The 67,832-nt window shown below is 37.5% G+C and overlaps 1 protein-coding gene and 5 non-coding genes across 7 annotated transcripts; 5 read left to right on the plus strand and 1 right to left on the minus strand.

Annotated features, from left to right (window-relative positions):
* The first annotated feature begins 15,752 nt into the window (after positions 1–15,752).
* Positions 15,753–15,825, plus strand: TRNAR-UCG (transfer RNA arginine (anticodon UCG)). Its single transcript has one exon. It is a non-coding gene; the product is annotated as a tRNA-Arg (tRNA).
* Positions 15,826–16,279: 454 nt separating this feature from the next.
* On the plus strand, positions 16,280–16,352 carry TRNAR-UCG (transfer RNA arginine (anticodon UCG)). The gene has a single exon. It is a non-coding gene; the product is annotated as a tRNA-Arg (tRNA).
* Positions 16,353–20,010: 3,658 nt separating this feature from the next.
* Positions 20,011–20,083, plus strand: TRNAR-UCG (transfer RNA arginine (anticodon UCG)). The gene has a single exon. It is a non-coding gene; the product is annotated as a tRNA-Arg (tRNA).
* A 249-nt stretch (positions 20,084–20,332) lies between these two features.
* On the plus strand, positions 20,333–20,405 carry TRNAR-UCG (transfer RNA arginine (anticodon UCG)). The gene has a single exon. It is a non-coding gene; the product is annotated as a tRNA-Arg (tRNA).
* A 246-nt stretch (positions 20,406–20,651) lies between these two features.
* TRNAR-UCG (transfer RNA arginine (anticodon UCG)) lies at positions 20,652–20,724 on the plus strand. Its single transcript has one exon. It is a non-coding gene; the product is annotated as a tRNA-Arg (tRNA).
* A 14,657-nt stretch (positions 20,725–35,381) lies between these two features.
* Positions 35,382–39,685, minus strand: LOC129268068 (uncharacterized). 2 transcript variants are annotated; one of them, XR_010295536.1, is made up of 3 exons: positions 39,148–39,685; positions 35,872–38,832; positions 35,382–35,556 (listed from the first exon to the last, which is right to left on the minus strand). XR_010295536.1 is itself a non-coding variant. In XM_064108814.1 (2 exons), exon 2 carries the CDS (start codon positions 38,606–38,608, stop codon positions 36,998–37,000), a length of 1,611 nt encoding a protein of 536 aa, XP_063964884.1. In that variant the 5' UTR covers positions 38,609–38,832; positions 39,148–39,685; the 3' UTR covers positions 35,571–36,997. The 2 variants fall into 2 exon arrangements, 1 of the variants encoding a protein (XP_063964884.1); XM_064108814.1 differs by lacking the exon at positions 35,382–35,556 and having other exon boundaries at positions 35,571–38,832.
* Between the last annotated feature and the right edge of the window lie 28,147 nt (positions 39,686–67,832).

The raw sequence follows: 67,832 nt of genomic DNA on the forward strand, positions 1-67,832 counted from the left end.
CATTAATATTTCAATCTACACACGATGGTAGATCAGTATTTTACTATTACCTTTATAAACATTTCTGAGAATTTATTTATATTATTTAGTTCAAGCACCTGAAACGCCACCCTTGACATCTCTCTCCCTCTCTCTCCCTCAATGTTTCTTCTGTCCTCTGTATATTTCACCAACCCCCTCTCTTGTCTGAACTATGTATGCCCCTACTTTCTCTCTCATAAGTATTAAAAACGCGTACACAAACAAAGACACACTCACAAACAAACCTGTTTAAAATTCAAATCACACAACTGAAGTTAGCTGCGTTAAATTGTTCACAGTCACGTCCTACGGTGTCCCTCAAAGCACGGACGCATGAAAACAAAAGTAATTTATCCGGCCACAGAAAGCAAGTCTCAATTCTTGCTATAGAAGCAGGAGAACAGATCATGGGGAAAACGGCGAAATTGTAACCCCCCCCCCCCCAAAAAAAAAAAAAAAAAAAAAAAAAAAAACGAACAAAGCTTCTTTATTTATTTTGAAGGTTAATAATATAGCACTTTCGTTCGGCGAAATTATTCAACCATGTATCATGCAGTCCGACAAAATTTGGTTTTCGCTGGCATTCTTTCAAATTTGCGAATCTAGATTGTTCAAGGTTTCTTCCCTCTTCTCTCATCGCGCACTGATATTTTTTTTTCTTTTTTGCATAATTTGATTAGAAACGTGGCAAAAATTACCGCAATTACATACCGTAGTAAATTAAATATTGACAACAACCAATTAAGTATGGGGCGTGTCTATTTTTATTTCCTCTTATAAATCTGGCCCAATTGCGATCCACCATAATCAAATTTAGAACAAAATTGACAAGCACGACATTTCTCGCCTACAAGCCAAGGGATTCAGTTTCATACATCCACCCCTCCCCATTCTCTCCCCCTCTCTCTCACACACACATACACACACACACACACACACACACACACACCCTCTCTCTATCTCTCAATCTCTCTCTTCAATTTAATATAAAGATGGTAGGAAGGCAAATGGGAAATAAGCTTCTTTCTGCAACTGCGACTTGTCAACATTGTCTTTTCTCCTACTAACCAATCACCCCTCTCTCTCTCCACCTCCCCTCCAGATGCCCCGTGCGTTCACGCCTACGTCATACATTTAAAAAAGGAGTACCATTCTACCGTATAGTCTTCATTTATTTATGAAACCAGTGTGAATCACACCTGAACGCATCAATATTTCCACTAGTTCGTCATCTACCTTAGATCAGTTAATGGATCTATGTGGTCAGGTGTACATTGGTGCTCAAATGGCCAACGTAAATTAGAGAAAATACTCTTTGTATGGGGGCTACTGGAAAAAAATATGGTTTTCACTCCAACTGGCAGGGATTTGAAATAAATCTGGATTTAGTTTCAATCTTAAAAACTAATTAAAAATCTCGAGGGATTCGCATTTAAATACTTTGAGATTTGAACATGAACTTTCAGGATTCAAACTAACTCCAGAATTCGATTAGGGTTTATTTTAAATCCCTGCAATTTAGACATGTTAGAGTGTTTATCTTTATGCATTTTCTTCCAAACGTACATAGAATCTTCAAGAATGCAATGAATTATTGAATTTAGTTGCATACCAGGGTGTAAAGCTCAATGTATCATTACTTATCAACATACATACCATGCCTATCCCACCTTTCTTTCTTACGAAAGGTCCCTTTATCTATCTTCTCGTCTCTCTATCATACATTTGACACGTAGAACTGGTGCTACATACCTCCTTCTGTAATGTGAATTAGATGAACTAAATTGTTATTATATACTAAGCATATACTAATTTTTGTCTATACATTATTATTACCGTGGAAGGAACTGCATACAATGATTTCCCATTGTTGGAAGATGAATTTCAAATTTCAAATTGTTGTATTTCATAAGATGAATATAGGCATTCAAGAAATGGGGTTTATAGACAAATTTCGGTTGAATGGGTTTATATCTATTCCAATAGATTTATTCCTAGTTTACCCCATAACCTTTCTCCTCTTCCTGTTCTCGGGTCAGGGAAAGAAATGCGGCATACAATATGCGCAGGTGTAAAAAAAGGGGATACAATAGAAAAGATGGCAAACTTGACTACGCATTCATGTCGAGTGTTCAATCTCTTAGGTACGATCGAGGACCATCTTGAATACGTCTCAAGGGTAAAGGTATGTCCCCCTCCGAGTCACAGGTGTGTTACTTGCTTTAATACCCCAGTCTCCCTGATTCCTCCCTGATATCAACGTGGGGACACTTGACCTAGAAACCAATTAAGCCGGTTCTTCCACCCTATCAGTTCTGTATCCCCAGCTGAAGTGCCCATAAATTAAAAGAGCACACGTGAAAATAAAGACTCTTATCTAAATCCACTTTGCTACATCATGGCAGAAAAAGCCAGAGGCAATGTTATAAATATTTAACAGTCGATCTGATAAAGAACAAGCTTGAAAATTGTTAACATAGCAAGGAAAAAATAAGAAGAAAAAATAAATGGGGTTCGTAGGGTAACCACCACAGACCAACAATACCCCAAAAAATATTGAATTGAATTATAATTTAATTTCATTAATACTTCATAATATGCAAAGCAGAATATACAATAAACTATGATGGATGGGAATCACAATAAAAGCCTATAGCTTGGAAAAACAGTGATCCCCTTTAAAAAATACATGTATACAAAATGGTAAATTAAGAAGTTTCGTCTCCCGTATACTGGTATATACGATACACATGGAAACAGAGAAAACATTAGGTTTCGCCCAAGTTTATGTAACACCTTGAAATCACCCGTTAGAATGCATTGCGAAAGATAACAGAGGCGCCAAATAAATGCACGGCACGTACCTTTAGGCTCACCGGAAAAGGCTATGACCCATTTCACAGGAACCATTACAACAAGCAAACGATTCATACTGAACGAGGTCAAAGAATAAATTGCAAAGCTCTTCACGGGGGCAGTGCGTATATATGTAAGGCAGTAAGTTAGGGGAGAGTAAAAACTGAAAATAAGCGTGTTCTATACTTTCGTTATAGTGCTGAGGTCATGGAGGTGGTTTATTTTAATTACGTAGGTCAATAATGAAAAAATGATATTGGATTTTATCTTATCACACTAAGAACGGCTATATGAGTAACAATGTAAGCATGCCATCCTGATAATTCAGCCGTGACAACTGCACTATCTAGTACAATCATTTTAAGACGTCATCAAAACTTGTACGAATTCACTAATAACAGCACCGGCCATTGGCACATTAAAAAGAGTAAGAAACAGTGATATAATGACATATTACAATTATGCAATGTCTTATTGGCAATGTCATAATATTTTTAATGAGGTAATTGAATGAGTGTCTCTGTAACATGTACATAGAATAGATGAACAGTAAGAAGCTATACATCTGGGGTAATAATATCCAAGTCCTTTGGAAGCGCATAGAGACATTATTCATAATTGTGATATGCGCTATAATAACTTTGTATTATTATCATTATTATTATCAAGAAGATGAAGATGCCTCGATGCTGTTATTATGCATGAAACTATGGATAAATCAAATTTGGTTACGACTTCAGTTGCTTCCTTTTGAAACAACGTAAAACCGGACGTTGGGAGCAAGATAATTCGCCATTATTTAGAATGTAACATCGGCCCTCTTGCTTGGGAGAGAGCGCGCGTCGAAGGTGGAGAGAGCCAGATGGGATTCGCTATTTCTCTATCTGTGACGTCACGTATTGAATGTATATTCTACGATCTATGGTCATCAGTCTAAATTAGATGGGGAATTTATTAGCCTATGATTTTTCTTCTTCTCCGTGATTAAGAACAAAAATATTTAACAAAGTGTAGGTAGCATCCGAGTGTATCCACCATGATTTAATATGTTATCACATTTCTTTGCCATGTCAATTCATTTAGCTGTTAAGTTCTTTTCGTATAACCTCCTCCCCACAAACACACACACACACACCATACACTAAATTTCGTAAACACCATAGAAGGCTATGAGTGGTGTGCAATTGGCACAAGTCACCTATCTACATCTGATGTTAACACATTAAGAAAAGACAACCACCCCCCTCTGTCTGTCTTTCTCTCTCTCTTTCTCTCTCTGCACACACACACATACACACACCCTCACCCCCATACACACACTCCCCCTCTTTCCGATCACAGCCTTGCTTCCCCTTTCGTCTATCCCTCCCATTTCCCATACCCCGTCTTCCTCCCCCAAGTTCTATCTCCCCTTCCCTCATCCTCTCTCCCCTCCCTCCCTTTCTACCTCTCTCCCTTTCTTTCTCTGTCTCGAGCTTCCACATGATTTTCCGAATGTGCGCTCTCTCCATCATCTGCAATGCATCTGTAATCTCGATAATGGGAATCGCAGGGGCCATCTCTTCCCGAGGAATAGAATAACCCGAGACAATTTCAAATCGATAATTCACGCAAGGATTCCCCCTGAATTCGTCAAAAGTGACAAGAGCGATGGAAGAAGTGGAAATAATATTCCCGCTCCACCTCCTACAGTATTCTCCCATGACGTTCTCGAGAGGGCGAGCGTATATGGCTGAGCGGAGGAGAAACTAGAATTTCATGAAAATGCTTTGGTTAAAAGCTGGTGGGGAAAGAGTGGCCTGGAGGGGCTAGTTAAAACATTTTGAGAAGATGGAGAAACTCTTCTTGACATCCCGATCTAACCCTAGAAATAAAGTCCCAAGTGGTTGTTATCGATACCAGCATCAATCAACCCTTTTCCCTACATTACTGTATCAATCACTCAACATAGGCTTTCAAGTGGACTTTCTCTCACTCCAAGTGCTGATATGTCGGGTAACATTACGCAATGATGCTAGTATCCCCTTTATTCTCAGCCGAAAGATTGGCATATACTTAGACTTGCAATATATTGAAATTGTTCGTCAAATACCCCCCCCCAAGATGCAGCACAAAAAACGCGTAATATCAAGGAATCCCTTTATGAGCATGATGAATAAACAAATCAATTCAAAATGAATACATTCAAACAATAATAGTGTACAATTTTGAAAAAATATTAAACATTCTGCATTTTGTACGAGTATTTTCAAACATTATTATTTCTTCCGACAATGCCCGACATAGTTATGTTTATTACTCAACACATTTATAATACTGAATGATGTATGTAGTTCTCTCTCCAAACAACATAAAATTGAAATGTCAACTTCTACTGTTGAATATCGCCCATGACAACCAGAAAGATGTAGCATTTAACCGTCTCCAATTTAATGTTGGCCGAGATCTTAATGACATAACAGGAAATTGAACATCCATATTAGTAGAAACGGATACAATTACATGCTGTCAGTAATGTCACATGATCACATCAGTTGACATTTCATGGATTTAACCGTTTTCGTTGCCATGGCAAAGCGAGCGAAAATGTAGTCAGTGAATGGCTTTGAATAAATGTTCAGCTTTTACATGTCTTTCCGTTTGTTTATCATGCTGACTGACTTACAAATCTATCTAAGTGACGGCCAACTACTGACTGAATGAATGCATAAATGAATAAATGACTCGGCAATTCTAGATTCAATAGTTAATATCATTTGATCTGAATTTATCATGTAACTAATTTCTACAGCTTCGAACACCATGTTCACATTTTTGTTTTCTTTTATAGACACCTCCTCTCTCTCTCTCCTAAAAATACTCCACCTCCGCTAAAACCCACACACAAGTTACCCATCCCCCACAAACACACACACACATCCATACCAATTCTATCAGATTTCATAATAATAATACGGAACAAAAATCTATCAAACTACTGATAATTATATCACCATATTACATTCTAATAAGATGAATCACAAATTTAATCATAAGCTATATTTTTCACAGGTGGTATATTTACATACTACCATGATTACATGGATAAGAATCGGCCGCTATTGAAATCGATTCCCACCGTGAATTGAACGCTAGGACGCTTGGTAATCATTTCATCATTAGTGACGTAATGAACGCCGACAATCAATAAAGAAATCTTAAATCCAATGCATGCAATGCTGTCTTAAATACTGCTGATGCTGCTATATGAGAAATATGGATTTAGAATCATGGACAAGTCTGTTAGAAAAAGGCGGTAATGAAAACTAAGATGCGGCGAGAAAGGGAGATAGGGAGGGACATGAGAAGATGAGAGTCATGATAGTGTTCTTCCCATCAAAGATCACCAAAACAGTGAAGAAAATGTAACATACGTCTATTCTGTTATGAAATCCATGCTGATGCAGATGCATCCATTATGATGACAGGGGGGATCTTATACACATATTAAAAGACATTCCTGAGAACATGGAGAAGGTATGGACAATCCAATGGAAATACAGGCAATAGCAAAGTGAGAACCACATGTTGTATACATGGATGGCCGAAGTAACAATGCCATGTTGTAACCATAGCAACCATGCCACAAACCATTACCCCCCTCCTCTCCTTCTATTCCCGCTCCCATTCACCCCCCCCCCCCTCACACACTCTCTCTCTCCCCCCCCCCCCCTTCTCTTGGCGTCGTCATGTTTAGAACACATAAACGCTTATCTTTCACGTTGTCACTTTTCCCATCTTGTACCTCTTGAACCAGACATGTTAATGTTGACGACTCGGCACACGAAAGAATATTTAAACAACGGCTTATATTAGAGTCGACGGTATATACATTCTACCTCTGCCCCCGCGTATGCCTACATGACGTAGGTCTGAATGTATAACTACCACTTTGCAGTCAAACAATAGCATACATGTATGACCAATTATCAGAATGAGCAATTAGCAGATTAAACCTTTGGCGTACAATTCTTGTATGTCGAAACGTATTCTGGTAATTTCTCATTTTTTAAGTCACCACTAGAAATCGATTAAAAGGGGATTGGTATGCGTGTTTTATTGTGAAGGCAAACACGGTAACGGCTGTCAAATGTCGCTGGTTGATACCATAACCTATTTGAGCTCGTGATATTCTAATCGGTTTAATGGACCGTTGTACTATATGCAAACCCTCAGACAAGCATAACCGCGCTCCACAAAGTCATCGCACTATCTATACTGGATAGTATAGCGGTAGTGAAAGTTACACCCGCTGTCCCCTTTTGTGTTATATCCTGCATATTATCATAATCATCAGTGAAAAATTTGCCGCAGTCAGCCACGGGTGCTGCTAGAGTCATTACGATCTCGGCTCCAAGGACAGACACTCGCAATAAATCACTTTCAATTTTCGTAAAATATTCATATTTTCCTCGTAAATAATGCATTTCAAAGTCTGCCGATGTGAAATACAAGAAACCCCAATGGCGTCTTAAGTCCCAGTTTCTGATAACTCTGTAAATGGTAAGTGTAAGACATGAAGAATATTTCCATATTAAATGTATTTCTGAAGTAGGCAAAGAACTTACCACTACGACCTGAATATGGTGAGATTTTATATATTTTTAATGGTTTGATGATTTTGATAAAAACACGATGAAGACTTATTTGGATAGAGGTAAGGGTTGATTAAGCACCGAAACGTCGCTTGGAATCAACCGGAAGTATGCATCCATTTTTCAATTTCAATAATCAAAATGCTTACATTTTGTGAAAGCTTTTGATGACCAAAAAGGCCTACGTGATAGCATAACAAGGTATTTTTTTAAATTTGTACCACTATCTATCTACGGTAGACGGGAAAGGGAGGGGTAGAAATAGAGAGAGAGAGAGAGAGGGGGGGGGCGGGAGAGAAAGAGGGGAGGTATATTGATGGAGGAAGAGACAAAATGTGAAAGATAGGATGGGAGTGAAGGGGGGGGGGGGGAGACGATAAGTTTGTTCTTCAATACTAACTCAACATCACAGGTAGATAGCAATACCAGTGCTCCAGCCCCAAGGACCATCACCACGAAAGTATGGTTCAGAGATGAATATTAATATTTAGGAATTTTCTATATCTTTTCAATTTCAATATGAGACGGGGTTTCGTCATTTTTTGTGCAAACTAGGGGGAAAATATTAATCTTTTTTTTAATTTCATACTGGTTTAACATTTTTGTTTCTGTTATGACACATATAATATGACTATCCCCCCCTTCTTCTGCCTTTATGTATGTCTTGTTTGGATGGCTTCCTAAAATGAGGCGGTAAAAATTTCCTGGCGATATTGATACTCGACCACAAAAGCGCCTCTTGGGGAACGAGGAGAAAAAAACTAAATCTCGGCAATAAGTGGGTCGTCTCTAAAATCTCGACTAAAATTCGTCACCAATTGGCCCCCGTGGTATCATTATAAAGTAACATTGTCTGATAAAAAAGTTCCCCTTCTCTATATGTCTCTGTCAGCCTTTCCACATCCTTCAACCCCCCTGTCTCTGTCTCTCTCTCTCTCTCTCTCTTTCCCTCTCCATGAGTCACTTTGATCTAGCTAGCTTAGTCTCCATTCAGCAAGGTTAATACTAGAAAAGTCACAAGTCTCTTGCTGTGATTAGTAGGATTCTGACTTCACGAATCAGGCTTTATAATCACTGGTTTATGCAGAGGAAAATGCGCGGTCAAGGTGTTTCCATGCAATATTGAATACAGAATAGCAAAACACTGTCTATTGAATACGAAGTATGAACTATAAGCTCAAGAAAATAAAAAAATACACCTAATTGAAAGGTAGTAGTGACTTGAATATTCATGATAGTGCTCTTTTTAAAAATATAGTACACTTAAATATTAATAACGTTGATTTCAAATTGTTAATGATTGTGTCATTCATTTCGCCCATTTCACATGTTAGATATAGAATATAAAAGTAGAAGTTATCATCAAAATCAGTTTTTAAGTCTGTCTGCTTTTGGCTGTCGTAATTTAGTAGGTAAATCAAATATTCTTCGAATGGATTTCACATATCATGTATATCCTGATCTTCATTCTTTATGGGTTTTCTCGTACCCTCATTGTCTTCAATATCATAAACAAAGCTGTATGATTCATCGAAAATGCTTTTTCCTAGGTTTCTTTTGACAAACCTTAACTTTCAGTGAACATGTCAACTCATTCTGAATAAAGCAGTTTATTCGCAGACTGTACTTAATAACGGATTCCAAATAAATCTCGACTTGTGTGTCATCGAGCGCCGAAATGACACAGTAAATCGTGAAATTAATCACAACACATACGTAACAGACGACGACATTTAGCGATACCCAGAAATTAAATTTAATCATTTTTACCGTGTTGCTCTTTTTATTTTTATTGTTCAAGATTTACTGCCAAAGGACAAGAGAGATGGAGTAAGACAAGGACCAATAAACAGAGCTATAGAATAGGTGAGTTACGAGGACAGTCAAAAGGTGAAGTGTCAGTCGCACCAACCATGGACTTACGAAGCGAATCAAGACCAATCCAAACTATTACGTTATTTTCGAAGGCAGACCATCGGTCAGGGGTGGGAGATATGAGGAGAGGGGGGAGGGGGTTAAACGGGGCGGAAAAAATATTCAATGTGAAACGAGAAGAAAGGGTAAATACATGGGGGAAGGGATCACGTAGATCTACAAATCTAATGGAAAGGGTGGCAATAAAGCCGAGCAGCAGAACAGTACGTGGACTAATAGTCCGAATGCCAATCTTAATCCAAGGCTAGATTACTTTTCAATCATTTGGGATAGATAACGAATTCATCAGCGCGTTTCTCACAGATCATTATACGGCCATGACATCGAATGAATGAATTAAGCCCTCTGAATCATCACTATATTTCTCTCTGAATAAATTGACAGTCACTGCATTCACTGTTTTCTCCTCAATGGATGTTTCATTGAAACGTGAGGGTATCACAATCAAGGCAATATCAGTGGATACAGGGACAGAATCAGACCACCACAGCCCCCCCCCCCCCCCCTTATCCGTCCTCTCAAAACTCACATTTGTCTTTCTTTCTATTAGTTTGATTAAAAAAAAACACGAGATTGATTAATTCATTAATTATTTATTCAATTAATCAAACAAATGCACAAATATTGAAATATTTGAAATTAAATAATAATAGACCCACAATCCAACAGTTCTAAATTTGTGAAATGTTTTGGTTAGAACACAGTGGTCAACATTGAATATTGATCGTTTTGCCCACAAACTAGCTTGCAGAAAATGGGAGCAAGGTTCAATGTACATACATATTTATAATTCATTGTTTTTATTTTCGTTGACCATCGTCGAACTAACCAAAATTTCTCTAACACTGGCTAACAAACGCGATTTGAAGACCTAGATACATCAAAAACAGTTCTGTAGGGTCATTCAGTCAAAAAAATATCAAACGTTACACTGGCCCCAGGTATTCATTTATAAAATGAAGTATCTTGATGAATAGAAATTGCAATAAATTTAACAAAGGCGCTGAAAAAAAGAGTATTAATATCAAAACTGAAATGACGGTCTCCGTCTATTGCCAATATTGCTCAATATTGGCTTACGCAAAAGAGTAAGAACTTTCGTAACCACGTTACCATGTTTCCGCATAACGCAATTCTCTCGGAATAATATTCAGCGCTTCTAATATCGATTTTTTTTCATTACTGAAAGCTGTGATATTAAACACATATACACTTCCTCCCTCCCCCTCCTCTCTCCCCCTCTCTCTCTCCCTCCCTCTCATTCTTTCTCTGTTTTCACTCCGATATCTTCCACTCAGCTCTTATTTTCTCGTTCAATTATCTCTTTCTATCCTCTTTAGATATTTGTCTCCGTACTTCATAATCTCCATATTATTTCTTTCATACTCAGGTATAACCATAAGCTTTTTCCACTGACGATTCCTTACCGAAATAAATCTTCTGAGGATAAAGTGGTCTTCGAAAGTATCAGGCGGAACGAAAGTACTGAATTTGTTGCCATATCATATACTGTTTTGTTGAAGAAGCCCCTAACTTTGGTACAGGTGGTGGCGCTGTTGCCACTAAAACTTTCCTGTAACGATATTATGGTCATGTATTTATGTTTTAAAGGACCCCATGGAAGAACAGTGGTATTTTATTAATACCGCTGAAATGGGCCATCCTCCATATGATCTGTACGTTATATTAAATTGAACATGTATATATTTTATTTTTATATGGAAATAAATACAAACAATACAAACAATGGTTATGCGTTTGGTTTCTTCTGATTATAGATGTGCAAATAATCAATAGTCCTTCTTAATAACTCTGGTTGTCCCAAACGAGCCCATACACAATAGTGTCAGTTCAACTTAATTTCAAATATTGGAAAACATGTGTTCCATAATTACTGAAATGAGATGAACATTATTTTATACACGAGGAAAATGATCAGGAAATCACCAAACAAAAAGAGAGAAGTTTGTACAACATTATCCATATCAAAAGTAATAAATAATATTGTAATAACATATGCCAACCCAGTGTGAAGTGCATATTATGTGGGGCCTACTTTTGCTTGATGGTAATGTGATGATAATGATCATAATAATGACGCCAAAAAATAATAAGAATAATAATTACGCAGTACAGCGCTCATATCCATCAATCCATCTCATATTGCTTTAGCAGTGCTTTTCATGAGATATAAATGTAAGAAATGGCGGGAAGGGAAGAGCTAGATATTTTCATAATCCTTATTATGATCATCATGATCACCATTCTTCGTTGCAACAGCTTTAAAGTTCATGCGTGCGCGAGCGAAGGCCGACGTCATCACACTCTAAACACACATGGCACACGCTACCCGAAAACAGTACCTAATGAGATTTAATTGCATTCCTAGAGCACAGGCCTTCAGTAGTGGTTCTGATTAAAGTTGATGTTTTATTAAGATCCAGAAGGTAGGCACATTACCTTGTGGCGTCCTGTAATTATCAGCTCGGGTGTAAAACGAAATTCCGTCCTCGAGCTACTGCTTGGGGCCGCGCGCTGTTGATTATACGCCTTATGTCTTCCTGCAAAACCTAAAGGCCATTTCATATTTATATGCAAGATTGAGAGTGTTGCTGTTATTGAGGCAGACGATGTGCTCCTAGCATTATGATATACAACATGTTAAAGGTGATATATATTTCTATTGATTCGTTTAGTGACGTTAGTGTTACTGGATGATATTATATTATAAATTTGGTTTTAAAAAACGTCTTTCAGGCCTGTCGAAAGCTTAAGTTATCAACATATCTTTTGTAATAAAGTCGCAAAATTCGTTCAGTAGACCACGCGAGTTTAATGTCAACCACATCATAACATTTATTTAACATGGGGATTCGTATTCCCCTGCTTTAAGGACATACATATTCACATTATGTAGTAATAAACTGAAAAAGTAATCAACACTTTATTGGGGGGAGGGCGGCATTTACTAAAACCTTAACAGAGGCTCAAATCAGAATGTCCGATAACACAGTCGGATATATTTCACATAAAATCTGAAAAATGATACAAAACAACTACCCAGAAGGGCAAGTTGCCGCTGCAGTCTAACATGCATATCATATTAGAGATCCTAAAGGAAAGGGCTTAAAGGAGAATTTTCTTTTAAATAATTAGATATCGAGCTCAAATTAAATGTAACGTCCTTTGTAAAGCTCGTTGCTGGAGTTGCTTCTAACAAGTATTGCAGTCTCGACATCCATCTCATTGTCGGGTCACAATCACTGTTGCTATGACTACCTTGGTGTCCTCTGCAACATTTTCATCTTGTCTTCTCCTTCCCTACCACCCCCCCCCCCTCTCTCTCCCCCTCTCTCTCTCTCCCTCTCTCTCTCTCCCTCCCTCTCTCTTACTTTCCTTGTCTATTTTCATACGTCATCGATGCACCACTAATACAATTGCATTCGCTGAAAGGCGATACTATGTTATTGCAATCCCTAATTGTGTTATATCCCTATGGCGGATATAACACGTTCATAATACATATTGGGATTCGGGGAAGATATTGTTGTGAGAAAAACGCTGCGTGTAATATCGAGGAGCTAGACATATTTATCATGTTTATGGTAGCTTGTATGTTAGGTCATATTGAAATATTGCTCCTGACTTGGAATAAAGGAATAGCCATGGAACCAATGCCACCCAACCCCGTTAATTTTAAAGTTAGTAATAAAAAAAACGCGGCAAAAAGTGGACACGAGAACACCGTACAACATTATAAAGATCATGATATAAAAAAAACGCTCGATAATCTATAATTTTGGGAGAAAACGCGAGTAGGGAAAAAAAGGAAGATGGAACAAAATAAGGAAATGTTAAAGAAGATTTCCGGGGCGGGCGAAGAATGATAAAAAGGGTAAAGGTAACACCTTAAATCCAGGCTGGGAAACCTGATTAAGACAAAGTCATGTGATCGAACAAGAACAAGGCATTTACATGATGCTTTTTCATCAACTCCCCCCCCCCCCAAAAAAAAACACGTATTGCCACCATTTACAAATCTTTTTATTCAAACCACTTCAAAATAATACTACACAAAGTCTATCTTTTTATCTCATTCTTTAGCAAACAAAAATACGGAAGAAGCCAGTTGCACTATCATACATGTAGAAGTAATTCTTTATTGTGTTATCAATTTTTACCCTTGATGATTCCGTAGCAAGATATAATCCTGAAATATATGTATCTAATGGAATTCAGTCATATGACACGCTATAAACACTCTCAACCTAGTACTTAAGAGCACTAGGCGCAAAAAGCATTTTCAAGGACAAGAGATGCGAGCCGAACACCAAGATGTGTCCTCCGACATGAAAGATTGCGAAGATTGAGATGAACAAGGTAGGGAATAAATTATTTCAGATCGACAAAACTAGTTTAATGTCATGTAATGTTAGTACTTTTCCTCAAATAAAAAAGGGAAAATAAACAATAAATGATATCCTGTAATTATACTAATCATTCCAGGAACTTTGAAGGGCAAATTTATAATTTCAAAGTCCATGACTTTACTGCCAATTGATGAATATTGCATCAGTGACAAATGAAAACACCAATAACCATTAAATGGAAAATGACAAAGGATTATTACAAGGCCAGAAGTATACGTTATGGTTCCGAACATTAAAGTATATTATGAACTTACAGGTATAACACTACTGACTTACATAATAAGTTCACAACTGAAATCTTATAATAATAATATTTAATGCTGTCAATGACCGTCACTAGCGTACCTACGGGGGGCAGAGGGGGCAGACTGCCCCCCTGACGAGTCACAACCCATGAAAGGGACATATCCCTGCCCCCTGACGAGTCTTGAAGACCTTTTTTTTCTTTATTTGGCTTGTCAATTCTTTTTCTGGTACGAAATCCTTTATTTGTGGTTGAAGACCTTTTTTTTTTTTTTTTTTGCTTGTCAATTTTTTTGGCGGACAAATTTGCCCCCCCCCCTGTGGAAAATCCTAGGTACGCCACTGATGACCGTATACTACCAGGGTCAACCTTGCCTCGGTGACCAACATAGGTCTTGAAGAATTTGACAAGATTCTACTCCTATGATATGATAAACAACGGGGATTAACTCATAGTAGGAAAGTCTGATGGTTACATCTACGTTTGATGTGAACACATCGCACCATACAGAAGAAAATCAGTGTAACCTTGTAAATACTACTTAAGACTTGAGAAATGTCTAGACTCTTAAAAGCTTTGACATTTTCCTCCCATCTTTTATTTCACCGCTGATGTAAATACGAATAAGGAGCTTTGACTAGATGCTTTCTTGCACAAAATGTAGGATTTGGAGATGTTCGCGAACACTTGTTTTAAACTATAAAAGTGATAAAAAGATAATGTTTTCTTTCTTTCAGAACATAAGCAGTATGAAAAAAACAGAAAGCGAATAGGAGCAAAAATGCATCTATAAAGTGTATTACAAAATAAGGTAATACACTCGTTATTTACAACTGATTATAACTTGACGGTCATAAAGTCACATCCGTTCAACTGGCTGGCCCACAACTAAATTTCATCATGATAGACAACTAAAGCTGTCAAATCGTCATTACCTTAGTTTGTTAAATTCATATACTGTGCATTACAAATTCATAAATTCATTGCATTTCAGAATGCATTATTCAGCGATGATTCATCAAGCGGTTTAATCCGTCATCTTTGAATATAATTATCAATAAATATCGTATCATCATGATTATCGTTCAGTTACATACCCAATTATTCCCCAATGCACTCTATTTCCTGTAATCGTGGTAATAGCTATTTGTCTATTCACCGCAAAGGGACATTTCCAAAAATAAATAGAGGAAATACATGACGTTGTATGTTGATATTCATTATGTAGAGTCTACAAACTTTGAAAACCCGGTGGGTTAGTTATGACATAAACGACCCGAAAATTGGTTTAAAAACTGGAAAATATATAAATCTATTTTTTTTTATGAACCTGATATTTACATATATTTCAATTTTCAGAAGACAATACATTGGAAGATATTACAGCAAAAGAATCTCCCAGGTACGAGTCCTTACATTTTAAAGTATTTGAGGCTTGATTTGTGAATTGATACTCGTCTTTTTCTTGCGTAATTTATAGTGTTTGTGTTACGTTTCATTGGTTGTTATGTCATATTTCGTTCGTTATCAATATAAGAAAAAAAATCAACGCAATCAAGACAGCAATGTGGATTCTTATGGAAATGTGTTTCCCATTCAAAATATCTTTGCATGATATATTTGTCATGAAGTGGCCGCGTGGCCTAATGGATAAGGCGTCAGACCTCGAATCGGAAGATTGAGGGTTCGAGTCCCTTCGTGGTCGTGATATTTTATTTACATATTTTTTCCTTCTTTATGCGTTTAATTTGCACTTTGTATGCATTTTCTTTAAAAAATATAATCAATTAATATTCATTTCAATCTGGTTGCTTGTTTCTTCGGTTGGATTTTTGTGTATGCGTATTAAAAAAATGTTACTCGCCACATGACCAGCATGGTCAATATGTTCAAAGCATGATCCGTTCATTTCTTGTTTCTTTTCATTTATAATATTACTGCAACAAATTGTAGTTCAGTTTAATTTATATTCAACATTTGTTACGAAATTTCATTGATTTGTCTGTATTATCGATTATATTGAATATGTATTGTTACTTTGACTATATTTTGAAAAAAATTGTTGAACGGAAATAAAAAAATAAAAAAAATCTAAATCATATATACAATGACTTTATGTATACATGAACAAAAACCAATACAGCATTCGAACAGGAAGTGGCCGCGTGGCCTAATGGAGAAGGCGTCCGACTTCGAATCGGAAGATTGAGGGTTCGAGTCCCTTCGTGGTCGCATTTTTTACACTTTCGCTCTTTTTGCATGAAATTCAAATTTACTCGGTGCAAAAGAGAGAAAATCAGAAGACCATCACAAAAATAATATAAAGCACAATTAATACCACACTTATAGACTACTGCCTCGTATAACATGAACAGGAGTACGCTGCCTGCGTGCGTATGCTCCAAGTGTGTATCTCTCGGTGTGTTTTTAAATGTTCAAAATAATAATGAATAGAGTAAGATAATCATAATGATGGCTTGATCGAGCGTGATTATACCATGATCATAAATATTTTAATTACACAAAGATCATCTGAGTCATCGGCTATAAACCAGTCAGACTGTGGAGAAAAGGTAATCAATGTGTTCCATACTAATTTGTAAAGGAGAAAAGCAAAAACAAAACAAAAAATTGTTGAAAATGTTAGTCATTTCAGTACTGACATTGAATTGAATTCACTTCATGACTTTATCCAAATTTGTCTAATGGTTTAATTTTTGGCGAATGGTTATCAACGTGTTCACAATACTTTTGAAGTTGAATATATTACTATTCCATTAATTTCATTCGAATCCCCTGTCTTTTCTCTATATTCATATTTTGTTTTTCTATTATTTACCCATCGGTGATAATACATACATTTTTTTTATTTTAATAATTTTCTTTAATTAGCTTTCTACATTTCTTTCTTTCTCTTTTTGTTCTTTCTTTCACTCTCCCTCCTTTCAGAGACTTCGTGCTCTCCCTCTGTCTCTCCAATCTCTGATGAAACTAGAGATCCATGTTCCACTCTTTCTTCTGTCCATTTCTGAAATGACTCGGGAGCAGGCAGAGACCTTTCTCCGCCCACTTTCAAATTATTCCTCCCCGTATCACTTTCAGCAGTGCTCTTCGCCTGGAGATGCTTTTCAAGAACACTCTACCCCGTCTCTTCTATTTCTTTTTTACGTATCCTTCCGTTTGTCCTCTTGTATTTCAGTGATTGCGGTCAGCTAGATTAAAGCCCCGGGTATAGAATAACCCCTATGCAGTGGCGTAACTACGGGGGGGGGGGGGCATGGGGGGGCACGTGCCCCCCCAATCGGCTGGCAAAAAAAAAAAAAAACGGGAGAAAAGGGAAAAAAAGAGGGAGAAGAAAGAAACGTAGTGGGAAAGAAGAATTTATTGTACATTATAATGTTATATTATATTATATGTTGTGTTATATTACATAAGAATTATTTTTTTTTCATAACTTTATGAAACATAATGTGCTCAGGGCCTATTTGTTCATTATTCATGGTACTAGCATTGTCTGTTTAACGAGATATACATGTACAATCATGTTGTACCAAAACGTCCTGTTTTCAAGTCAATATGCACCAAATATATATCATCGCACTTCGAGTTATTATTGTTTTATGTAGTGACATATGCTTCTTTTCATGACTACTTAAAGTGATAGCCCCATTTTACGGTCTGTATATAAAAAAAATCCTTGTTCGTGTTCGCGCTTACGTTCGAATTAGTGGATTGATGAGATTTGTCTGCTCTTCATGAATTCCTGAAATCGGTCCTTAAAATGTCTCTTTTTCTAATGTAAATATCAAAAATTTTCAGCTCGCGCTTCGCGCTCGCATCATTTGTTTAGTGAAATACGTATGGTCATAGTAGATTCCTACAAACAAGCCTTAGAATGCCCCTCTTCAGATCTGAATTTCCTATATTTTCAGCTCGCACTTTGCGCTACTGAGATGCGTATGATAATCATGATTACTATGACTACAAAAAGCTCTTCATGTGTTTGAATGTGACTCGCATTGGATGACTATGGTGAGATATGTATACTCTTAATGGATTAAAAAAAAGAAATAGTCCTTAAAATATCCCTGTTTGGGGTCAATATATACAAAATTTTCAGCTCGCGCTTCGCGCTCGCATCATTTTGTACGTGAAGTACGTATGGTCTTCGTAAATTCCTACAAACAAGCCTTAGAATGCTTCTCTTCAGCTCTGAATTTCCTAAATTTTTAGCTCGCGCTTCGCGCTCGCAATATTTGATTAGTGAGATACGTATTTTAATCATGATTACAATGACTACAAAAGGTGTTTCATGTTTTCTAACAAAATCAGCAAGCGCTTGGCACTCAAATTAGATGAGTATGGTGAGATATGTATTCTCTTATTTGATTTCTAAAAAATAATCCTTAAACTGTCTCTGTTTGGGGTCAATGAATACAAAAATTTCAGCTCGCGCTTCGCGCTCGCATTGTTTGTTTAGCGAGACAGATCCGTATTTTTTATTTTTATTTAATAGCTTATTTTGACCCTTTTTAGGTATGAATTTCAAAAATTTTTAGCTCGCGCTTCGCGCTCGCATCATTTGATCAGTGAGATACATTACATATCCGTTTAATGGCACAGTCCTTAAAATGTCTCTATATAAGGTCAATAGGCCTATACCTGGTAATTGAGCGCGCTTTGCGCGCTCACTGAGCGACTCAAAAGTTTTGCTGGTGCCCCCCCCCCCAATGCCGTGACCCACGGTACGCCACTGCCCCTATGGGTAAGCCCCCCCCCCTTATCCTCTTCATTCAAAAGTATTTTGGTGAAATCGAACTTTTATGAATTTCGTACTCCTTATACCATCACGATACTTGATTGTACATTACATGGTTCAAAATATGAACTAACTCTGCTTTCAAGTTTTTTATAGACTTATACACTCTTAACAAGGCGTGAAACAGAATTATTTGCATGTACATTGAAATACTGAAATGGTGCGTTGTTAACAGTATCGAATGATAGATATCCATATATTCAGTAAGAATCACGAAACGCAAATTTACATTTCAGAGAGGTGTAGAATAGTTCACGGTTGACCGAAGGTCGATTTGAGAACTGACCTCATCTAAACCAATGTGTGAAAGCAATATCACAAATAACAGAACAAGCTGAATAATTTCAGATGTACCACGGTAATTTTGTATAAAAAGTACAGCTCCGTTGAATAAGTAAAGTTTAGGTCAAGTAGCGCAGCTCAGACAAGGAAAAAAGTATATATACAAGAAAAAATAGCCGCAGCAGTCGCATCTATGTCTGCATATACCTTAATTTGTCTGTCATAATAATATGAAAAAAAAACTAATCATCGGAACAAAATCTAACTGATATAAATCTTAATTCAGCAAGACAACGTATTGTATGGTGTACACCCTAAAATGTTTGAGTTTGCACCCTAAAACGCAACACTGGCAGCAACTTTGGGTGTCATCTTACACCCTCAATAAGAAAGGTGTACCCTGTTTGAAAAAGATAAAGAACGCGTCTTCAGAGGAGGTTATCAGCCCTGGCCTTCGGAAGTCATGTTTTACAAAACCGTTTCCGACAGGAAATAGCAAATATAATAATAATTTAAAAAATGAATTACAATAACATTCCTAAAGCTTAGATTTAATAAAAAGACAAATAAACACAATTGTATTTTCACAATTGTGTTAACAGGATCACCGAATGTATAAGGTTTTAGAAAACTTGTAACCAAAACCGAGAACAAAATTACTTTTAAAATGTATAGATAGCTGGGATCAGAATTACAATTACAAGTTGAGCGAGCTTATACTAAATAAAATCAATGCCTTAACAATCATACAAAATATATATTTTCATTTGTACGGCAGACTCTGCACACGGCCGCGTGGCCTAATGGATAAGGCGTCCGACTTCGAATCGGAAGATTGAGGGTTCGAGTCCCTTCGTGGTCGTGATATTTTATTTAAATCATTATTTTCTTTATTTTCATTGTTTAAGCATTCGATATTCCTGCTTGAACGATCGGTTTCTGTTAAATTGTTGTTGATATTTATGCTTTTGTAGCTTGTTTACAATTTGTTTGTTTATTGTTAGTTTTCTTCTCGATGTCTGGACCTTCAAAAACGATCAATGTAATCATTGTGCATACATAATGAAGCAAAATCTGAAAGCTACCGACAAAACGAATTAAGCCAGTAAGTGGCCGCGTGGCCTAATGGATAAGGCGTCCGACTTCGAATCGGAAGATTGAGGGTTCGAGTCCCTTCGTGGTCGTGCCATATTTTTTTTCAATCTTCAAGCGTTCAATTTGCGCTTCGCATTCCGTTTATCTTCTTAAAAATGGCATTCCTTAATATCCATTTCCTGCTGGCTTCTTATTTCTTCGTTTTGTCTTTTGATTTTTGCCTCCTTTTCAAATTGTTAACAGGCCACATGACGAGCAAGTTCAAAGCATATACAATGATTTCAGGTACACATGAAAAAAAAAACCTGAAACGGACTAACATCATTCGATCAAATGGCCGTGTGGCCTAATGGAGAAAGCGTCCGACTTCGAATCGGAAGATTGAGGGTTCGAGTCCCTTCGTGGTCGTGGCATTTTTGCGTTTTTGCCTACCATTGGAGGTTCGTACATTTTCGGTGGAATGCATTTCCATGTTTACATGCGTTGTTTTTGTATGTTTTACTGGGGGTATAAATGTTATTTTTCTTGTTCCTGACGCTGATACGGTTAGAAAAACTACAATATAGGCTTCTTGGAGAAGATGGGCAAACTATAATGAGTTGAAAATAATGCCCCATCTTTTCCCCGTACTCAACCTGAACAATTTCCAGAGATTTTCTAGGCCCCCGTCTGATCATTCTTATTAATTATAGATAATAAATATCGATGGGGGGATTTTTGTTATTGAACTTTAGGACAAAGTTGCAAAATGATAATCGTTCGTGTTTAGTGTACAATATTCCCATTAATATAAATTGTAGCGGCGCCATTTGTAATGAAACACTCCACATTAAATACAACATTAAGTCAAAGTTTGAGTGTGACTTCATTCGTAAGATCCTCTTAAAACCAAGTGATGATGGTAATGTTTAAAAAGAAGCAGCAATGTTGGAGGCGAGACACTCTGAGGTTCGTAAGGGAACATTATCTACTTTTGACGAGCATTTTGGCGGGAAGAAGTTCATACATTTTCATTATTAGCTTCATCGATCTGTCTGCAAGGCTTCTGATCTTTGAAGTACATCAGATTCTTAGAGAGCGGAGGAAGTATGGTCTGTCCTTAGTCATGTTAGTGGTGGAGAGAGGAAGATAAAGACATAAGATCGAGGATGGATTACCAATGATGACGGCGAGACAGAAGGGTTGGACTGAGAGGGCCCTCTTCAGAAAGCAGACAGATATTTATGAAGCGGTGTGTGTTTTGCAAGTCAAATTTGTGCCTTGGTTTGTCATACGATTTTAGGGGGAAGTGGGGGCCAGGGGGGGGGGGGGTAAATGTATCCCTTGGGTACGACCAACCCACCCCATTATCTCCGTGAATCGCCTGCACTGTGTCTAAATGACATTATTGCGTAATTCGTCTTCAAAAAAGAGACCTGACAAAAGTTTCTTGAGAGACTAGTTTAACCATGGACCTATAGGTCCATGGTTTAACACACGAACTGGTGTGTCATTTGTGTCATTTGTGTCATTCACAAAAAGGTTAATGTTTTATCAAATGTACATTCACAATTACAAATATGAATTTGTTGATATTTATTTCAAGTAACTGTCTGTGCGAACAAACATCTACCTTTTAACAAATAGGCCATATTTATCTGTTCATCATTTTAAGAATAACAATTGCTTGATAATTGAAATAAAAATATCCAGAATTATCACTACCTAATAAAACATCGAATCCTCCGTAAATTCGAGAATTATTTGACTTTTTTTCTAAGAAAGCAGCGTGACTTAATGAATAAGACGTCCGTTTCGGACTGGACAATATAGGGTTCGATTCCGTTCGTGCTAATCCAAGCTACCATACTGACACCACCTTTCTTTCTTGTTCTCCAACTCATATTACGATCACAGATGTAAGGTCATGACGGGTTATTTCTTTCAGTAAGAATACAAACACGAGATAATTAAAACAAGCCCACAAACGGAGGGCTTATACCTTTGGTTCTTAATTTAATGTATTTTATAATTTCAAGGGAATTTCGCCCGACTCATAGTCCCGATCGTATTCCAGGATGTCATCCTTCATTACAGGGCCAGTCCCAAAGACTCGATGTCTATTAATATGATCATCATGGTAAATTACTGATTCCCTGGTGGCATTTATTTTAGGTTCCCGCGATCCAACACCCCCCCCCCCCTCTCTCTCTCTCTCTCTTCAAGATAAAATGACACTCGATGACTTTCTTGTTAGAGATTCCAAATACTTGGAGTTTAATTTTATTGGGATTTTTTTTTCTAATTAAAAAATGAAGAGTTCGTATCCCCCACTTCACTTTCGGGCTAACGCCTAGGCCCTCAAATACTGAAACAGTAAGAATTTACTGCCCTTGCATAATTATATCATGCAGAAGGGTTGAATATTTCAAGTCACTAAAATCATGAAAATAGGTTTGGGCTATTAAAGATAGACATGTAAATCGAGATAAGAGAGAGAGGGGGGCGGATGGCGAGAAGTACAAACTGACAGACAGATAGAGTGCCCTCCCCTCCCCTCCTCCCGATTCACCTTATCCTCACAATGCCCTTGAACCCCCCCCCCCCCCCCGTCCCCCCCGGCAGCTTCCACAAGGCAACATGTTTCAAATAAAATACTACGAAGGGCGGTCTGATAATCGTGAGAATGGGTCCTCTGTGTTAAGATCGTTTATGATCCTTCCTGGCTTCCGTAGCTCGAGGTGGAATGACTTACAAAAACACTCGTTAGAAGAACATTAAAGACTTTCTGTCAATATTTAGGTCAATGATACATTTTAAGGGGTAGATCAAGAGAAAGATGATGTTAAAGATGCAGATAGATGATTTCGTATTACCAGTCGGGGTTAATATAACCACTCCCGTTCTTCTCCTTGGAATTATAGATTATCCCCTAAGACATTACCCAAAATAATATTAACTATCATTTATAACATGGCGTGATAAATACCCAATTAATTTAATACTACGTTCATAATTATAGCTCTTGTTTTGGGGGAGCTCCAGTACTTTGAAAAATACACACAATAAATCGAAAGTGATTTCGCCGTAAAGGTGGTTTGTCATTAATAACATGTAGTATCAATCACAATGACCTTAATCAAGACTCTATTTTCCTTATTATTATAAACAGTCGATGATGATGATGATGATAATGATGATGATGTTGATGATGATAATGGTGGTGGTGGTGGTGGTGATGATGATGGTGATGATGGTGGTGGTGGTGATGATGATGATGATGATGGTGGTGATGATGATGATGGTGATGATGATGATGATGATGATGGTGGAGGTGGAGGTGGTGATGATGATGGTGATGATGGTGACGATGATGATGATGATGATGATGATGACGACGGTGGTGGTGGAAATTATGCTGATGAGATGAGGATGATGATGTTGATGATGATGATGATGATGATGACGATGATGATGATGACGATGGTAATAACAATCGATGTGCCAAGGAAAGCTAGATTGGTGAACATCCGGAAGGATTCAACATAGGATACCTATAAATCAGCACATGAAGTCAATTCTGTCCCCTCGTATACTGAGAAATAACAGGCACACGCAGATAGTGAAAACCATGGATACTACAAGAATTGGTAATTACTAGTGGCCTAGGTGGCCTATGCATTCATGGTGAAACCAGTTCACGAGTAAAATTCATTATTATTTGTTCTACTTCTACAAATCCCCCAGGGCCAGAATGAATGTCTCCATTTCCGTGGACATAATTAGAAACAAAACTAGGACATGAATCGATGACATGTATTTGCCATGCTTTTCAATGCCACTCCTGTCTCCAAATGAAATTGGCAAACATTGATTATTATAGGCTAATATTGGGAGTATATGGAGCACCGCCGATTCATGGGGGCACCCCCCGCCTTCCTAAATACTTGTCAATCATAATTTTTTTGCTTTATGTGAGAAAGACGTAAAAATAAAAGGGAAGACAAAATAATGAAAGGAAAAGGTTGTAGGCCCACTGGTCAGGAAATGTGGAATGAAGGGAGAGGAGTAAACTTCCCCACCCTCTCCCTTCATCCATGTTATAAATGACCCAAACCATTCTCAATGGTTTCAGTCCTAAATACTAATAACTCTAATCCCATAAATGATAAATCGTCATTTTCGTTATAGGCCCCATATCATCATTAATTAAAGGAGTGACGACTTCATCTCCAAAACACCAGAAGGCGAACTCCCCAAATAAGGAGAAACATTAAATGAAAAAAAAAAACATGCCAGCCAATCTTCGCTAGACAATATGTCTTATCGTTCAGTTTAATGAGAGATCATTTTCAAACGGCTCTGATCGGTATAACTCATTTAATCATACCGCTTCAGCAGCTGCGGTGAAAAGTTTCTGAATGCAGGCCCCAAACACCCCCTCCCATCGGGTCAACGTTCCCTTACCACGATATCCTTATATCCATAAGACATCAGGGAGGGGTTTCTATTATATTTTATCTTTTCTTTACATATAGGCCTATAGGTATACTAGTATAGGCCGCATGATGTCCATGATCTCCATGATATACCGGAAGCGCTTGATCTGCGCGCTCTATTAGATTACGTTGATTGACGCGGTGGCCAATTAGTACGGTAGGGCTAAAACAAAAATCTAAGAGCGTGATGAATGATGGGATAGTATGGTATCCTTGAAAGTTTAGGACCTATAGATTTAATTTAAAGCCAACGCAGAATGCAAGGTTTATGTGTACAACAGATACCAACCACGCTTATAAGGCACATTAAAGGTTAAAACGATATATCTCTTGATGAAATGAAAGAGAACATCCACAAAACAAAACCAAACAAAATAAAGCATAAACCGTCCAGGAAGACATTGACCATTGGCATGCCATATGCCATTGGTCAATGTCGTGTAAACAATCCTGATTTTTTTTTTCATTTCTATTCTATTCTTTTTTTAATAATATGGCACAAATGCACATATTGTTTACTTTTTTCAAAATCTCGTCTCCAGTTTCACAAATGTGCTCTTTCCTTCAAGTTTTAGTGATGTTTTAGTCTACCTTTATGCCTACGTAGGGCAATGTGTGCACAGCTTATCGCAAGAGATTGAACCCACCATTTACAAAATACCCGTATATTTTGAACCGATAAAAATGGGACGAAAAGAGGTATAGCTATAGTGCTTGAAAGCTGTATCAATACGACTCTTGTTGTTGCATTGAACAGGCTGATACGGGGGCGGTACGAAATTCAAGTTCACTGAAGCATATTGCCACTGTATTGTACTGCATATGACAGTTATGTACTATATTTGCTGTATTCATTCGTAATATAATAAGGGATATTGACATAAGATTATAATACCAAACTGGAAAAATGCGAACGAATATAAGCCGATATGAAATCATGATTGGTTTGGGTTCTGTAATAATCAACATGTAGGTATGACAAAGAACACAGACAGACATCATGCAATATATATTGTCTACCGACTTTCAATAGCGATAAATCATATTGCAACAAAAGACATGATCTGTCAATATATTTCCCCAGTTATGCATATTGTGGCACCTTTTGTAAGCCATGACAGCGAATAAACCATGGAATTGTCATCGCAATAAACTTTCTCCTTTTCGCGATAATATACCCCCCCCCCTCTTCTCTCTCTCTCTCTCTCTCTCTCTCTCTCTTCCACTCTCACACAAACACAACCACTTTGCTCCGCCTCTGGTATCCCCCTATACCCATCCATATCTCTTTCAGTCTCACTTCATACCGATAATCATCCTACCATGGACCTCCTTGTCCATAGGCATAAGTCCATGATCCTATATGCACTGTTCTGTTTCTCCATGTTCACAAAACAGTAGCTAACCGAATATTTAGAGATTTAGCTCTATTTTGGACTCATGAACAGAAATCAAACAGCCATGACACAAGATTAGGCTTAAAAATACACAATCTTACCTAACTATGAGATTTTATCCCGACACAACAGAAAGGCGGTATAATGTTCCTGCTTGAACTGAGTCAGATACGAAGACTTCAAAACACCTAGGTGTGTATTTCCTGATAAATGATCCCAATTTCCAGTGTAAGATTAGACAGAGAACATCCATGAAAAACATCAAAACAGGTTTCAAATTATCCCGTGGCCTTTCGGTCTCTTGAAATTAAATCCGAACTTGCAGGTAGCATGCGTGTGGGAAATATTATATACCCAATCTCCGTGATCGCAAGCAAACACGAGATACAGTTGTTATTATTGTCATTGCAGTGCAATGGGGAATGGCAAAATAGTATATACCACCGTTCGGGAGCTGTGGAAGTCGGCGACAATAGTGATTACGATGCGAGGGAACTTGCGCTGCGTGCAGGCCTCATTTTGATGCGAGCCACTCGCGCGCGACTGCAAAAGCGATAAAAATCCCTCGGAGCGTGTGTGCGTTCCATGCGCTGCTTCAATTAGTCCTGATTACACAGGTACGCACGCTCTGGTGCTTTCTGTGCAAGGGGCGTTCGATTGCATTGACAATGAAAGTCACTTTTGGTAGCAGAATTGAATATGTATTTCGTCTCGTCAGACGCCATCCTCCCTCCCCACCACCTAACTTTCTCAAACCAAAGAAATTGAAAAATGATACGGTGAGGACGAAGTCAGAAATTTTTAATGGAAATGTATATTCGTTTGGACGGCGCCAGGGTAATTTGATAGGGGTCGGGATGACGGCATACCCTCTACTATTTATAATATCCCTCTTCTTTCTTCCACTTTCTATCCTCCTCCCCCTTATCCGTTTCCCCACTACTTACAAAAAAACAACTCATTGGGGTTGTCGCCCCTGCCTCCAGTAGTGTCGCCACTGAATAGCAGCGTGTAGTCATGTAAGGCTTCTCAACACCAAGCTGAATCGAGTAGGCGACCAGGAACCCTAATACCAACAATAAGTCACCAAGAATGAATTTATAAATGTTTATTGAGTTTGAAACAGCACATCCTAAGCTTTAAAATGATATACTAACTTGTCAAAATCGATCTACAATAGCCTGAGTACTTGATTGAATTTAGAAGATACTATAAGCGACAGCTTCATAGAAAAAGGAAAAAAAAAACAATGTTTGGGGTTCAGGGTACACTCTTGAAAGCGTGAGAGTGCACCATATGCAAATTGAATGAAACTTCCAAGCAGTCTTCAAAAACTTGTGTCAAATAGACTCGTGTATTTTTTGTTACAAATAGGCTAACCTTTCATATTAAAGAACAAATCACTATTTTTCCTATTTACAAACAACCTTCCCAGGCGACTTACTGTTGGTTTTGGAGTGGCTGGTACATAAACTTATTAAGTAAACAACATTAATCAATGAATCAGACTTGGATAATAAACTAATAAAATTGTGGATGATTGGGGGCCGGGAAATGTTTACAGATCTTTGCACAACACGGATGGTATTCAAGATTCAAAATAAAATGAACAATAACTGTGCCACGCATTACATTTTTTTGATATTCCATCATAATTTTGATATAAATAGATTTTTGTAGATTTATTTTGATTGTAGGAAAGCTCTTTCTACTAAGTCTAAACGGGGACCAAAAACGTCGATTGCCACATAAATCTTTTATTCTATACAAATCGGCGGAAATCCGACTTAAAATTAACAAGACACGGATTTGGATTAGGACTGGTGAGGTAATAGTCTTCTATTCTTTGTTGGATTTCCCCCTTTTATCTTCCTCTCTTCAAATGTTTTGTCTGTTTCAGTTTATTCAAACCAAATTTATATTTGCTAGGCGTCACATTTTCTGCAACGCATCTATAATAATAATATCTTGAGCATAATACACAACAGTTCTGTCAGACCATGGTCAGACATAAAGCAAAGATATCAAAGCATAATTCTTGATACTGAACAGTACCCCACCCCCCCCCCCCCCCCCCCCGCTCACGAAAAATAATCATAATCATTCTCTCATCGAAAGCATGCAGTTCATTCTGAAGACCATTTTGAAATGGCTCTGTATTCGCCTAAAACATTTCCTCTCCTATTAGAAGCCATCAATCATACTTCTATTCGTATACGCTTGATCATCTCACCTTACCATTCAGTGCAGACCATGTTCTCGGCCTTGCAAAACACAGATCAATAATTCTGACATATTAGTTTTTCGATTTTCCGAGAGGTTTCATCGATTTTTGTCCCTCTATTTCTGCGTTGCATCATCCACGGGCATGACGTCACAATGAATGTATCACACTGGAGTGAGAAGGCGTGCACTGATTTGTCCGTCATTATGGATCCTTGCTCTCAGGTGGCAATATGAAGTGTGAGCTACCTATTTTTAAACTGACGATTAAAACACACACACAGTGGCGTAACTACGGGGGGGCATGGGGGGGGCACGTGCCCCCCCAATCGGCTGGCCAAAAAAAAAAAAAAAACGGGGAAAAGGAGAAAAAGAGGGAGAAAGGGAAAGAAACGTAGTGGGAAAGAAGAAATTATTGTTAATTATAATGTTATATTATGTTATAATTATGTTATGTTATATTACATTTAAAAAAAATTATAACTTTATGAAACACAATTTGCGCAGGGCCTAGGCTATGTCTTCATTGTTCCTGGTGCTCGCATTGTAAGTTTAACAAGATATATAATCCTGTTGTACTAAAACCTCCCGTTTTCAAGTCAATATACATTAAATATATTTCCTCGCACTTCGAATTATTATTGTTTATGTAGTGACATAAGCTTCTATTTCATGACTACTTAAAGTGATTGCCCCATTTTAAGGTCTTAATATAAACCATTTCCTGTCCGTGCTTACGTTCGCATTCGTGGATTGGTGAGATATGTCTGTTCTTCATGAATTCCCAAAATCAGTCGTTAAAATGTCCCTTTTTCTGATCTGAATATCAAAAATTTTCAGCTTGCGCTTCGCGCTCGCATCATTTGGTTAGTGAGATGCGTATATGATAATGACTACAAAAAGTGCTTCATGTGTCATTTACATGTAATTCTAACAAGATCAGCATGCGTTTGGCACTCGCATTAGATGACTATGGTGAGATATGTACTCTTAATGGATTCCTTAAAAAAATAGTCCTTATATCCCTGTTTTGGGTCAATGATATGCAAAAATTTAAGCTTGCGCTTCGCGCTCACATATTTTTGTTAGTGAAATACGTATGATCTTCGTGAATTCCTACAAACAAGCCTTAAAATGTCCCTCTTCAGGTCTGAATTTCCTAAATTTTCAGCTCGCGCTTCGCGCTCGCAATATTTGATTAGTGAGATGCGTATGTTAACCATGATTACAATGATTACAAAAAGTGCTTCATGTGTTTAGATGTATATTATTCTAACAAAATCAGCAAGAGATTGGCACTCACAATAGATGACTATGGTGAGATATGTATACTCTTAATGGATTCCTAAAATATAGTCCTTAAAATGTCCCTGTTTGGGGTCAATATATACAAAAATTTCAGCTCGCGCTTCGCGCTCGCATGGTTTGTTTAGCGAGACAGGTATGTATTATGATTACAAGAATTTGCTTATAATGTCCTTTTTAGGTCTGAATTTCAAAAAAAATCAGCTCGCGCTTCGCGCTCGCATTATGTGATCAGTGAGATACATATCCGTTTAATGACACTGTCCTAAAAATGTCTCTATTATGTCAGTATACCTGGCAACTGAGCGCACTTCGCGCGCTCTTTAAGTGACTCAAAATTGTTGCTGGTGCCCCCCCCCCCCAATGCCGTGACCCACGGTACGCCACTGCACACACAAATATGAATATAAATACTGCAGTTAAGGAAGTCAAGAGCCGGTCATACATGACTGCCGACTAACGACCAACACACACAAAATACAGTCTTGATAAAGATTAAATAATATGAGAAATAAAGAACTGCGATCCGAACAGTCCAAGCAATTCAATCGTGAAAATCTTAACCTTGACATTGATCAATTTAGCGCCCTCTCACGATAAATCAAATATCTTATCTTACGAGCTATTTTGTGTTATTTTATTCATTAAACATGCATGTTCTCTCTTGATCCAACCAGGGATATGCAACAACGTTGTACATGTTGGGTAAAACGTTTTAGAGTGTACCGGGCCCCAATACATTGTACATAGGAAGGCGCCATGAATGAGAAAAATGTACATCATCTTTTCCAGATGGACCTATCAGCAAATAGCTCTAAAAATAACCTCTTATCATCAACAGCCCCTATGCCTACAGCTGTTTACAAAAATGATTTACTTCGATGCATAGCCCGTCTGTTGCCCCCAGTGCGTGCTTAGCTTAAATATGACAGATACTTCTGAAAAGTTTCATTAAATTGTGAAAATAGATGTAATTAATATTAATCTGAAAACAGATAGTTACCCAAAGGGGAAGTTCACCCTGACAAAAAGGTTTATTGTAAAAATAGCAGAAAGAAATATTGACGAAAGTTTGAGAAAATCCATCAAAGAATAAACAAGTTATTAGAATTTTCATTATTTGATTCGTGACGTCATATGTGAGCAACATTCCTACATAGCGAATGGTTAAAAAAAAAATGAAATGTCATTTTCTCAGAAAATTTAAAATGGTTTTTATTGTACCTTTTGTATATATTAATATACAAATCATTTCACACCTGATCGTGAAAAGAAAACAAAAATAAGTCATCAGGAACCATAAATAAAATGAAATTCATGCATTTTAAATTACATGACGTATGGGGCAGCTGCTCGTTTATGACGTCACATATCCAAAACTTAGAATTCTAATAACTTTCTTAATTTTAACGGATTTTCCTAAAACCTTCACCAATATTTTTTATTATTTTTTCTGCTAATTTTACAACAAACTTTTCTTCAGGGTGAAGATCCCCTTTAAATCATACCTTCCCTCATACGCAGACATGTAAACACCTTGCCATTACGAGATGGGGGGGGGGTATTTTGGCAACCATGTCCAATTTTAATTTTCAAGCGATCGGGTAATGAAGAAATGGGGGGGGGGTTAAATAAATATGAATAACAAAAAAGAATGTATACCATGCCTAGTCCCATTTCTGCAGGTTCTGTGACACTTTTCTTGTTTATGATATTATCAACACTTTGGGACAAATGTTTAATGACTTCAAATCGTAAACATCATATCTGCATTATAGCATGATGGATAAAAGTTGAATATTAGGCGTAACGTAATATCTAATCATGATGACGATTTTATTAATTACTGGTACATATTCTATTTTTATCTTACCATGAACCTATCTCTTATCAACCCGGAATACGTTCTCTGTGTATAAAAATAAAAGTGCTCCTCAGACATGATCAAACACAGATATGAACATTGAATAAAAACATTATCCAATCATAGTCATTTAGGATTCAGGACGTGAAACACATTTGTCTGCTTTTATTTCATCTAAAATCAATTTCGCGATGAACACTTTTTTATCTTCACATCAAACGCACTCTACCAGAATATTACCTTCTGCTTTAAAAAGACCTGTATCATGAACTTTGGGTTATAGACGCTGCAAATGTCAAGCTTATTACTCCTTACATCTGTGCTCGTATTACCAAATCACCATTATAATCCCGACTGGTCTTGTTTATTTCCCAGCGCAATTCCCCGGCAGATACTAAATTGGCAACACGCGATGAACATTATAAATATATTCTGATTTCAGGGTTTTTTTCCACTCGTCTGCGGGTTGTTATATATGGCCCCTGGATCTATTGGGAACATGAAGGTGGAATTAAGCACAAGAACGCAGCAAAATTTATGACATTTCTAGGATGAACTGATAATGGGGGAATTTATGACGGCGAATATCATTCTGAATACAAATCTGTTGCAGAATATCTATATCTCTCAAGGGAAATGATAGTACGGCGCATGGACTTTGTTAGAATACGATGTTTTGCGAGGGAGGCTTAATGCAAAGTAGCTTTCATTTGACAGGGCCGAGGCTTGCATTTCGATGGCTTTCTTTGAATGTATTATTTTGTCTCAAGATTTATGGTGTTTTAAATGTTTATGGATACATCCTATGGCATGTTCATTGGTGGGACAATGAGCCAAAACAATTGAAGGGGCCCAAACATGGCGTATGAGCCAAACATGTATGAAAGAAAACTACGAGCGAGCGAAAATTGTGATATTTAAAAAATGAAAATCTAATGTTGTGATTATAATCTCTACAGACTATTCAGAGAATAACATCAAAATATTTCACCCGATTCTCTTTGGTCGCTGAACTCTTGTGGGTTCAACTGCCCTAATCTATAGGCCTACGCCAAATAGGCCTATGTAGAATATAAGCTATGTTGGTGAATGAAATGTAGAAATATATATTTTGAATGTCCCATGATGCTTGAAGATTATATGGCAAATATCATTCGCATTTATTGTTCAATATGCATGATATTCCGGCCATTCATTGAATCATGTACTAATAGCTTGCATGGAACCTTTAGGCTCTATTTTACCATAGGTCCATGATTTTACCGGCGTCTGTTTCCAACTGCCTGTTCAACTCCTTGCAAGGATTTATTGAAGACATGCGAGATTCCTCTCATTCCGTTTCTCTCTTACCTCCTTTCTTAATTTCTTTCCTTCTTTCTCTATCTCTCCCAGACCATATCAACATGTATATTTTCATTTCTCTGACCCCACTCCATCTATCAATCTATTTCAATCTACCCCGCCCCCCCCCCCCTTCACCCATTCCAGCATTCTTTCATTCTCTCTGCTACCCCGCCTCTTTCTGGCTATGATATCACATTCTTTCCTTCTCCCCTTTCTCTCTTATGTTACATTTCGACCATTTCCATTACCTTTTCCTTTGAAATTTTCGCACGATTTTAGAAATGTAATTTTGCCAAGATTCATCAAAATATTGGATTCATTGCCCTTCAACCAAGAAAAAAAGTCAGACACATCGATAAAATCGTCTGCCTCTCGTTATGCATGTTATGATAATGTTCGTCGACACAATGTTTGAATGCTGCTTCAATCGCATTGTGAAAACGTTATTTTCATTTCTTCCTAAAGCTGAATAGGCCCATCATAGCAAAATCGATACGAATGCTTGTATAAAAACGGCGAATCTGAAATTTATTAAGAAACATAAAAGTTAGCCTTGTCCCAGGGCATGGTCATGATAACACAGAGCGATTAATCAATGAAAGTGCTCTCTTACCCCGTGAAAATAGTATCGAAGCGCCTTGTACCTTTCTTATGAAATATTCAACCCGCATGAAATATTGATGATTTTTACGCGGTTGGAGGGGTGCCTGAATTATGGATAATTGTCATTCAGGAGGGACATGTAGTTCATGCGTCAAGGGGCCACTTCTCATCATTATGGGGGTCAGGTAGCGATCAATTCTGCATCTATTCATGTTTCTTTATGTTATAGGAAGGCAGCATACTAACATGAACATTGTACCAAATGGCAAACACCCAGCATGTGCTAGATAAAAACGAAGCCGTCCGATTGGTTAAAGGTGGATCACGTGATTCACTCTTCAAATAGTAATACAAGCTGATATCTATTTTTTCCTTATTTCTCAACAAACTCAAGCTAGAAACTTTGGTCGAGAATTCATTCAACAATATGATTGTCATCATTTTCTGGCGCATGCGCAAAATTAAAGTGTGCTTTACTGCACCACTGCATACTATCTAAGATAAAAGTTTGTTGAACTGTACACTATCTTACACTTAACATGCTTAAGCGTAAACAGGCGCACATTTATTTACTCATGTGCATAACTGAAGAAAACAAAACATGCATGCATTAAAAGTAAAACATAATAATAAAGGAGCGCGTTCACATTCATGAAAAATGCATGTAAAGCGATTTTTCTCCTTGTCTCAAAATAATTAGCCATACTGTATGATGAGATAGTAACGCCTAGTTTTCAAACTAAAATACAATGTTTACTTTATCTACCATCTGCCTTTACTCCGTCACTCACCATATTCACCAACGAATTATTATGAGTCTCTACGCTCATCCGATAATCATCATCACCATCTAATAAGTACTAATTGTCTGGCGTGTTGGAAAGAAAATAATTCGGCAGGCTCATGTTGCTCATAATAATTATAGACCACAAATGTTCTTAATCAACACGAAATAAATAAGCGTTTGCATTCGAGCTTGTTAATTGAAACGTATTACATTACCATAATTGTTCTATGTAATCGTATCACCTATCTTGATTTGCCTCGCTCATGTTGATGTAGAACGTGTTACAATTTTATCTGGCCAAACATACGAATGATCAAAGATACAGGACGGTGAATGGAATAGTTTTGTGCGAAGATATGGCCAGAAATATGGAATTCCTGATGAATCTTGATGAGAAAAACAGAATCTTCCTCGAAGCTATGTAGATTTGAGTCATAGAAATTGAATGTTCAAGAGGGAAGGAGCCCGATGAATTTTCATAAGATAAACCTTGCGTGGAAGCCTGGAGCACTAACGTGTCATCATGATACATAAAAGATGTAAGTGACTGGAATGAGTCTGGTTACCCAGAGGCCATGTTGGGTGAAGCAGCCGATGGGATGGGGGGCGGTAGAGGGGTGGTTGGAGTGGTGGGTTTACCCCTTAGGTGAAACGACACACCAATACATAGTGGAGTGAGGACGCTTTTGGAATGTGGTATTTTCTAAAAATTATTTTTATTCTATTCGTGACGCCATCGTTTACGGATAACCTCCTAAGTAATTAAAAAAATTGTACTTTTTTTTAATAATAATCTAAAGTAGTTGTAGTGGTAAACTGCCAACTCGTCCACTCACCACGTGGTCTACCTTCGTTTAATGTAATGACATTCCTTCAATCAACATTTTGTCTAACAATCATTTGGTCCAATCATCACTTCGTCTAGTCACGAGTTCATCTATGATCATTTCGTCTCATAACCTGTTGGTCTAATATCCATTTTATTTTCATTAATTTCGCCCAATTAACACTTAGTCCAATTAGATCAAATGGTATTTGGACTAAATGGCTATTGAACCAACTGGATATCAGACGAAATGGCAATTAGACCTGTGACTGCCGCACTTTACCCTTGGTAACCAATGCGGAGTTTCAAAGTCAATACACTCCAAAAGAAATATATTCACAAAAATGGCGTTGGCTTATGTGAAATGGTGCTTTATTTCATCATCCCAGACGAACCAAGATTGAGATAAAATACTGCAAAAACAAACAAAGAAACATATAATAAATCATAATGTATGTGTAACAACTGAAACTAATCACTAAAGCACTAAAGAATAAACTTCACTATTCGTACAAATACTATACTACCAAGGACTCTTAATACTATAACAAAATGTAATACGTATTGATCTACATTACTTTAAAGGTTAATTAGATATACTTATAAATATAACTATTTTCTTATAACAGTCGATATGTCTATTAACGGATACGATCCATCGCAAGTATGTCAGAGTTACATGTATATCGCATTACATAATACTTAAATTACTGAAAGAAATAACTTACCAATTGGAGGCTTTAAGCAGATTACACCTTATATAGCACACTTGTAAAATCTAGATGAGAAGCTTGTCAAAAGCACAACTTAGGAGTTCTATCTCTTTCTCTGAATCTCTGTCGCTCTCTCTGAAAACTTTGATAAAACTGATAGCTGAAAGCTTTTTCTCTCTATATATATAAAGCATGCAGAAACTGAACCAACATAGATCATTCTTTTGCTATGTTCTTAAGTTATTGTTTCCCAATTAGAGTTGCTGGTACTCTGACCATGTCTTAACAGAAAACCAGACAATGAACTTGATTAAGATATTCAAATCGGAACAATGTAGGGTGGACCTACAGTTTGCTCTTTGGCTTGGCTTTCTCTATGCCTATACATTAACACATAACCTGCCCTATGGGACTTTATGTAGAAAAGGATTAAGAAAAAGATGCAGAAATGCAGAAATGAAACATCTAGGAAAGTGGAAATTCAATTAAACAACATATAACAAGAAATGTAAACAGCCTAGAAATTACATATATCTCACTGCACACTGCTGCAGTGACATGGCTCCTTTAACTGATTGCCATCAGTTACTTAACTTAAACACACACAACATCAATTATGTCTGAATATCTAAAATCAACCAATAAACTCAAAATCGTATATATACATGTAAGATACTTTAACTGATCACCTATCATTATTGAACTTAATAACAAAAAATGTGAACCATAACATTCCAATCCCGTTGCTGTCAGGCACAACAAAATTAAGACATATCTTCTTAAACTACTTTGGATACACTAAGAAATATTAGCCATTAAGCATTAAGTATAAAATCATATACTGTAACTGCATGCATGCCAGCAGATTCAACAAACAAAAGAAATCAAATCAATTACTAATGCATATGTACAGAAAAACTGGAAGTAAAGAGAGCTATAAAACTAGAAAGAAGATAAAGACTAGAATGTGAACAAGAAAACTAGAAAAGCAGGAAAGATCGAAACCATATGAAAAACTGAAATGACAACTCTAGCGAAATGATTAGACTAATAATGGAAAGGAAACAAGAAAAGGGAGAGAAGAGATTGAAAGAGATAAGAAAGTGGAAAACAACGAATTACATCAAATCAAATCAAATGTTCATTTTGTGTTGTTGGCTCCTTGATTGGGAATTCCCTGGTCTTCTGTCTTCTTTGACCTATCTTCATGTAGACATGTAAGGTGTCTACCTCCACAGATTCTACACACTCTCTTGTTTCTACATTCTTTACCACGATGTTGATCTGTAAGAGCGCAACCAAAACACAACTTTCTTTTCAAAAAGAATAATTTCCTCTCTTCAATAGATTTCATCAAGAAACTAGAACATGATTCGAGGTGATGGCTTCCATCACAGAAAGGACATATGGAGCTTTCATCCTCCAGCCCAGAGATGCAAAAGATCCGTGCATTTCCATTTGGAGATCGCCTTGATAGGTTTAACTTTAAAGGTTCCAACTCAGGAATGTTCGCTCTGTCAGCTGCTTTCTTCACAAAACCAACGAAACACGAGAACGATGGATAACTTTGGGGGCTATTAGTTTCGCGCCATCTATCAATTTCCTCTCGCCATTCATCTTCCAAGTACTCTGGCAACTTTGCTACGAGCTTTGCATTCTCTTGGGGAAAGTCCAGGATTCCTAGATTCTTGACCTTCGTCTTGGCTGACAAGACCTTCTGCAAGAAGTCGGAAAAGTCTCTCAATCCACTTGCATCTTTACTTTCAATACGTGGCCACGAACAGAGCTTTCTGGTGTAAGCAACACTGAGAGCACTTGGGTTGCCAAACCTCCTATCAATTTCCGCACGAGCCTTCTGATAACCATCGTCCTCTCCTAATAACAAATAGTGTTCAACAATTTCTTTAGCTTTTCCACAAACGTAGGTGTTCAAGTAGTTCAATTTATTAGAGTCACTGATTTGCTTAGCATCCACCATGCAATCAAATGCATTCTTCCACAAAGGATAATTCATCGGTTCACCACTAAACATTGGAACATCGATATTTGGTAGTTGGCTAGTTGCTGCCAACTGGTTACTTACTTCACTTTGTCCAATAGCAATGCGGGTGATTTGGGCTACACAAGCTTCTAACGATGATACTAAACTGTCCAACCCAGCTGGCACCCATGGGTTACTGAGATCAGATACTGCCTCGGTTTTCTGATGAACTCCTGTCTTTTCTGACTGATGGGGGTGGATCTTTTCTTGGGAATCAAATAATCTCTGCATTCCCTCACTCTTCTCTTCCTTTCTCATTCCTCTAAATGAAATCTCTGAATCACTTTCGCCCAATTCTTCATCTTCAAATTCCTCTAATACTTGCTTTATGGCAGTCAATTGAGCTAAACGCTCGCGTCTAGCTAGGCGATCCTTTCTCATTGCAATCTCCTTCTGTTGCCGTTTGAAGGTAGCTTCTTCCTTATCTAGTTGCTGTTGAAGAGCTATCCGTCGCTTTCTAAAAAGTTGTTCGACTTCTGTTTCTTGCTGCAACAGTTTCAGATGGTCATCTTCAAATGACTGCTTAACCTTAAGAGAGGCTTCATGTTTCTTGATGGACAGTCTCTCACTCTTCACTGACTGAAGAGAACTTGCATGACTCTTAGCCACTTGGCTAGTTCTACTCTTCATACTGTGAACACTTATCTCACTTCGAGGAGATCTATCTTCACGTATCTCTTCTACTAAGTTAGACTCTTCTATAGCCGACATCTTCCCTCTCAGTTTCTCCTAAAAGCCAGGACTGCTGGTGTCTGTCACGAACTGCTTTAAGCACTTGTATTTTATTGTGACTGCCGCACTTTACCCTTGGTAACCAATGCGGAGTTTCAAAGTCAATACACTCCAAAAGAAATATATTCACAAAAATGGCGTTGGCTTATGTGAAATGGTGCTTTATTTCATCATCCCAGACGAACCAAGATTGAGATAAAATACTGCAAAAACAAACAAAGAAACATATAATAAATCATAATGTATGTGTAACAACTGAAACTAATCACTAAAGCACTAAAGAATAAACTTCACTATTCGTACAAATACTATACTACCAAGGACTCTTAATACTATAACAAAATGTAATACGTATTGATCTACATTACTTTAAAGGTTAATTAGATATACTTATAAATATAACTATTTTCTTATAACAGTCGATATGTCTATTAACGGATACGATCCATCGCAAGTATGTCAGAGTTACATGTATATCGCATTACATAATACTTAAATTACTGAAAGAAATAACTTACCAATTGGAGGCTTTAAGCAGATTACACCTTATATAGCACACTTGTAAAATCTAGATGAGAAGCTTGTCAAAAGCACAACTTAGGAGTTCTATCTCTTTCTCTGAATCTCTGTCGCTCTCTCTGAAAACTTTGATAAAACTGATAGCTGAAAGCTTTTTCTCTCTATATATATAAAGCATGCAGAAACTGAACCAACATAGATCATTCTTTTGCTATGTTCTTAAGTTATTGTTTCCCAATTAGAGTTGCTGGTACTCTGACCATGTCTTAACAGAAAACCAGACAATGAACTTGATTAAGATATTCAAATCGGAACAATGTAGGGTGGACCTACAGTTTGCTCTTTGGCTTGGCTTTCTCTATGCCTATACATTAACACATAACCTGCCCTATGGGACTTTATGTAGAAAAGGATTAAGAAAAAGATGCAGAAATGCAGAAATGAAACATCTAGGAAAGTGGAAATTCAATTAAACAACATATAACAAGAAATGTAAACAGCCTAGAAATTACATATATCTCACTGCACACTGCTGCAGTGACAAGACCATGTGGATAGTGGACGCACTGTTGGTAGACGAAGTGATAGTAGACGAATTGGTAATTGGACGAATTGATATTAGACCAACTGAAATTAGACCGTTGTAGTAGCAGTAGTAGTGGTAGACGTAGTAGTAGTAATAGTAGTAGTAGTAGTAGTAGTAGTAGTAGTAGTAGTAGTAGTAGTAGTAGCAGTAGAAGTAGTAGTAGAAGAAGTAGTACTACTACTACTACTAGTAGTAGTAGTAGTAGTAATAGTAGAAGTAGTAGTAGTAGTAGTAGTAATAGTAGTAGTAGTAGTAGTATAGTAGGAGTAGTAGTAGTAGTAGTAGTAGTAGTAGTAGCAGTAGTAGTAGTAGTACTAGTACTACTACTAGTAGTAGTACTAGTAGTTGTGGAAGTAGTAGAAGTAGTAGTAGTAGTAGTAGTAGTAGTAGTAGTAGTAGTAGTAGTAGTAGTACTACTAGTAGTACTAGTACTACTAGTAGTAGTGGTAGTAGTAGTGGTAGTGGTAGTAGTAGTGGTAGTGGTAGTAGTAGTGGTAGTAGTAGTGGTAGTAGTAGTAGTAGAAGTAGTATTAGTAGTAGCAATAGTAGTAATAGTAGTAGAAGTAGTAGTAGTAGTAGTAGTAGTAGTAGTAGTAGTAGTAGTAGTAGTAGTAGTAGTATTAGTGGTGGTAGTGGTAGTAGTAGTGGTAGAAGTAGTGGTAGTAGTAGTAGTAGTAGTAGTAGTAGTAGTAGTAGTAGTAGTAGTACTATAGTAGTAGTAGTAGTAGTAGTAGTAGTAGTAGTAGTAGTAGTAGTAGTAGTAGTAGTAGTAGTAGTAGTAGTAGTAGTAGTTGTAGTAGTAGTAGTAGTAGTAGTAGCAACAGCAGCAGCGTGGATATGCACAAGTGCGATAGATCCATGGAAGTTGTAGGATAAGAAGTAAATAAATTGAAACTGTGGGAGTAAAGGAGCAACGGCAGCAGCATTGTCTTGAACAGCTTTATATATATTTTCCTGCAATTTTTCCATGCTAACAAGCTTCTCCACTTTCGTATCTGTTAGTAGCTCCACTGTCGTACGTCAACATTCAAACAGCTGAGTGTACACAAATTAAATATATCATGACTCCTTTTCTCTTTATATATCCACCTGAAAATGGGGACTGGATTTACGATCTACGCAGCAGTTCGTGAGCCACCCACTTTTCCAATTGACATTAATGTCATTTCCATTTTCGTTCTGATGGTAATTCCAGAAGGCTGCTTGCTGGATTTTATTTGACCCGCAGAAGGGAGACTGCCATAAGTTGTCGTTAGGATCCCATCTAAAATGAAGGAGTTGTGATAGCATATTCCAGTCTGCTAGAGATGGCGCCATATATGGCTTGTAATAGGCAGGAGACTACATCATATCGATATATTTTGTCCGACCTTTATCCCATACGCGAGAAAGTTGTCAAGTTCAGTTTGTACTGCCAGTAAATAACAGTCAGTTTTTATATTTTTCACTAGAATGGAATAAATGAAATAAATGTTAGACATACAGCACAGTCAGTACTTGCCATTTTTGTTGGAATAAAATAGGGCCTTAAGAGTAGATTCATGTCACTTAATTCAGCTTTTGATCAAATACAAATTGGCTATTCTGTGACGTAATCAAGCCTTCCCTCTGATGTACTGATAGTGGCATATGGCACTGTGTATTTGTTATACACATGCAGATGAATTATTTGTAATTGCATGAATCATATAATGGATAGAAACAGAGAAAGCAGATTTCACTCTTAAGAAGATTGAGAAAGGGGAAGCTTGTACCCCCCCCCCCCATCATTGACATTGGCCTGGTAGATAGGTGGAGTGTAATCTCTAGTTTGATTATTTTGATTTTGTGTGAGAGGCAGTGTGTGTGGGGGGGATGAGTGGGTATTTATGTAAGGGTGTGGATGGTGCGTGCGAGGGTGTGTGTGTGTGTATTCGATTATGTGTCTGCGCGCGAAGGCAATGCTACTTGTGCGGGACCCTTTGACAGTCGCTCTAACATGTTTAAGATCGCAGAGAACGCCATTGATCACTAGGGACAGTTGCACAAATCTAGCGATTTAACGTAAGACTACACTGTAAAAAAAAAAAATTTAATCACCATGAGGGTAATTATGTGTCTAACCAATTTGGGACAGTATTTTACCCAATGCGGGAAGCATATTGTCCACTAGGGTTAAACAAATAAGCAGCAATTGCTTTAGAACATGTAATATGGGCAAAACTTTCATCACACTGCATAAATATAAATGCCTAAAAGAAATGCCCAACGTAATTGGTTGTACACATAATGGCACTTATGGAGCACTTTCACCCTAGAGTGTAGTCCGTTGATTGAATTGATTATCAAGGGCAATCACTTGTAAAGATCGACCGTACAATCTATCATTAAGCATTGTGCTTCGGGTCCACGTCGTTCACCATACCCCCCCCCCCCCTGCCCCCCTCCTCCTCCCAAGTCCTCCTCTCTTCCTCAGCCCTCTTCACCCACGGTAATTTTCAATCTCCTCACAGATGACAGTGCCGCACTCATTAGGGTGGTATCCATGTTAAACCTTTAACATTTGAGACAAGCTAAGACAATGCCAGAGTCACAACAAACGATACGTTTTACCGACCGAACGATTGTATTATCAACCAATGTACGCAGTATCGGTCATGAACATGGGATCATTGGTGTGACCGATGCAAGATGAGTGATTGGTAATTACCTGCACACCGAATCAAGGTTAGATCTGTAAGTGTTACGATCTTCTTTCTCCCTTCATTACATGGATTGTCTTTCATTATTCTAGCCGGCCTATATTGAAGACATGCTTACATTACACAAGTCTCTTGACTTTTGATGATGTGGCATTTAGTATTGTTCATATTGTTTAAAACACTAAGGAAGCAGAAAAAGAAAAAGAAGAAGAAGAAGAATAATAATAAAAAGAAGAAGAAGAAGAAGAAGAAGGAGGAGGAGGAGGAGAAGAAGAGGAGGAAGAAGAAAGAATATGCATTTTCAAGATACCTTTAACTGAAACAATATGATTTTATTCATCTCTACGAGAGTTGACTTGTAACAAAGTACATGGAATAAAATTGGGTGTTGTTTGCAGTCATTTATTTTTCACATTCTTAGCAATAATGTATGATTTTGTGGTGCGAATACATCGAAAATGCAAGTCAAGTCACAATAAAAACGTGGGAGGTCTTTGTCGAAAATTGGTGAATCGGAACAGCACTTTTGTCCGACGTGTCGGAGCTGACGAAAAATTGCAAATATGTCATTTGTCCAGAGTCATGGTCGAAACTGCTCAAGGGCATGGTTCGCTACGTTCCTGATAGTGTCTGTGTAGCTGGTGAGAAACCTCCCTAATGTATAATGTATAGGCGGGAGAAAGATGAATGTATTAAAGCTGATGAATACCGACCCTATTTTACACGTTTTAAGATTCAGCTCTGCTATTCAAGCAATAACGGGCGATGGAAACGTATTCTCTTGGGGAAAACACCGTGACCTCCAAGAAGTTTGGATGGTATCTTCGTGTTAAGTTGAATTATTAGCAAATAAAAAGCAAACTTGATGCAATCGTGACCTTTATTTCAGCGCTAGACTTCAAACATACCGCTCGAACGTAGTATACTCCAAGGACAAGGCGGAAAGCATGCATGACTGAATAGCGTTCGTGGATTATAAGTCGGTTCTTGGTCGATCAGATTATATGAAGAGGATTAAGGTTATTAAGGCCGAGCAAATAAAAAATCGTTCATTAATATAAAGAATTATTGGAGGAGCGTTCAAATTATCATAAACATGTATGTAATGTTGTCATAACTCTAGAAAGAAAAGCGAAAATATAAATTGTGCCTTCTATATCTGCTCCTGTGAATAATATTCGAGAAAACGTTAAAGTAAACGTGGAAAAGAAGAAGAAGAATAGAATAAGAAGGAGAAGAAGAAGAAGAGGAAAGAAGAAGAAGAAGAGGAAGAACAAGAGGAGGAGGAAGAAGAAGAAGAATTGGAGGAAGAAGGAAGTGAAAGAGACACGCGGATAAAAACCTTTCATAATGAACCCTTTGAATGATTTGTGATAATCGCAAGATGAGAGGTAATGGAGTACCATCCGTCACCGTTTTTATCCCTAAAACCTTTTAAGATCTAAACAACCTTCCGACGCCGTCAAAGCATACTGTCGATACTAACCAGCCCAGCTTCATCAAAGAAGGCTCGTAATTGGACATATACCAGTCTATGTCATAAATCCTTGGAATAACTTTAAACATTCTTTTCAGTGAGCGGGTACTGTTCAGCAGATCAACTTTTCCCCATAATTTAATCATGATAATATAATAATAATAATAATAATATAGGGTATTTATATTGCGCACATATCCACCTTGTTAGGTGCTCAAGGCGCTCCTATATTACCCGGCTAAGCTAGGCGTTCATAGCGCACACAGCTTTTTAATGAATTACTTCCTACCGGTACCCATTTACCTTACCTGGGTTGAGTGCAGCACATTGTGGATCAGTTTCTTGCCGAAGGAAACTACGCCATGGCTGGGATTCGAACCCACGACCCTCTGTTTCAAAGTCCGAAGACTAATCCACTGGGCCACAACGCACCATCTTTTGTCGAGAGATGATGAGACGGGTTTTTTTATCATTCCTGATTTTTGATGCCCCAAGCCATAAAATTACATGGGATGAAAAAATACAGAGATATTATACTCGGTCTGTAAGAATATTTCACCGTTTTTCGTTGAAATCCCAGTGCTAATGTCACAGACACTTGTGGTCGTTTCATTAATATGATTTAATAGTTCGGAGGTATGCCTGACTTTAAGAAACACCCTTTGTGAAGATGGTCCCATAGAAGCTGTGTGCCACATCATTCTTTCTACCTAAACCTATGGTTAATAATACTACCAAACTTCAGGTGCGATCATATTTGTACGCAAAGGTCTTCTTAATCTTACTAACGACTCGGCGATCGAATCGAACTATGAGACAACCATCGGACCCGTCGAAGTCTTAGCGCACTTTCATGACTATGGCAAAATGCTGGCTCTCAGAGATAAAGTCACTATCAACCCCCGTGTCACTAAATGCGAATAAATGCGAACCCTCTAAATTTGGGAGATAAACTCGAGGAATCTTGAGATATCTTGAGATCACTCCAAACAGTAGAAGTCCTCTCGTATCACCTATTACATTTCATGTATCGATTTGGGCGTGAAATAGGAGACCAAAACTCGTTTAGATCAGAACGATACATGGAAATGGTGCAGCGTCTCTCATTGATATCCACTCCATCCCCTCTCTCCGCCTCTCCCCCTCTTTTCTTTCTCTCTAATGCTCTCTTTCCTTTTCCCTCTCTCTATCTCTCTTTCTCTCTCCCTACCCCTCTCCCCCTCTCTCTCTGATTGACTACCTCCAGCAGTTTTCTCAACTTCCCATTACTCTTCCAGTCAATCTCTCACCCCCTCTCTCCGTTTCTCTCTCCCCCTCTCTCTTCATATCCTTTTCCTCTATCATTCTTCTTATGCTTTCTTTCTTTCTTTCTTTCTTTTTTTCTCTTTCCATCTTTTACTTTCCCCGCTAACTATCACTGACTATTTTGAATTTCTAAGGCTCATTTCCCCTCACTAGAAGGCTAAGGTCAGTAATCTTCATTAGCTGTCATGTATCCACTGTAGTGTAATATAGACTTTAAAAATGCATGATACAGGTATTCCTCACATTATTGAATTGCAAATCACAAGGAACCAAATCTTAAATTAACTCTTTCGGATGATAAATACGTTGCTGCGAACCAGGTCACTGGTTACAAAGTATCCGATGACTACTTGAGAATACATGAATTGTAATAGATCTGAATAATTTTGGAATTATAGTTAGTGGTAGATAGTTCTATATAAAAGTTTGGGGATGTTGGAAGTAATGATTTACTTTTTACCTGATGCTCGACACAAAAGAAATGTGCCACAGGCGTTGACATGGTTGATTTGATTGAGCAGCAAACATTCCTGTTGGAAGGTGCACGGTGTCACACAGTGTGATTACAGTGTGTTCACATAGTGGACTAGGTGAAAATATTATTCACACTGTTCAAATGTTCAAATTCAATAGTGTGATGATATTTTCACACTTTGGACACCTCGACAGTGTAACTGTTCACAGCGTGTTCACACGGTCGACTGTTTGATTCGCACCGTTGAAATGCTCAAGTTTAACAGTGTGAAAGTCATGTAATGTTGTGTTCCACACTGTGAACACACTGTGGGACATTGTATTCTTTCCAGTAGAGATATATGCTGTTCAAGAGAAAGGGGAGGTGGTAATCGACTGTGTAACCCCTTCACTTGGATAGTGACACAAATACCATGATACCAATGATATATCTAGACATTTCTCAGTAGCATCAGTGCCGCCACGAACCCCGACCTCAATATTTCTTCAGGTCAAACGCGACAAGGGCCATACCATAATCCAAATCCTCAACCCACATACGTAGCACATAATCGTTTATAAATAAGAACAAGAAAGAAAAGAACTATAATGAAAACAAAGAGGAGATTGAAAGGATAATAAAGATTTTCCGTACTAACTTCACATCTGCTTTAGATCGTAATATACACACAGGACGATATTTCGTTATAGTGACTCATTTATTTTGATAATCCGAATTATAAGTCGCATTTTTAATTACCCTATTCCTTTGAGAAATAAATGCTCTTTATTGTTTAATGAGTAAGGGGTTAAGACTATGTATAATACATAACGAAAATGCGGAGTACGCCTAACCGACCTGACTGACACATTATAAAATATTAGGTACTGAAAGCCAGGTAATTTGTAGCTCGGAAATTAATCTTAGGTTTAGATACTTGTCCATAATTGATCGTAATGACCAAAATTTCAAAGCAAATACCAATTGAAATCAACGGACAAACAGGGGCGACGTCAGGATATTCTGATAGGGGACAATACGCCTTAAGGGATCGTTTCACTTTGTGAGCTGAAACATGTGTATGAGTGCCTGTATTTTTCCTCAAAAACCCTGAAGCAGGCCACAATTTAAGATGAGAAACTCTAGTTTAGATACAAGAAGCAATTTATTAGCCTGATGTTGAAAACCGACTGGTAGACGGGTTCAGCTTATGATCAGTTTTCTCCAATTCGAAAAGCCCGTTGGCTGTGTTGCCTGCCTTCTGCTGTGTGTATCTCCTATACAGACACTATAATATGCTGCACTGTACATTTGGTGTATACTTGTACACACTGTATGCAGGTCATGCTGTGCACAAATTCGCTGTATACACATAGTCATTGAAACCAACCCCCAATTATTTTCAAACTTTGGTTTACTTCTCCAAAGTTTTAAATTAGTTCCTTTAGATATGATACTTTGAAACTTTTGGGATCGTATGTTTAGACTATAAGCCTAATGATTAGCCCATTTTTAGGAACCAAATTGAGGATTTTTTTTTTAAATCAGAACAAAGTGAAATAATCACTTTAAATGTGACGTCATATCTTTGCTGAATTGAATAGTCACGGGATATTAGAGAGTCACATGATCTGTAATCTTATATTCTTATTGCTTGCTTTTTCTTTTTCTTCCTTTTTGTCCCCTAATGTATTTTTTTTTACTTCTTAAAAATAGCATGTCGGGAACAGACACTCGCCCCTGCCCCATGTACCACCGCCCTTAATCATGAAGCTTTTTATACAACACTTCCGTGATTTTAAGACACCTATTGGATCTTGAAACAATTAGAGTCAATGGGTACATGCCCCAGCTGTTTTCCATCAACTATCTCTCTCACCCATGACGCTTCCATGAAAACTCATTTGGGCTATTTATTTCTTCTCGGGATGAGTCGTAAGCCCCTGGATTAAGGCACCGAGCACGCATCAACCCTTCTTGTTTAGTTTCAAATGACTGAAATAACCTCTCAGTATTAACCCGCTCCCAGCAATTAGAGATTGTCCACATATGATGCGGGAAGTTGTTACGATATTTGTGTTCCAAAGGAACAAAAAAATACCATATTGTGTAGTAGTCGGCCCATGGTTTACCTTATATTAGTCAGAAAATCATTATCTTAACACAATTTCTCTTACTTTTTTTCCAAAAGATGAAACATGTTCACAGTCATGCCAATATTTAAGCTGAATTGATAAGTCATAGTAAAAACTAATGTAAAGTGGGTGACAAAAATTACACTAAAATGAGGTAAATTTATTTATACATGATGAGCTAAATCTTTCAAAGATTAAAGGATGCAGATTTTTCTTGGCGTCATGAGCGAGTTGCCTCTTATACGCAAACACATAGGTCTACGTAATATTGATTTAGTTAAGTGTCATTCGCTCAGAATTTGACACTCTAAAATAATTTTATTCCTCCGATCAAAAATAATATTATATATCATTGCATTCGGTCATCGTTATCTATTAATTAAGAACTCAAAGTTGAGTTAACTGTACATGGATGAATTATAAACTATTTCAGAAAGTGGTATTAAAAAAAAGATTTATGAAAAGCGACACATTTTCTCTGGTCATATGTGAGCGTGCTTTTAGAAAATGCTTACCGCGATCCGGGCAATTTGGGAAGGACATGTTCATGATAAGTGGGTGTTTATTTCAGTTCAAGTTATCTCCTGAGCTACGCCTTTTGATTAATGCCTCGCTTCTTTAATTTCGGCTTCAAATATCCAATCTGTTCATTGTGAATTATTGCTTGTTTGGTCCCAGCAGTAGAGAGAGAGAGAGAGAGAGAGAGAAACACAGAGGGAGAGAGGGGGGGGGGGGGAGCGAAGTGAGTAAAAGTCGGGCAGATACACAAGAGAGATAATGTTTCAAGAATGCGAATGGATAGCAAACTGATTTCATTTTTAATAAAGAAACATTTTAAAATTACCAAAAGAAATGTGAAGAAATAATTGGGTTATTAAATTACACACAAGCACCACGGTTTGGGATTAAATCTGAATGCTTTTTGCACATTGCATGAAAAATGCTATAGATTGGTAAATGTATATATTATTAATATTACGATTTATTTCAAATATGTTATGTTTCTTACACCAGAAATTCTTACCAAAGATGTCACAGTAGAAGTTAATTTCAAGTGAATTTCAATTTATATTTTAAATAATTTATTGCAAATTCCTTCCTTTCATAAAGACCCTCATAAGTATCAATACAGTATTTTAAGAGTTTATAGAATAGATCTTATATCTGTTGATTTAATGAAGAGTGGGATTCTGACAAACTCTCACCCTGATGTTATGAGTGTCATTATTTTATATTTGTATAGACATAGACTATGGAGATTTCAGAGAACCTTCCAAACTGTCGACTATTCCAATATACAGGAGATTTAAGCTCCAATCCAGAAAAAAATATGAGTCATATCGAGAATAAACATGATAAATGGCGCTGAAATGAATCGAGAAATGTATTATTATTATTGTCTCATGGTCATCCAACATCAAGACATGACAACGCATCGGGCTTCCTCGCTATCATAAATTCAAATGACTGTGTATAGTAGGATCGAAAACTCAATGATTCGATCATGCTTATCATAACATTCACGTTATCATGGTCATTGGAAAATTTCGCAATAGCCTAACAATATCCTCATTTAAAAACTGTAGCCAATGTTATCACTATAATTGTTTAATAGTCCTGATCATTCTAATTGTCCAGAACTGATGATTGGACTATAAGCATGAATAGCTTGGATGTAAATGGGACATTGTCATAATGAAAGAGTACAGGCGAAACAAAGAGGTATACCCTTTATAAAATTGAATGGTTATACAAAAGACTAGGAACAAAATAGTCACAGAAAATTATTTCTTAAGGTAAAAGAATAGCATTGCTGGTGTGGAATTACCTTATCGCTAGAGTAGCAGCTTATCAGTACATACATGATACGGCGACAGTGGTCTAAATCAAGTTATGTATGGCGCTTAAATGGCGTCTTTTGCAGTTTTGGATAAAGTATTAATCAGTATAAGATCCACCCTATAGAACTAACATCTGCCAGTCGTCTGGTCTTATACTCAATAATACAAGCCTTTCGTTTTGTAATATTGTATTTTGGTTTGAATTGTTCTCCATCTTTCTATCTCGTTCCCTCCACCGTTAATCTTTCTTTACCTTTTTTCAGGTTTATGGGAGGAATCTTTCAACATTATTGCATTTATTTCATCCTGGATCCGCACCTCCCTCATCTCAATGTCTTCCCTTGTCTCCCTCTCTCTCTCTCTTCCTATCTGTCCTCATCCATGTGACTTCCAATGTCTCACTGTATGACTAAACATCCTCCGACCGATCAATCTCATGGCATTGTCTTCTCTTCTCACTTTCCTCAGCTACTCGGGTTACCCGTATTCCCGGGCTTTTCATCTCTTTCTTCTTCTCTTGCTGAAAATATCAATACATGAAATGTAAAGTAATAATTCCCAGCGGCTTTCTGCAGGAAACCATCGTGAACAAAGCAAGTTCAATTTAACCGTGAGTTGAAATTGGACGTAAGTGCGTCGACGGTCATTCGATGAAAAATTGGTGCTCCTGATTATTAATTTCTGTCTAGGAAATTGAAACGATGTTACTGCAATTTTGTTCAAATGGTAGGGGTTAGTAAAACTTTTAGAATTTAGACAGAGACAAGCTCCCATGGAATCTGATCATACTAGAAATATGGCATGACCGTGTTATATCATTGGGACTGTAGGTGTTGTGGATGTTCAGGCTGGGAGATGCATTTTTTCAGACGCAAACTGAGAGACTCTAGTATGGCAAACCATGCGTCGAATTCAAGGTGCTAAGAGCACCAGTCATGCCAGTTTGGAAGGAGGTGTATTTTTCTGGTAGGGTGCAAATACTTTTTTGGGTAAAATAAAAAATATTCATGTTTTACTGATCCCTCTATCCACATCATTACTCTTATGAAAGAAACAAGACGAGAGCATTTTAAGCGTCTTTCTTCAAATTCGACAAGAGTCTTTCTACCCCTCGCTTATACTCTTCTCATTGTCCTACCATTCTTCTTCCACATCCATCATCCCCATCCACCTTCTATATCCCTGTCTCTCAGGGGAACATGAAGAGCCCATTCATTGGGCAAATTAGTCATTCAATTAGCCAAGCATTGAATGAGTATTCTATACCAACGATCAACATGAGCAGCCGGATAGGCACTGCCAGGGAGAGAAGGGGGGTATTATGCGATCAGAGTTCAACCCGCATGGCGTACTTTTTGTACCCTTGAGTCCGTGATTCCACGACCAACCTTGCCAACGAAGGGTTATGGACTTGAGCGATATGTGAGTGTGTGCGTATGTGAGTGGTTGGGGTGTGGGCGTGTGGGCGTGTGAGTGTGTGTGAGGGTTTATTTGTGCTTGTTTTCTTGGGTTTTGGGTAATGGGGACAGTATTAATGTTCAAGGATATAACTTCTGGGATGACGGGAAAATATTATCTTTATATTGTATGCAATAGCCCGACTCAAACCACCTTTAAGATGGTGGCATGGATATTTTCACGAGAACGCAAAGTTTGTGTACAATTCGAATTATGAAAAAAATGTGTGCTTCGTAAATTCCCAAGGCGAGGTTCGAGAGCTCCCTTTTTTCTGTTATTTGAGGGATGCAGGAACTTTTTGCAAAATAATTTTTCTTAAAATTGTGCTGAAAAATAACATTCACGACAAGTAATTCGTTGGCGTTCGAATCCCTTTTCTGTTTTATGCGATCTTTCGCAGCATTACCATGGAACTGTGTGCCTTTACAAATTTTCAACATTAGCATCCATCACAAATCTTTCGTGTGTCCCGGTATCAAATCATGAATACAGACCCATTATGATTCACCAAACGATTAAATCATGCCATTCTTTGGTTTAGCTATTTTCGGGCCGAATATTATGATATTTCTAAAGAAGTAATTCGAGTAAACATACGTAATCATGATGACAACCTTTGTCAGATAAAGTGTAGTAATGACCTCCTTCGAAATAACCGAATTTCAAGATGAAAAGTTAATACGATTCTCCTTGGCTTGGGCTTTGGGATCGGTAAGAATGTGCTCATTCGGATTGCGAGGTATAAATTCTCTGTCATCTTGAGTGAGAAACGATTTCTTTATTATTCATGTTCGGCATATTCCCCGATGGCCCTAGAATTCAGGGTGATCTCACCTATGTCATTTATGCCCATGAATACTTAAATTCAATCTAATACTAACCGGTTTTACAAAGGCGGTGTACATGTTCGGGACCTTGTAACACCATGCTCTAGTTCAGTTGTGATGATTATATAATCTATCATTCCCATTTTGATCATCTTAGAGGGACCGTTACACCTGATTGATTTAGTCTTGGTATACCGACCTACTTATGGCCAGCTGTTTTATCGTTTAATCCCAGTAGTTCTAGTTGCTTTATTGTAATCACACAATACAACTTAATGACATCAAGATACGACTTTCATTAAACTAATTCGAACTGTAGATAGAAATAAAGATGTTTACTTTAATTTTTATATCAAGTAGTTATTATTCAGGATTCGATATACAGTGCGTCCCAAAAAAAACTATACACTTTTGAAATGGCTGCCAAATAAAAAATGTAGCACTTTGGGGAAAAAGACTTACATATATGGAAAGCCAATAAAGTCAACTTTCAAATGACACCAAAAAGTTGGAAAACTATTCATGCTTGAGCGAGCACTGCCCACTGAAACAAAGGGTATGAAAATTAGGGTGGGCTGGAATTAGCCTTCCGATTTATGTAAGTTTTAGAGAGGCAAATCCTTTCGAACTTGCAAAGTTAAGGGCGATGTGATAAATTAATGATCAACCATGACCAGTTTTGGTTGCTTAAGCAAATTTTATAAATTATTAAATTGAACTTTAATGCATGAGTGAACACAAGTTACAATTTTTGGGGAGCATTTAAACTTTATCATTTGGATCTCTTTTTGGGCAGCATTTCAAATTTATCATGTGGATCTCAGCAATGTGTTCATGGGCGTCGGGAGAATAGGGGGTGAGATAGGACTTAAGTCAGAGAAGTAGGTTGATGGAATAAGGGTCAACAGAACATTCAGCCCCCGCCCCCTCCCTCTCTCCCGCCCTCCCTCCTGTTGAGAGACTGATGGCTATTGTCATGTACGCGTGAAGTCCAGAGCAGAATGTTGATTTAATGATTAATTCTGAATTGGGACATCAACTTTTTCCTATCAATCATTTAATCAACAATTTATCAGTAAATCAACTTATTCAATGTGCAATGTGATCAATCAAACATTCAGTTTTTTTTTCAATTAATTATTTCATTAATCATCATAATCATTAAATTTCTTGGTAATCATTGAAAAAAAAAACTGACCATCAGCCACCGGTCACTTGGCAGTTAAGTTTTGAATAGGCTACAAATGATGCAGGAAGTGAGACAGAGAGAGGGGGGGCTGGGAAATGGAGGTGGAGAGGGGAGGGTACATATGACTTTTAAATTGTAAAAGGAAAAAAAAGAAGAGGAATGCCCTTTTAACCAAGTCTTAGCATATCTCGCCCTCTTGCTTGTAACGGGTACCATCACATTACTCTGACCCTCACGAACACACTTCTGAGGTTCACAAGATGAATATGCAACAATAAAATTACAATTCCTGTTCACTCATGCATTAAATTTCAATTTAGTAACTCATGAAATTTGCCTAAGAAACCAAAACTTATCTCACTCATTAATTTAGCTTAACAAGTTCCAAAGGACTAACCACTCAAAAAAACTGTAAGGCTAATTCCTGCCCATCCTACTTTAGCTGAGCTTAGTCTCTCAGGAGGAGATAAGCGGGGGGGGGGGTGAGATTGAGAGAGGGGTTGCTAAATGTTCTGTTGACCTTTATCCCATCAACGTACTTCACCTACCTAAGTCATATTACCCCCTCTTCTCCTGACTGTCGTGAACACATTGTTGAGACCCACATGATAAGACAAAATGCTGCACCCAATTCATGATCACTCATGCATTAAATTTCAATTTAATAACGCATTAAATTTTCACAAACAACAAACTGATCACAACTGATCATTAATTCACCAAATAACCATCAACTTTGCAAGTACCAAACAAAAAAAACTAAAAGAAATTGGAAGGCTAATTCCAGCCCACCCTAATTTTCATACCCTTTGTTTCAGTGGGCAGTGCTCGCTCAAGCATGAATAGTTTTCCAACTTTTTGGTGTCATTTGAAAGTTGACTTTATAGGCTTTCCATATCTATAAGTCTTTTCCCCCAAAGTGGTACATTTTTTTATTTGGCAGCCATTTCAAAAGTGTATAGTTTTTTTTGGGACGCACTGTATATGTCAGTAAATCGTCCGCCCCTTTTTTGGAATGTTGGTAGGTGTAGCTTTGGATATACAAATAGACTTTTTGTGGGTATTTTTGTAAACATGGCAAGTGTTCAAAACCTAACATATATATTTTTAATGTAGGATAAAAGAGCACTTGTCTAGTGATTGATTGCCTTGCTCATGGGCATAAGTGTCGTGCCGGGTATCGAACCGCAGACTGTCATGTCTCTATAGTCAGGCGCCTTAGACCACTTAGGCCACTGTGCCTCCACATGCTTAGTTGATATATTTTAACAAAAGATAACTCTCTCGCATATCATGAGAAAATCATTGTCATTCGCTCGTTTGAATTTCATTCTCGCAGGCACTACCGAGGTATATCCTTACTAGCAGGTCTGATCTGCCAAGGCGCTGGATATACCTTTTACGAGGAATCTTTTGTCCTGAAAAGCAAATATCGAGTCACGTGGTATCGAGCAGGAGTCTCAGATGATTGCAGATGTCAATGGAAATTGAGGTACAACACAATTTAAGTGACCAGTTTAACTTTGGAGTTCGAAAGGTACTGAAAGTTACCAAAATATATTAAAATTTGGAAGCTGTGTAGACAATTGCGATAGTAGAAATAGAAGTTAGATATCATGTTTTCCTTTCTACCTTATTCGTTTGGGATTAAGGCCTAGATGATATGGCGTTTTCTTTTGCTGAATGACGAGTTCGCTTTTCCAAAACTATCTGTACCAGAATGCAACAAATTAACAATCTGAACGTGTTTTATTAAGAAAAAAAAAAACTTATCGACAGACTCTCTTGACTGACCACCTTTGACATGTTCAAGATCACATTAGCAATGTTAACAGAATTAACTCCACATAACCTGCGCGCAACTTATGTTCATTTTTACGCAATAGACTATAAAAGACAGAAGGCAAAGAAGAATTTTTAAAAATGTTTTTTCCTATTCACAAAAAGGGAGATTGTTTGCTTGTATTTATTTTCATATAAAAATAAAATGTATACATGCTCAAATTAACATAACTTACAGATCATATAAGGAGGATAGCCCATTTCAGCGGTATTAATGAAATACCACTGTTCTTCCATGGGACAAAAAAGGACAAAATCTACTAAATCGGACAAAATTTCACCATACACCTACGACAATGCACCCAACGCCACGCGCGCCATTCATTCATTGTAACAAGATACTTTGAGCCTACAAAAAATATCCCCCTCCTCACAGCTCTCGAGAGAGAAAACTAAATAGCCAAGCGTTCTTCCTTTATCATCTTAGGTTTGATGGATTGAAACAGAAGAAAAGAGGCATTGAGGAGAAGAAGAAGCAGATACGAGAGATTTCAGAAGAAAAGAGTGTTTGGAGTAGTGATCGAGTATATTAGAAACCAGCTATCAAGACACTGGAGTTCGGAGATCGTCGGTGAAGGGGAAGAAACGGGGGAAGAGAGAAAGAGATGCAGACAGACAGACAGAGAGCGAGATGGAAGAGAGAGAGAGAGAGAGAGAGGGGGAGAGAGAGGAAGAAACAAAGAGCTTTTTTGATGGGGGGATCGGAAGGATGTCCACGTGATCTCTTCGATCATCCAGCTTCCATGAAATCAAGACTCCAATATCAACTACTTGAAAACCAAAGCGACAGAAAGTGTGTGAGAGAGAGGGAATACAAAGAGAGAAGGCAGGAAAATATCGAAAAAAAGATAGGGAGAGAGGGGGGGGGGGGGACGTATACCCACTCCACTAGTCTCCACCAACGTCTTGCCCTACAAAAGTACACAGAAGCCGATTAGGAATCCCGAAAACAGTGTTGCCAAACTTGAACGAGTGTTTACGCTCACAACTATGAGTTAAAAGGCTGCCTCAGAAAATGTTTACCTCAAAATCAATCACAGACTTGACACAACTTGATCACCCCATCTGTTACTGTCCGAACAAGGGAACGTGACTGCAATGTGGTCTTATCCTTTCATTTCTTTACGATTTAACACATTAAAAGCCTTTTTCTTCCTAAAAAAATATCATACATACTCACTGTATGATTAAGATCAATAAGCATTTTCAAGAAATATAAAGGAGTTTTATAACAGTTTGAACATAGTACCATCCAGCTTCTATCCTATTTTTTTTCAATTGAAGGTGTGTAGTATGTTGTGAAAAAATACCTTATGAGCAGTTTACCTGGAACATGTCAAAAGTAGTATTTTTTTAAATAAACAAGAATACATTCTTAAAGATTAATTAAAAAAGTTAGTAAGGTTAAATTGACTGCATCCTTTAGTGACGAGGTCAACTGAAATTACAAAAAAAGAATACTGAAATGATAAATAAAAGTAGTTGGTTTTACGGCAAGTTATCTTTATTTCGTAAAATGAATTTTTTATACATGTAGATAGCCTTTCAAAGATTAGTATAATTGGAATTGCATCCCTACTATTGTGTTTCAGACTTTTTTTTTTTATTTCTCTCGCGATTTTGTGTCACTTTGCTGGATTTCATATCATACTATGTTAACATCTTAGTTAGATATTTCCATCTTAGTCCATGACTTAAATTTATTAATATCACGTTACGCCCTGTGTAATTAATCTTTTATTTCTTGCTTTTCGACAACTGCTATTTCATCCTTTCTTTCTTTGCCTAACTCATCTCTCTCTCTCTCTTTCTCTCTCTCTCATTCTCTCTATTTCTTTCGTTATTGCTCCTTATCTTGCCCTCCCTCCCTCTCATCTCCCTCCCCCATCGTCCCCCATCCTCTTTGCTTTTTATTCCTTTCTCTGTCATTTTTTTGGTAAGCAAAATGCCTCTTTTCCATATCTTTCAAATATACGATGAAAGCCCGAGCCATAATCTGATCAAAGAAAGTATGTTAGCATTAGGAAAATACATGGGAGTAATAGAACTCGTCAGCGGTCTTGCACGAACTGGGTTAGCCCGTAGTTGCTGGCGGAAGGAAGGAAGTCGATAAGGCCTCCCTCTTGAGAGCACGCTTCGCTAGTTGAAAATGCAAAATCGACAAAGGAGCGGGGAAAATACGGAGCTGAAAAATGAAAAATGACATACGCACACAGAAAGTGAAGGGCTTTTATCTCTGTTGCTATGCAAAGACACGTGCAGTGTGTAATCAAACGATTCTATAACTGAGGCTTTAAGATTAGGACAGGGAAAAGCAAACTAAATGTATTTGAAATGAAAGTGATGGAACTTGGAAGTCTGTTCGATCGTTTATTATGACGTTATATGAATTCCTTAAACAGTTAAACATAATCAGACTAGGCTGGGATATGAAAGAATAATACAAATTAAATTACTTATCTCTTCTAATAAATAATTCAATGTCATTGATCAGTCCATACAGTCTCTGCTATTTTCTTAAAAAAATGAATTACATAAGGAAGCAAAGCGCTAGACAAGTTCTTATAATTTTATATGTGTCCTTCATTACCAAGACTTACCAGGCTGTACTGAATCAGTTGAGTGTAATTTTTTATTCGCCTTGTACTCTCTAACTCTCAATAAACGTGGTAAAATAGACTCTGAGCGAAATCTGAGCTTCACCATTTCTTAATTTCCTCTTGAATTATACCGTGTAGGGACTTTGAGGTATACCACTTGCTTTTGAGTAAATGCGGATTTTTTATTTAATTTACAGTGACTTTTCACTTATTTCGCGAAAGACCTACTTTCATGACATTTGACCTCTCCATGGAGTGATGCCATTGATCACTTGATTCCCCATGTAGCCTAGACATGCTAGTAAACACTGTAATGTATGTCATAATCGAATTCTTCTTCCGATTGTACTTGTGTCTGACTAGACATGCTAGAGCAGACTAATCCCTAGCCAAAAAGGTGTTCAAATATGTAACCTAGTATTCTTTAGTTCACCATCCTTTATGGCAGTCAGCCATCAGGATCTACTCCAATTATTCTCAAAAATGTTGGGACCGCTCCAAATACACTCTTAAAATGTTGGGCAACATACTGTCCACACAGCAATTGGTTAAAAAATGTGTCCAACTATGGGTAGTTTTCAACCAATACTGTGTAGTTTTCACCCAAAGCACACATTATTGGTCTAAAACTACCCAGAATTGGACAAAGTTTTAACCAATTGTTGTGTGGAAATGTATGTTGCCTCACAGTTTTTAAGAGTGTAGGTTGGGTGTAGGCAAGGGGCGCGCACTCTATTGACCGATTACTGATAAAAATTATAAAGAAAATGGATTTAAAAAAAAGCGTTGAAAACAGTGTACATGCAGATTATGTATAGATTTACCCTATTCTTCGTTATAGGAAATAATTATTAAATTCGATATAAGGGCATCCTGCCTCTCCTTTCCTATCAAAATACACTGGTCCTTCCTCTGTTGAGCTGCTTAATATCACGAAAGAGAGTTGGCAAATAGACACTTATATTCACCGAGTCAAAGACTCTAGATGGCCGCTTCAGTGTTGCATTCTAAGTATTCCAAAGGAATACGGTGTAAAGAAAAGTGCTACGTATCTTTTTCATCTTTCTTAAAAGGAAGAAAAAAGTTGACTTCGAATGAAATGCGAGCGAAATCTTGTTAAATGAACAATGATATAGAATTCGCGTTCAATATTTGTGTCCTAAATCAAAGTTTGTGACTGGGTATTAAAGTTTATATTTTCTACCTGTTCTAAGTAGGTTTCGATCTATTCCTTACATAGAATAAACATGGTTATAACCACGAAGTACACTGTCGTGTAAATTGAGCATCTCCGATATCCTCCAAGTATTTTTTCTTTCTCGCCTCTCACGACTGAAGCTTGTTGTCTGCAATGTCAGATGGCTATCTCGAATGTAAAACGACCACCTTGTGCAAACAAACCACTGCCATCTTAGACATGCTAGATACTGAACTTCTAAGGGGCTATGGACCACCACCAACACTGCTTTTTCGTGTGACTATACTGCTACAGAATAAATACAGGGACCCGTTGCAGAAAGAGTTGCGTTTAAACGCAAGCCAAAAAATCAATCGCAAGTCCCAAATGCGCGCTGTTGATTGGTTGAAAATTAAGTTGCGCATCACTTTTAGAACAAAGAGTTAAGTAATCGATAACGGTATTGCAAGCGATGTGGAATATTAACACAGGACAGTATGTGGGGTGCCCCAAGGGTCAGTACTTTCTCATCTTATTCATATCATAAATTACTTCCTATTGTCCGTTGATAATACTTATAATTACTATTGTCTTACCAATTCAGATATAATTAAACAATTTTCAGAAAATAACACAATCTACAAACTTTTGTTCTTTTAATTTATTCCTTGAAATGCAGGGATTTTATCAGCTGCATGTTGAAGCAAGAGTAATAATTTTCTTTTGATTGAATAAATGTTAGAGGCTTCACAAACATGAACGATTTATTATGTCTTCGTCTTTATGTATCATTTGGAGCTGGAAATGATTGAACCTCTTCTATACCTTTAACTTTCGATCTTCGATCTTCAAATCAAGACTCCTGAATGCACCCACATCCTTTAAACTCACGGATGTCGCCAGCAAATTGAGGAACTAATGTAAAATTGCCTCAGGCAACATGATCTTCAGAGTCTAAACACCACATAGAAGAGGCCGGAAGACTTCGACAACATTCGTAGTATTGACATTTAGAATGGAGACGTCTAGTATTGGAGTAATGAAGTTATATGGGTTATAACTAGAGATGCTTTCAATGTTTATGTCTAAGACACTGTAATAATCAAAATAGCATGATGGAAACAAAGTGTAAATCTAAAAGATGAAAATGAATTTTTTAGAATATCTATATATTATATTAATCTAATATTGATATTAATCTCAAATATAATTATAGAGATCTACATTGATTTTCCAACCCCCCCCCCCAAAAAAAATGCTAAATTCCTTAAATTCACTCTTGTCACAACGGAGTATTAGCATGCATACTGTTCTTTAATCCCGATGCTCCACTTTTTTCTTGAGAATGTTGAAGGGATGGCGCCCATTTTGTAACTTTGTGATTAAAGCAATATCGCCTGAAAGAATATTTGCTCGTTACGCTATTTCTTTCCCGTTAAATCCAAGACAGTGTCTTTAGATCTACGAATGTCATTTTCACCAATAAGCAGTGTGTTTGTGGCATACAGATTAGGCTTGTCTGCGCTAATGCCGTAGGGTTTAAAGTTAAGTACATTCGTGTTGATTTTCGTGAATACAAATTATACAACTGCACGCGCGCACCTACAGGGGAGAAATCTCAATTTTATTTCCCGCTCATGTCCTTGTAGACTGCCATTGACTGGTATTAAGAAAGCTTTCTAAAGCTTAATAGTTGTCAAGCAGCACATAATGAATATTACATGAAACTGCGAATGAACCGAAGTGAGGTAGTCGTAAAGTTAGAGAAAATGTCACACTGAAGTTCTTGTTCATGGCAATCGGGAAGTATTTTAAAGATAATGGCCATTGAGTCTTTGCCCGTGGAATATCTACAGCGCATTGCACGATGCGCCGAAATCTGACGAATACTTCCTAGCTCTACGTACAAGACTTGTCATGTTTGCTGTGTAATATCGTGTCGTATTACACGGTCTAATTAATAATGATCAGGAAAGGATTGGTAATTACATTGGATTGTCTTCATGGGATGAATAAATCACTCGTTACGGCTAATATCACGCGCATTCTGATCATGTAGGCCTAATTTTACGTGTAATACTCCATAAATCTTTGAATTGTATTGGTTACCCTTTCTCAACCACGCAATATAATACAGATAATAAATCTTAATAGAGTGGTGGGCGTATATTTTTGGCTTTTTGAAGTAAGGAAAATATTCTGACGAACATCCTGTTACTCTCTCATTTTGGCAACACGGACGGAACGAACGTATTTTCAGCTAGAGTTTAAAATCAGCAATGTCCACATCCAAAAAACACCATTCATCGGTTCTTTAACATCTACGGCAGATAAGGAAATGCAGAAGCAGACATCTTCGAAATAACAGTTACTAATCAAAACAGCCTACCCTTCGAATCAATTTAACCGCATGATATACAGACCAATACTAACAGCCTTAACTAATGATTCATCTCTCGAGACGAATCAGTCTCGCAAAACCTGTTGATAATAAATTGATCAATGATCATTTAATATGCTCCCTTCATTATTTGCACCGACGTCTTAATAACATCATCAGACAAATTGAACATTCCGCGTCTTAATGTAGGACAGTGTGATGACCCAGTTATAAATTCATCAATACGATTCGTCATCGATTAAAGATAATTGAGTAATTCTCCCTGAAAACCAAGAGAAAGCAGAGAAAAGCTGCAAGTTTAAGATGAATCATGGATCGCGTGTAAAAGGGCAAGTTGACTCATTTTGTCGTATAGCCCGGTAGCTTTACCGTGTAGTCCCAGAGGTATATATCGATGTTGTCATGCTTCTTTTACTTCCGTCTCGTTTTTCTTTCTCCCTTCTCTTCCGTCATCCGTATTCATAATACACTTCAAAATCGTCACCAAGGTCAACATCGTCATCATTGTACTTTCATAGACTCGTCCTGTTTGTTCTATCATTATCATTGAAATGGGAGATGTGTGTATTTTTATAGCCTTATGGACGTTTATGTCTTATCTTAACAAGAAAACTGCATAATCTGATAATCTGGTCATTATATACATTCTCTAAATGAATATTTCCATTATTCCTTCTTATTTTTGTTTAATTATTAATTTTTTATAATTTCTGATTAATTATTGTATCGCCTCTCTGTTGTACAATATGCTACTATTCTCATATCTCTATTCTCATAATGTCTATACACCTTAATATGCATATTTCATCATTGTTCTTTTAGTTATTTTTTTTCTCTCTCTACCACTGCCAGTGCCATGGCGGTATTTGAATGCTCCAAGTTTCACTCTATTTGTCTATTTATCCATTGACTCATTTGCTTATTCACATGAGTTTTTCTTCATTCATTCATCTCGTTGAAATTCTGTTTACGTATGACTTATCTATATGAATTATCACCATCATTGCACCTTGGCGCTTTTGCCGAAATCCGCCATGAAATTCAAATCGACCGTACCCCATGTTTCACTCAACAGGTATCTGTTTATGGCTTATGTTTAGATCGCCCTTTCCTATCCTATAGAAGAAGGGAGGTTATGGCGGCGTGCAAACCGAAATATAAGCAGTCTGATATTTCTCCTTTCTATTTCGCATAATGCGCATTGATGGATAATAGTGCATCCAAGGAGAAGGTTCGTGTTTCGGTCGAGATGAATTCATCACATCATGCATATTGTGCCCTTCACTTCTTTTTACACAGCCCAAACGCTGTTTAAAATTGTATACAACGCAGTTTTTTAGATGAAATGAACAGTAGTTTTTAAACAGTATAAACAACGTGCTAAATTTGTTAATGATTAAATTATCAAATTTAAACTGTTGATTAATATCTAAACACTCATTTACACTATTAAACAAGTACTGTAAAGTCCATGTAGTAAACAGCGTTGCATAAAATAAGCAGCGTCTTTACTTTGTAAAAAATACCTCATCTTTTTCTTTCTACACCTCTTCCTCACTAACTCTCTTTAACTCTCCTCTCTTCAGTATATCACTCACTCTCTCACCCTTCCCTCTTTTTTGTCTATCTCTCCCAATATCTCTCTGTCTTTCCCCATCATCCACATGCTTTATTTCCATCATAATCATTATCGGTTAAAATAATCGTAACAATTATTCTCCTCCCCTCCGTCGGCATCATTGAAACAACCACTATCATCCATTCCTCCTCACCATCATCAACATCATCATCATCAACATCATCATCATCATCATCATCATCATCATCATCACCACCTACTATCGTCTCTCTACACCCACTACCATACCCCTCATAATGCATCCAACATCATCACCTTCTCTTAAATTGAACACGGTTGCCCAGACACGTATGGCGTTATGGGGGTAATTGGGGTGTGTAATAACAAAATTACATCACACCCCTAGGGGAGAGATGTAAATTTGAAAAGATGAGCTTGTGCATCGCCAAACCACAGACATTCATTATAAACATTGCATGTGCACTTTAATGTTCCAATTTTGTAAATCCAGTGCATTACGGACGTATATGCTTGGCACTTTCTTTCTTCACCTTCCGACAGAGTGCCCAAATTATTCCCATTTCGCCCAATTTTCTCTACCTTCCAGCTTTTTCCCCGCGTTGCCCTCTTTTTGTATTATGTCTGTTTCCGACATCTGAAATCCTCGCTTTCCCGTAGTCCGTCCACTAACTACCTGTTTTTAGCATAAGGTACTACATGGAACAGTTGAAGCAGAGATAACATACAAACCAGTCGTGTGGATGATTAGGTCACAGAGCGCCCCAGCTAGACGTTGATTCATTCATCTCAATCTCCCTTTCACTTTCATTCTCACAATCTTAATCGCATTTTCTCTCTCTCTCTCTCCCTCTCTCCATATTAGGTTTTATGCATACATTCAGCCTATGCTAGTTTTACTTTCTAACCTTCCCTAATCAGTCTCTCCCACTCTGCCTCCCCCTTCTTTCTGTCTATATTTGGTTTTTATTTCGTATCTTACTAGAGTTCACCCTAGACCCTCCATCTTGCTGTGTCACAATGTTCTCCATTGAATCACTCATTCCCTGACTCACACTCGATCCATACACTGACCAACAAGATATCAAGAAGCAGGGCCCCGTTGTATAAAAGTAACCATTATGGTAACATTGCCATCCAATGGTAACTTGCATGGAATCCTTGATTCTGATTGGCTGTTGATCAGCGTTACCATGGAAGTTACCACTGGATGCCAAATTTAACGCAATAGTAACTTTTATGCAACGGGGCCCAGGTTGCACTTTTCCAACCCGAGTTAAGTCACAGACACACCAACAAAACTGGCTCCAGGGGGGGGGGGTGTTTCACAAAGAGATAAGTATGATTTATAAAGTCGCACTCAAACGTCCTGTTGCTTGCGGTATACAACGCATCACTGGATTGGTCGGATCGTGTGCAGGGGACGCGCACTACCATGTATTCGTCAGCCATTTTATGGACCTATCATATGTATGTATTTAGTTATCTATTTATTTTTGGGGGGTCATGTTAAAAATGATACAGAGTGCAAGTATGAATATTGAGTAAAACAAATAAAATTTTCACAGAAAAATTAAAAGAGAGTGATTCATAAGAGATTACTAAAACAAGGACATAACAATCATCTTATAACGCTTTACTAACAGGTTTGGAAACTCTCTTAACCCTTGCTACCACAACCGTCATCATCGTCACCGTCACCATCATCATCATAATCAACAACAGCATCTCATTCGACTGTATTAATCCTCCATCCAATGATCATATAGATATCCACCTTTCATCCTATACCTTGGGCTTGAGAAAATATTAATAGGTGAAACATAACCGTCATCATATTTATCATCTTCATCATCATCATCATGCACCAACACCGTCATCATCATCATCATCATTATCATCATAATCGACCACAACATCTTATCTGACTTCATTTATCCTCCTCCCAATGATAATAATAATAATAATAGGCATTTATATAGCGCCATTTATCTAGAAATATTCTATTCCGAGGCGCACAAGAAAAGAAAGAAAGTTTGGATGAGTGTCAAAGTGCCAATAACTAATACTGTTAGAAAAGATAAGACTTCAGTTTAGATTTGAAGGTCTCCAGTGATGGTATCATTCTTAAATATAACGGCAAATTATTCCAGAGAGAAGGTGCTGAGGCAGAGAAAGCTCGCGCACCATATGCTACACGTGTCTTGGGAGTCTTAAGAAGTTGCTGGTGTGATGATCTTAGCTACGAGCTGGTGTATAAGGCATGACAAGGTCTTGTAGATATGTTGGTGCCAAACCATTTAACACTTTCCAAGTGAGAAGAAGTATTTTAAATTCTATACGCTTCCGGATTGGCAACCAATGTAAATTTTGAAGAATTGGTGAAATGTGTTCATATTTTGATGTACCGGTTAAGACTCTGGCAGCTGTATTCTGATCATATTGATCATATTGATATCCACCCTTCATCCTACACCTTGGGCTTGAGGCAATATTAATAGGTGAAACATAATCGTCATCATCTTTATCATCATCATCATCATCATCATGCACCAACACCGTCATCATCATCATCATCATCATCATCATTATCATTATAATCGACCACAACATCTTATCTGACTTCATTTATCCTCCTCCCAATGATCATATTGATATCCACCCTTCATCCTATACCTTGGGCTTGAGACAATATTAATAGGTGAAACACAATTGTCATCATCTTTATCATCTTCATAATCATCATCATGCACCAACACCGTCATCATCATCATCATCATCATTATCATCATAATCGACCACAACATCTTATCTGACTTCATTTATCTTCCTCCCAATGATCATATTGATATCCACCCTTCATCCTACACATTGGGCTTGAGACAATATTAATAGGTGAAACACAATTGTCATCATCTTTATCATCTTCATCATCATGCACCAACACCGTCATCATCATCATAATCATCATCATTATCATGATCGACCACAACATCTTATCTGACTTCATTTATCCTCCTCCCAATAATCATATTGATATCCACCCTCCATCCTACACCTTGGGCTTGAGACAATATTAATAGGTGAAACACAATGCTTACTCGTCCTGGAGTGTACACGCGGTTTTCAATTTTGTAATGAAATCAATCTTGCCGCGCTTATCTCTGAAGAGCGTTGCTATGGATACGACAGTCGTCTGCCCGGTCTTTCAACTCACTACAGCAAGACATAGTCTTGAAATCAAGACAATGCCATGTGTATGGCATTTTCTTATTTCATTTTGTTTATGAAATATATTTAGTTTATGATCAAAGTCACGATCTATTTAATCCGGTGAAAAAACATTTGCTCCGATCTCAGACGGCATAGGGTTAGAGTTAGGACTGTAATAGACGTTTTGGTTCAGAATAAATAAATATAGGTATTAGGGTTTATTAAATTTTGGAGGTGAGGGTTTAGGTTTGGTTTAATGTGCAGATTTTACATCGGAGCAATTGTCGCCGGAGCAAATATAATGAAACCATTTATCGATCCATCAACAACACGATAACAGTGCACATAATTATTTTTGGAGTTCAGTTATCATCCATGCCTATATGTTTCCCCTGTTTTATACATGTACTATGTAGCTTCACTGCCCCGTATTCTGAACTCGGGTTTAAATTAAACCCTGGTTTAAAGAAGTGGTTTAACTATAGAGAGCCAATTGGAGCACAAATCCCTAACAGTACACATTCAGTTTATTAACTCATATGACACCGATATTGTTCATAATTGTCTGGGAATGATAACTGAAGTATTTTTCTTCATTATGAAAGCAAACTGAAACAAAATGGTAAAAATAAGAAATATACAATATAAACATAATTTTTGGCTCCCCATAATTTTAGCACAGAGTTAAACCGTGGTCTAAGTTAAACCTGACTTCAGAATACGGGCCTCTGTGTGTAATTAAACGATTATTTTCATTCAAGTATTCGTAAAAAAAATATGTTGCGGGATTCAAACAACCATGATGTTCCAAATCAATATTATATAATATGATAACGACGCTGAAATATTGCCTGCAAAGACTTATATCAATCTCAACTGGTGTTGAAACCAGTAACCACGCAGTCTGCAGAGGTAGACAAGGTCGATGACGTCGACTAGCCCCCTTATGCTATATTTATCTGGAGCACGACGATGCCGGTGACGATGTAGTTAACCCTTTCAAAATGTAGAATTGCCTTCCGACGCATTAGTACTCATACCAGAACATGCCAAAGGCAACTAAATGTATGCCCCAATCTTCACATTGCTTGTATAGCTGCACACACCAAACACCTTTACCTCGAGGCCTTCATACAACCATGCATGAATACGTTAACATACATTCATACAGGTGTATTTTTATTTAGAACGCGTACATCGAATTACACCTGCACACAAACCCCTGCTGCCTTGTCTAAGAGTATGATTGCTTCAATCGCTGTAATTTCGGATCTGCATGTGAACTGATGGTTTATAAACTAGATACTAGGTTTAAAATCTAAATAACCCACTCAAACAGGCCTAAATAATTTTCCCTATGCGTACATCATCATGATCATCATCTTCATTATGATAATCAAATAAGAACGATGATGATGATGATGATGATGTTGATTATGATGAAGGTGGTAATGGTGATGATGATAATGATGATGGTGGTGGTGATGATGATGATGATGATGATGCTGATGACGGTGATGGCGATGATGATGATGAAGATAATGATGGCGGTTATGATGATGATGATGATAATGATAATGTTGGTGGTGGTGGTAGTGGTGATGATGATGATGATGATGATAATGATAATGATAATGATAATGATGATTTATATTGGCGGCGGTGGTGGTGGTAATTATGATTCAAAGCAATGGGCCAATATCTATGAAAAACTCCACACACATTACAAGGCAAAGAATCCTATATTTCGAAAAAAAAAAAAGCAATGGATGAATATTACGTTTAAAAACAAGCTCATTTTAATCGCCCGATCCCCTAATTCCTGGTTCACGTCAGCCCCGAGGGTCCGTCATAATCAACAGCCTATATATCACATTCATTATTACATCAAACCACAATAA

The sequence above is a fragment of the Lytechinus pictus genome, chromosome 13, assembly GCF_037042905.1.
Source record: "Lytechinus pictus isolate F3 Inbred chromosome 13, Lp3.0, whole genome shotgun sequence".
NCBI lineage: Eukaryota > Metazoa > Echinodermata > Echinoidea > Temnopleuroida > Toxopneustidae > Lytechinus > Lytechinus pictus.

Bases quoted from the DNA above. Each gene is read 5' to 3' on its own strand.
- LOC129268068 (XM_064108814.1), bottom strand. From the start codon at position 38,608: ATGTCGGCTATAGAAGAGTCTAACTTAGTAGAAGAGATACGTGAAGAT.